Source organism: Thermothelomyces thermophilus, chromosome 1, assembly GCF_000226095.1.
Source record: "Thermothelomyces thermophilus ATCC 42464 chromosome 1, complete sequence".
NCBI lineage: Eukaryota > Fungi > Ascomycota > Sordariomycetes > Sordariales > Chaetomiaceae > Thermothelomyces > Thermothelomyces thermophilus.
In genome coordinates this window covers 502315-569114 of record NC_016472.1, presented here as the reverse complement: position 1 = coordinate 569114, position 66800 = coordinate 502315, and the positions used below count along the sequence as shown (strand labels likewise).

General features: G+C 53.4%; 13 protein-coding genes across 13 annotated transcripts in view; 7 read left to right on the top strand and 6 right to left on the bottom strand.

The window, feature by feature from the left end:
* MYCTH_2141297 (uncharacterized protein) overlaps positions 1-2684 on the bottom strand; it is a gene marked incomplete at its 5' end in the record, with an annotated part of 2775 nt that extends 91 nt beyond the window's left edge. Inside the window, 9 exons of the mRNA XM_003658368.1 lie at positions 1-502; positions 583-896; positions 950-1199; positions 1257-1535; positions 1627-1737; positions 1803-1908; positions 1971-2041; positions 2221-2321; positions 2673-2684. The exon at positions 1-502 is cut by the window's left edge and continues 91 nt beyond it. Of these exons, the coding sequence (XP_003658416.1) occupies positions 154-502; positions 583-896; positions 950-1199; positions 1257-1535; positions 1627-1737; positions 1803-1908; positions 1971-2041; positions 2221-2321; positions 2673-2684 (1593 nt within the window). The 3' untranslated portion in view covers positions 1-153. The remainder of the gene's footprint in view (positions 503-582; positions 897-949; positions 1200-1256; positions 1536-1626; positions 1738-1802; positions 1909-1970; positions 2042-2220; positions 2322-2672) is intronic.
* A 1885-nt stretch (positions 2685-4569) lies between these two features.
* MYCTH_75536 (uncharacterized protein) lies at positions 4570-9913 on the top strand. Its single transcript, XM_003658367.1, has 2 exons — positions 4570-8335; positions 8460-9913. Exons 1-2 carry the CDS (start codon positions 4948-4950, stop codon positions 8534-8536), a joined length of 3465 nt encoding a protein of 1154 aa, XP_003658415.1. The 5' UTR covers positions 4570-4947; the 3' UTR covers positions 8537-9913.
* Positions 9914-11753: 1840 nt separating this feature from the next.
* On the top strand, positions 11754-17284 carry MYCTH_2294148 (uncharacterized protein). The gene is made up of 4 exons (XM_003658366.1): positions 11754-12565; positions 12653-12953; positions 13016-15717; positions 15777-17284. Exons 1-4 carry the CDS (start codon positions 12374-12376, stop codon positions 17094-17096), a joined length of 4515 nt encoding a protein of 1504 aa, XP_003658414.1. The 5' UTR covers positions 11754-12373; the 3' UTR covers positions 17097-17284.
* Positions 17285-18802: 1518 nt separating this feature from the next.
* On the top strand, positions 18803-21585 carry MYCTH_2294147 (uncharacterized protein). The gene has a single exon (XM_003658365.1). It carries the CDS (start codon positions 18951-18953, stop codon positions 21318-21320), a length of 2370 nt encoding a protein of 789 aa, XP_003658413.1. The 5' UTR covers positions 18803-18950; the 3' UTR covers positions 21321-21585.
* Positions 21586-22424: 839 nt separating this feature from the next.
* Positions 22425-23933, top strand: MYCTH_2050335 (uncharacterized protein; the record flags this gene model as incomplete). Its single annotated transcript, XM_003658364.1, has 2 exons — positions 22425-22616; positions 22782-23933. Coding segments are annotated over 2 exons (1344 nt in total), but the record flags the coding sequence as incomplete, so codon positions are not given.
* A 581-nt stretch (positions 23934-24514) lies between these two features.
* On the top strand, positions 24515-27296 carry MYCTH_2294145 (uncharacterized protein). The gene is made up of 4 exons (XM_003658363.1): positions 24515-25141; positions 25243-25354; positions 25423-25859; positions 25912-27296. The coding sequence occupies exons 1-4, from the start codon at positions 24876-24878 to the stop codon at positions 27038-27040; spliced, it is 1944 nt and encodes a 647-aa protein (XP_003658411.1). The 5' UTR covers positions 24515-24875; the 3' UTR covers positions 27041-27296.
* A 1558-nt stretch (positions 27297-28854) lies between these two features.
* Positions 28855-31392, bottom strand: MYCTH_2294143 (uncharacterized protein). The gene is made up of 2 exons (XM_003658362.1): positions 29691-31392; positions 28855-29591 (listed from the first exon to the last, which is right to left on the bottom strand). Exons 1-2 carry the CDS (start codon positions 31240-31242, stop codon positions 29077-29079), a joined length of 2067 nt encoding a protein of 688 aa, XP_003658410.1. The 5' UTR covers positions 31243-31392; the 3' UTR covers positions 28855-29076.
* Positions 31393-34972: 3580 nt separating this feature from the next.
* Positions 34973-36107, bottom strand: MYCTH_2294138 (uncharacterized protein). Its single transcript, XM_003658361.1, has 3 exons — positions 35762-36107; positions 35523-35680; positions 34973-35443 (listed from the first exon to the last, which is right to left on the bottom strand). Exons 1-3 carry the CDS (start codon positions 35949-35951, stop codon positions 35030-35032), a joined length of 762 nt encoding a protein of 253 aa, XP_003658409.1. The 5' UTR covers positions 35952-36107; the 3' UTR covers positions 34973-35029.
* A 359-nt stretch (positions 36108-36466) lies between these two features.
* On the top strand, positions 36467-38178 carry MYCTH_2294137 (uncharacterized protein). Its single transcript, XM_003658360.1, has one exon. The coding sequence runs from the start codon at positions 36550-36552 to the stop codon at positions 37939-37941; it is 1392 nt and encodes a 463-aa protein (XP_003658408.1). The 5' UTR covers positions 36467-36549; the 3' UTR covers positions 37942-38178.
* A 522-nt stretch (positions 38179-38700) lies between these two features.
* Positions 38701-39657, bottom strand: MYCTH_2053555 (uncharacterized protein; the record flags this gene model as incomplete). Its single annotated transcript, XM_003658359.1, has 1 exon — positions 38701-39657. One exon carries the CDS (start codon positions 39655-39657, stop codon positions 38701-38703), a length of 957 nt encoding a protein of 318 aa, XP_003658407.1.
* Positions 39658-42303: 2646 nt separating this feature from the next.
* MYCTH_2136371 (uncharacterized protein) lies at positions 42304-48389 on the top strand (the record flags this gene model as incomplete). The annotated part of the gene is made up of 4 exons (XM_003658358.1): positions 42304-42746; positions 42830-45827; positions 46332-46370; positions 46486-48389. 4 exons carry the CDS (start codon positions 42304-42306, stop codon positions 46519-46521), a joined length of 3516 nt encoding a protein of 1171 aa, XP_003658406.1. The 3' UTR covers positions 46522-48389.
* Positions 48383-49153, bottom strand: MYCTH_2313270 (uncharacterized protein; the record flags this gene model as incomplete). Its single annotated transcript, XM_003658357.1, has 1 exon — positions 48383-49153. A coding segment is annotated over exon 1 (674 nt), but the record flags the coding sequence as incomplete, so codon positions are not given.
* Positions 49154-49743: 590 nt separating this feature from the next.
* Positions 49744-50812, bottom strand: MYCTH_2114100 (uncharacterized protein; the record flags this gene model as incomplete). The annotated part of the gene is made up of 3 exons (XM_003658356.1): positions 49744-50171; positions 50262-50431; positions 50526-50812. 3 exons carry the CDS (start codon positions 50810-50812, stop codon positions 49744-49746), a joined length of 885 nt encoding a protein of 294 aa, XP_003658404.1.
* Positions 50813-66800: the final 15988 nt, after the last annotated feature.

Genomic DNA, 66800 nt, shown 5'->3' with positions numbered 1-66800 from the left:
TGATATTTTCAGCTGGCGAATGCACGGCACCCAATGCCACCACACTCCGCCACCCCAATCGCTAAATGCCAGACCGCGTTTTGGTGATTCACCCACCATTGGCGTGGGAAGGGGTTCGTTGCTTGGGTAACGAGCCAAAAATTCGCACGTACCTTACCCCTGAGCGTCAACAAAATCGTCGTCCGACTCGGTCGAATCAGTCCTCTTGATGCTTCCCGGCAGGTCCTTCTCCATGTCCTTGTGGAAATCGAGCAGAGGGCCGTCCTGGCTGCGGCTCGCCAAGGCTCGCGGCTGTTTTTGTGACGGCCGCTGTGATGTTGACCCGTCGTCGCCAAGATCTATCAGGTCGGCCTCGCCGCTCTGCGGCGCTGTATGCCCTGCCGATGACTCGCCTAATGACGCTCTAGGGGGTATCGCGTTCTTCTGATTGGGTTTCTGCCCCTTCACTATCGGGTAGATGGCCATGATCTGCGCCGCTTGCTCTTCGGTTGTTGATCCGTTTCTGCCATCATGTTAACACGTCGTCGTCGTCATCAACATCATCATCATGCCTTCTCGCGGCCGAGGACCGGGGCGTCTTACATTGTGGCATTAATGATCCACTCGAGATCCTCCTGGCCCTCATCCGGACCGCCGGGGCCGCCCTTTACTGCCCGGAATAACCTAGGGTGCCACTCAACCCCGTCCTGGGCTCGCTTGGCGGCCTCTTCGCGCTGCACCTCTTCGATCTTGGTCTTCTCCTCGGTCGCGAGCTCGTGATTGCGCTCCTTGACTGCCTGCGCCGTCTTGGCCCACAGCCGCCGCGATTCCCGCTCTTCTTGCTCTTCAATGGGGCGGCAGAGGGGAGGGCTGGGCTTCGATTTTAACGCGTTGAAGAACATCTCTTTTTGCCCGGTCTGTCCGTCCGGAGTCAGCTTGCGGCAGCTGTGAGATCAGGAGGCCAACGAACCTTCACATCCTTGAGGAACATTTCCTCGCTCCACAGCCCTGATAGTTCGTAGAGGACTTCGCCGGTGAGATCGTTCTTGATGACGCCGCCAATGGCGTTGTAGGTGCCGCTCACCCAGCCCTTGGTCTTAAATTCGATGTCGGCGGATAGCCCCGTCTCCGGGCACCGCACAAAGCTGTGGTCGCCGAGCTCGTACTTCATCTTGCCGAACAAGATGCCCCTGGCGTACATGTTCGGCTGTGTGAGGATGCTGATCGGGGATGGTCAGTCCTGTTGTCGTCCGGCTGCTCGGAGGGGAAGTGCTCACTATCGCTCGCCCTTGGAGGGATCCGAGCCGCGGTTCAATATCGACAGTATGGCCGTGCCTTCCATCATGCTGGCAGCGGAGTTGCCCAGAAACTTGCTCCTCGGCTTGAGTGTCCCGTCGACCCTAATGTTGTGACCCGGAACCATGTAAAAGTAGCTCGACTTTGGGGGGTGGTGCGACGTTTGCTCAGCAATGTAGTAGGCCCGCTTGTTGTCGGGGAAGTCCCAATAGCAGGTGAAGATTTCGCCCAAAACAGGATTCAGGGGCTTCTTCACTCCTCTGTATGGCACGTGGTTCGTTAGCTGTTTACTCCGAATTGCTGAAGAAGGAGAAGTTGAAGAGGGGGAAAAGGTGGGGGGAGAGGACTCACGGCGGACGAATGTGCCAACCGCTCAGGTAGAACTTGACGACGGCAACGAATCTTTGAACGGGGTCATCGATCTCGGGAATCGGAAGAAGCATTTCGGGGTGGCACATGAAGCTGTCCATGGCCGTTAGAACACATGAATCACCCCTTTTTCCGTGTTAAGGATCGCTTGATCGTACTTGGTAATCCGTTCCAGCATGCTACGCGGTTCCAAGATGAACGTGGGGAGCACCACCCGGCTCAGGTCGGCGCCGGGCCTCAGCTGGGATATAATGTGGGAGAGGACTGCATCGAACGGATCAGCGCCTATGCACCTCCAGATGCACTCGCTGTGTCTGGTGACTGACCGTTTCCCTGCTCGGGCTCGACCACGAGAGTGTCATCTTCCTGGGGATCCGTTCCCTCGCCGGACGATCGGCTGCCTGGATAGAAGACGACTTGTTAGTACGAGGGTCGCCGACTTTAGGTTGGGGTAGCTTCCGGTATCTTGCATCGGGTCTTGTACCGGAGCACGTCAACCGGGCCGCCCTCTACGAGATTCTCTCGTCCTCTGTGCTCAGAATGGGGCTGTGACGGAACAAACTGCACGCGACTCACTGGCATTCGAAATGGTCCGGCGCCGACCGGACACTAGTCCCATCATTTTTCCCCAAGTTCTTCTGGGCGAAAAGCGCCCTTCGGCCGTCGTGGGCGTAAAGCTGTTGAGGGAGAGAAGAAATAAAGTGGGGTCAAATGGGAAGCTACAGAGCTGTAGGGAGGTGGGGAGGAAATATTGTTGGGGACAAGTCAAGATGCTCCTCGATGCGCTACTACCCTCAATGTCGCCAATAAGAAGGACAAAAACCGCCAGTCCGAGTGTCCAGAGCGTTTGCACTGGAAGCAGGGAAGGCTTGTGTCGTCAAGCAGGCAGCACTAACCAAGCTGGAGGAAAGTTGACAACAAAACGGGGATTCGCAGCCCTGGAGCGAAAGTTGGGGCGGGGCAGGCAATGGAGGGGCCGCGGCTTGACAGGGCCGCGATGACGTGGGGCTTAGTCTCAGAGCCCTTACCATCCACGGCATCATCCTCTCTCTACTCCGTACACTACACAGTACCGTCCAAGCTGACCGCCACGGCGGAGACGTTCGATAGTTCTGGACGATACAAACACGTAAAACAACTCCCGCTCTAGGCTTGCATTCCAATAATTCTTAATATCCCTGGTGAACAGCTTCAGCCACTTTCCAAGAGAGATAGATGGCTTCATTTCGGGGACGGAATCTTTTCGAATCTAAATGATCTGTGCTCGCGCTCCCTTTTGGTCACCCCACGTGGTAGAGTTGCCATGGAGCTGTGGTGGGAGGGTGGAGGCCCCACACGAGCTTCCGTCCCGACGGGGTTGCTGAAACAAGCCGCTCCGCCTCCACAACTTTTCACATCCCGCTCAGCCACGAGTCACGAGCCGACTTGGTACACTAAAAGGGTGCACGGCGGCGGGGTTGATGAGTCCAAATTTCGTAGACGAGACTGCCATCGCGTGCTGAGTTTCTAAGAATGAAGAGCCTACGCCGGGAGGAGCGCTGTGTACAGTACATGCATACATACATAGTTACATACATACACAATTACATACATACATACATACCCACCTCTGCGGTCCTGATAATTTTACTGTGTTCGTGCTTCGATTGCGTCCAGGAATACCTACTGTTCCAACATCTCACCGCTCTGTTGTACTGTACACAGGGTGCGTCTTGAGGCTGCCGGTGCGGATGGCGAGAAGGTGTTGTTTGTTTTGTTGTTGGTGGTGTCGTTGTTATTTTTGGTGGTGATTGTGGTCGTGGTCACAAACACCAGTCGGAGAGGCAACAGTCGGCAATGCGGAGCACAATGATGATCTCGCAGCGGCGCGTGATTTGCTTGCAACAGAAATTTAGTGTAGTGTAGATGATCGCTGGGCTAAAGCAGCCGGGCCATGCCTGGTTTGATTAGGATGCGGTGCCTGGCGGTGCCTGGCTCTGTAACGCCCGGGGAAATGGACCCCAGTGGTTTCAGGTATGCTGCCGTTCCCAAATTAGCGGCCCTTCGTCGGGTCGCCCGAGACTTGCTTGATTCCCACGCGAGCAGCAGGATGCCCAGAAAATGCCATCGAATCTTACATGGAGTCGCTACTATGTAACTATGCAGGTATATAGTTACATAGATATGTACATACATACGGAGTACAGTACTTCGTACGCGTACAGGCTCGGCGGCCTGCAATACGAAGTCGCCCTGTAGTTACTGTGTACTATGTAGAGAGTTAGTTACTCGGTCCCTTGCGCGAGGGAGGCTGAACTCTGCAAGCTCACTTGGTGGCGGGCTCCACGACGTCTCACCTGTGGGAAAACCCAATCATCCATTAGGAGCGCGCTACGGCAACCGGGGACCTGCAGGTCAAACAACACAACGGTTCACCGCGGTCCAAAAGCGTCCAGTGGCACTGCTGGACCGACCCCTCGCAACGCTGCAACGTGCATACATCTACGTGTATGTGCGGGACCTGCTCGTGTGCATACTGTATGTACTCAGGCAGTGCACTACGCCGTACGAGCCAGTTGCGCTCCAAGAGGTAGTTATCGCCCTGCTGAAGGTTCCGCCAGATCGGTAGTTACCTTGGCCGTTGCAACAGATTAAAAAAAAAAAATCCAGGGTCAAAGAAAAAAAAAGGGGGGGTTCTACTAAATCCAGGGCCCCCGACGTTCCCATCCTCGGTCGAATCCTGCCCAAAGCTGCTGGCCAAGTCCGACTCAGGTCCCCTGGGCATCCAATGCCGACGCAGGAGACGGCGCTTCGAACCCTGTTTAGGAAGTCGATCCCTCGCTTTGCGACCCCTGCCCCGCCTAACACGACCGCCTGTTCGTTGTCCACAGATCCATTCGCAGCCCTCAGCAAGCAAGGCGAGTGAGTGGGTGGTGTGCAGGTTCGTGCCAGTCCAATCCAACACACTCGCTTCCACTGCGAGTTTCCCGCCGTGCACCCATTTCCATTCCCATCTCTTGCATCTCCCCGAGCAAGCACATTCCATCAACCTCTCGGTTCTCCGACACGGGCCTCTTCCTGTCGCAATCGGGTCACATGCAACACCCGGAGCCCAGCAGCGACGGGCCTAGTTGGCAGCTCTGCAGTCAATTGTCGGGCTGCCGGGCGGACAGCAGCCACGAGCACATGCTTGGTTTCCCTCTTGGTAACCAAAGTACCGTCTCGTCCAGGCCCGACTCCCGCCAGGGCTGAGGCGCCGGGAACACCGAACACCCCCATGAAGACGTGGGCCGCCCGATTCGAATCCCAGACCGACCTACCGAAATGACAGAGAACGAACCCCCCGCCCTCGCTGCACACGACGATGGCCGAGGCACCAGAAGCCGCCGCATCATGGGCAAGCTCTTTGGCCGCGACCGCGACCGCAAGGCAGCCCGCGACGACGGCGACCTGGACGACTTCTTGCACGGATCGACCGACAAGCTGCAGGCTGCCCATCCGGGCCCGCCCGCGCTCACCAAGATTGACACCAGGACCGCCTCCCGATATCCCAACGCCCACGAGGTGGGCACGGTCGCCGCCGAGCCCCAGCGGGCGGAATACCCCGTGCGGCCGCGCGACCCGGCAAAGAGAGCAAAGAAGGACGTCGCCGTGCATTTCACAAACGAAGAACCGGAAGTCATTGGCGATGGCGGTGACGAGTGTGACGTCCCCACCATCGAGGTGTCGAAACGAAAGAAACTGAGACCCAAACCGAGCCCTTCTGCCGCACCATCCCAGCCCGCTAGCTTCGGAGGCAGCCCCCAGAACCCGTTCGCAGACCCGTCGGACCACACAGCCGCGATAGAGGCACAGCTCCGCCGGGGGCTGCGGCGCACCCAGACCGGGCTGCCAGCCGACCCCGACGCCCCAGGCTCGGGACTGTCACCGGGCCCGAATTCGGGCGGCCGGTTTTTGGGTGCTCCCGCCGGCCCTCATGACGAGAGGCGGAAGTCATTCATCGAGATACAGCAAGCCCAGATGCGGGAGGCCGAAGGTCGAGCCTTCGCAAACGCCGTCCGGGCGGCGTCGGGAGACCGGTCCCGACAACAACACCAGCGGATGAATTCCTCGTCCGCCTCGCTCGACCAGGAGCCCGAGTCTCCCGTGACCCCCTCGCCGGACTCGATGCAACCCTCCCAGCTCCAATCACCCGCGACCTTCACCAAACAACCTCCTCCGATTCCAGCCAAGGCACAACGCCCGCAGTTACCTCCGATGCAACCCCCTCCGCCGCCCGAGCCCCGAGACTCCCCGCCCTCGCAGAACGCCTATACTCCGACAAGCCAACACTCGGACTCGCCAGAGCTTGTAAAGAGAGCACAGAAGGTCGAGAACAGCCCCGCAACCCTCTATTCGGCAGCATCGTCAAGTTTCCACCATCCGTTCGCTTCATCGAGACAAGGGACCAAGATCGCGGAGAGGGACTACGCCTCGCCCACGCAGCAGCAGGCGGCGGCGGCGGCGGCGGCGACGAGCCTTCAGGACGTCGTGGCGGCCGCGTCGGAGGACGCTATGAATGCGTTCGTGACACGCACCCGCCATCTGTTCGAGCTGTTCCGCCTGCACGCCGAGAGCGTCCGGCCGCTTGTCTCATCTACTCCCCAGCAGCTCGCGCGGGCTTCCCTATGGTGGTTCCTGACTGGCCGGACGGCGTTGGAGGTCGCCATCCGAGATCGCCCTTCCACCCCGGAATCGCAGATGAAGAACGATATGGCGAAGCAGCAGGCATACGCCGACTTGGCCAAGAGTTACTGGCTCCTGGAGGAGGCGATGCCGGAAGTGGTCCGGAGCGGGCGGAGCCCACCCGACAAGGAGGCCGACAGTGTCCGATCCACGATCGGTTCGAGCCTTCGCAAACTGGCCGGGTCCATGAAGCGGAACGGTTTCCTCCCGCCCGAAGAAGCATTCCTCCCCCAGACGGTCGACAGGACCGTCTGGATCGACTACCCGCCATTGTCGCAGGACATTACCTCTCTGCTTTGCGGTTCCAACTCGGCCCTGGCACAGAGTCACGCCACCTCTGGAATGACTATACTGGAGTCGCTGCCGCTGGCCGATTCGGCGACCACTTTCTGCTTTACCCGCTTCAAGGTAGACGCGTTCCTGATGGAGCAAGGCAGAGAGTCGCGGCGTCTTTACCTCCCGTGCTTCCTGTCCATCACCAGGCCGCAGACACAGCCGGACATTGTCTTCATCCTCGCCAGTCAGAACGGGTCGGTCCAGCTCCGGATATCGGGGAACAAAAACACCGGCCCGGTCTGGGACGAGGTCCGCTGGCATAACGAGAACTGCAACTTCGAAGTGAGGCTGCCCCGAGGCTTCCTACTCCTGGTACAGTGCGCGCAGCAGGCATATTCCACGCTGCGGAGCATGTATGATTTCAGCGCAAAGGTGCACTCCAGCCTCTACCCGAGGCAGGACGAGAGCTGCATCTTCAGGTCCACACTCCGGGCGTTCCAATACATCGACAACGACCCGCAGTCCAGGCAGTTCCCCAAGGAATCGACGCCCAATTGCGAGGTCGCCCTGTTCGAGCGTCTGTTCAGGGAGGGGGCGGCTACCGGTCCTCGAACCTATCACAAGGGCTACCGGATCGCGGTCGTCACCGGGCCGCGGACCAAGACGTTGAGCGGCGTCAACCAGGTGTACTCCCCCCAAACACCGATCCGGTTCGGGTTCCTGCGTAGCGAGACCAACGATCCCGCTCTCTCGCTCAAGTTCGACAACGGCCGGTTCAAGGGGAACATGGTGATGTCCTTTGCCGACGAGGCCGAGAGGTTGCGGATGCACAGCTTACTCATAGGGACCGCTCTGGATCGGGGCGAGAGCGTCTCTGGCGAAGCGGCCCTCCAGGGCGTCTGGTTCTCGGAGAGGTTCGGCGACGCCCGGGACAAGGGCCTGATGGCCCTCTCCACGTTGACGTGGAACAAAGTTAGGGTGATCAACTACGACAACGACGGCGACAACAACCCTTCGTGCGTGCTCGCCGATAGGCTACGCGTCGTCTACGAGTTCCGAGACGGCACGCTCACCGACCGCATCAACGTCGCCCCGGGCGAGCTCAAGATCCGTCTCGATGTGCAGAATCCCAGCTGCCTCATGGTGTTCCGCCAGCCCCAGTCCGATATGACGGTCGCCGTGACCGAGGCCAACTCGTCCCGCAGCCTCTCGGCCGGTCTCGCCATGGCGCTGGAGACTCTCCGGCAGTCCCCCACCATCCGCACCTTCATGTTCCCCAACCTCAACGACCTGCACACGTTCGAGACCGCCATCACCGGCTTCAAGATCCTCTTCGACGGCACCGCCTCGGCCTTCGCCATCTCGCGCCGCCGCATGGTCGTGCCCATCCACAAGAAGTGGGAGGCCGGGGCGACGCGCATCCAGGTGGTGCAGCAGGACGGCGTGTCGCAGCTGCTGGCCTTCTTCGAGGACTTCAGCCACGGCCAGTGCATGGGCTTCCACCTCAAGGGCACCGACGTGTTCGAGGCCTTCAGCCGGAGCGGCAAGGCCGGCCTCAAGATCGACGACGCCAAGTTCCCGCTGCCCAAGACGCTCGCGCCGGACGCGGACGGCGCACAGCAGGCGGCCGATGCCGCGTTCCTGTGCCTCGATCTACCCGAGCTGCCGGGAGAACATGACGACATCTCGATTCTGTTTGATAGTGAAGAGGGTGAGTTTGCCTTAAACCAAATCTTTTCTTGCGTGCAGATGAGGTGTGGGCTTTTGGGGATGTCATGAGGAGAGCATGCTGACTTTTTTTTTTCTTTCTTTTCTTCTCTTTGAACTGCGAACAGAACGCGACAAGCTCATTGCTTGCCTTCCCGCGCCAGTCAATAGGCCGCGGTTGCCAAAGCTCAAGGGGATGTCATGAGTGAGACCTTGAATAAGGGGGGATATTACGCAGCAGGGAACAGAGGCCCACAGTCACTTATATAGTACGCCGTGGGTTATTTGTTTTTCTTTATGTAACCCGCGTCGATAGCACGAGGCACCTACTGGAATGTACCTTGTGTTTTGTCTACCATGATTTGAGCGGGATGTTGTCGGCGAGACGCCGATGGGACGGGAGAAATACCATGTATGGGTTGATAGAATTTACCCTTTGGTAGGAGCCAACGATAACTTTGATAAACCGTGTGTAAATGACTATCTATCTTTGCCGACGGCAGTCGTGTTACAGAAGGATAATCAGGAATTTGGATTCCCCAACTTTGGCATGCTCCCGCACTAACGCCTCAACTCCAATGCAAGAAACCTCCGGTATAGTTCATTTTGGATCCGCTCGATGCCCACATATATAGAGACGTGACCTCTCTCTCTCCCCGGACACACAACAAGACCTCTTCTTCTTGTGCTGCCTGCCGCGGGACCCTTGGCGCGCCAGACCTGCCACTGTTGAAAGCGCGCTCCTAATCTAATACCGTCTCCTGGTCGGTTCCGGGCTCGGCGACCTCGTGGGGCTGCGCGAGCGCGGCTTCATCTTGAGCCACTTCTTGGTGGACAGCTCGAGCTCCCTCTCGAGCTCCGGGCTGGGGTTCTTGCGGTGGATGAAGTTGCAGAAGCCGCCGCGGACGCAGCCCTCGCCGCTGTTGAGGCGGCAGCAGGCCTCGCGGAAGTCGGTGACGGGGCTGAGCTCGCAGTAGATGGGGCGGGCGGCGTACCAGCGCGAGTTGAGGTCGTCGCACGCCCGCTGCGCGCTGTCCTCGTACTTGAAGCGGGCGTAGACGTTGCCGATCAGGTGGTCGTTGTTGTTGTCGCACACGACGAGCTCCTCGAGCTCGCCGTACTTGCACATCTCGCACCATATGTCCTCGTAGAAGGCGTCGAAGTGGTTCTGCAGCTGCGACGCGTTCATCCGGTTCTTGGGGTCGAACGCCGGGTTCTGGTACAGGTTCGGCATCAGGATCGTCTGGCTGTACGACGGCTTGACGTGCTTGCGGCTGCAGCGGTCGCCGTGCCGGCAGGCGCCGATCTTGTAGTAGAATGAGCAGTTGACCTTGTCCTGCTCGGTGCCGAAGATGGAGGCGAGGAAGTTGGCCATGGTCGGCGGTCGGAGCTCCGGTGGGGAGATGGAGATGGAGTGTGTGTCGAAGATAACTCGTCGGCAAAGGAATTTGCTTCGCGTTGGCTGTCGAGAGGAAAGAAAAAAAAGGAAAACTGGAGATTGATTTGGGCAATAAAATGATTGCTTTTGTGGCTTCGCGTGGTCGATCGACCGAGTCGTAACTCCGTCCTGCGTGTGTAGTTGGGTGAATGGTAGTTATCGCAGTCGCGACTCGTCAACGCAGAACAGGCACAAGAGGCTGGTTGATAGAAAATCGCCCTATTTGCCACAGGTGGCTGATGAAGCGGAAAGCAAGTGGAAAGCATTGGCCGAGATGCCAAGCTAAGGCTGAGTAAACTGTGGCTGAAGCTTCCAGAATCAACGTCTCCGTCCCATTCTGGTCCGTGCCTTTCCAGTTTTTTAAGCTCGGCTGTTGCGCATACTGATACTAACCAACGGAAAGTACCGTACATCCTTATCCGTACTCCGTATTCAATGCTTTGGCAGCTCTTCCATTGCCATGGCATATATGAGACTCGTGGCGCCCTCATTTATTCTGTAGAGTGCTCGTAGAAACCAAACTGGATCAAAACGCTCAAGAGTCTGCTCATTCTCACTCTGCTGTGGGCGTACAGTACAGGTCGGCCAGACTGTAGAAATCAGGTCAGTTTTTGGTCGTCTAACTTGTAAGATACGCATTGTCGCTCGTTGCTGCAAGAAAAAGCACCAGCAGTATCACACTACATAAGTGGAGCTTATCACAAAGGACGAGGAATAAAGAATCCGTACTGGGTGGGGTACGAAGTAGTTACTCGGAGACCATAAATCCGTAATAAAACAAGGCTGTCTCCCGAAATGCTCAAGACAGTGAGCATATAGGGAGGAATTGAGATCGGAGGCAGCCTGTATTCCTACCCCTTTTGAAAACGCCCCACGCAACCACGCTTTTTATTGCTGCCGTCGCATTCTCTCATCTCTAACGCCCCAGTGCAACATCACCATCCACGCTTCGGGGTAAGTAGCAATTCGCTTGTGCAGGGGCTGATCCGCAATTCCATCCTGCTCACGTGGAAGATAGATTGCCACTGCCGCTAAGTGTACAGAGGAGAGCAAAAAATATCTGCCACCCTGGCACCGACGATGCCGTATCCGTAGAGGAATTTGTTAATTCAAAGAGCATGTCAATATCTTCAAATCCTGAACCCTCTTTGCGCTCATATATGTATGTATATGCACACATAATCCACAATACTAGAGTAAGTGTACATTATCTGCACGCGCCATGAATCATAAAGACGTTCTATCCTGGCACTTGCGACTCGTATTGACGCAAAATTGGGTTACAATCCGGCTTCTGGAAACCGAGCTGCCGGTGCGACCGGATGGCTGGTGCCGAGATTTACGACCAGGATTACCGCCTGCCTAGTGTACCCCACCCTCATCAACCCAAGATTTGGGGCCTCCCGCGCTCCGACCACCTGAGGGAAGCAAGTCGGAAGCTCACTGAAACGCAACCGAAAACACCTCAGGTCCTCCACTGCTCGTCCACTGCAGTCTACCTACACTACAAATTACACAGGGGAGGGGGGTGGCTTGGACATGGACTGTAGGTAGTTAACACGTACTGTATGCTAGGTAGCGCAAGCCGATAGGCAAGCAAGCATGTGAGCGAGTAAATCTAAAGCTGCAAGTCGTCCGAAGCGGAGAGGGCAAACTGCTATCTCATACCCTTTCCCCTCATGATGTTTCTTACGCGCGCCAAGTTTTATTTTTGCTCCGCCAAGGTTACGCGCAATATTCTGGGTCTTGGTGCGCGGGCAAGACCAGCTGTCCCAGGGTTCGCCGATCAAGTTTCATGGATTCCCATGCCCCCGTTCTGCACCTTTCAGCTGGCGAGTTAATGTCCGCAACTGCAAGGGACTGGGCGATTGGCGTGTCCTAGCCCCTTTGGACTCCAGATGTTGGCAATCGCTTCGAACCAACTACTAAACTAAGTAACCATTGACCAGCACCCCCCACCCCCCCCGGGTTTGGCTTAGCCGACGCGCTGCCGACCCCCTTACCTGGCCAGCGCAGCTGTGGTGCAGCCCGCTCCCCGCTCTGGGGCCTAACTATCTGACGTAGCACCCCGATCGCTGCTGATCTCCATCCCAGCTAGACCTTGCCATCACTGGGGCGCGGCCGTGCCAAGACAGCATTCGTTCATTCACTCATCGAAACACACACGTCTGTTTCCAGCTCTCCCCACGAGGTTACACGACTCATCGCCGCTGCTGAGCTTCTCTTCTCTCTCCACAGTTGTTATCCACATTTTATCTCTTTCACAGGATCCCTGATGGTTTCCTTTCCTCGGTAGCGGCCGCTCAGCAGCCTAAAGCCTCTTCCCTGAGCTCGCTCGCCATTTTCCTCCTCCCTTCCCCCCCTCCCGTCCCGCATCCTAGTGTCCGCATTGTTCGGTACCTCCGTGCCGCTTTCTCCGCCGTAACGGAGTACTGGATCTAATTCCGGCCGAAGAACCGCACCTAGCCCAACCCAATTGCTCCTACTTTGTTGCCGACACACACTCCGTCTCCCCGAGTGCAATCATCTGCCGAGCTTTGCCGTTGAAGCAATTGAGCAGCAGGAGGGATACGGCTGCAGACGCAGCGACAGCCCTTGCCCACCATGGCGACGACCGCGGCCGCCAACGAGCTCAAGCAGCAGGGCGCTATCGAAGCTTCGCGAGACCCCAACAGCAATGTGACCGCCGAGGATGCCGAACGCAGGATTGTTGAGGACAGCATGGGGGCAGGAGTGACAGCCTTCACCTTCGACCCTGATGCTAGCCCAGAAGAGAAGAAAGCCCAGGCAAGAGAGGTACGTGCGAGCCTAACATTCCCAATACCCAACGGTGTGATGGGTTGTTTTATCGTCGCTAGCTCCTTCGGTGCTGACCATGGTTAGGCGATCCCCGAGGGTTTCCACCACAGGCCCAAAGGCGTCGCGATCGTGAGCGATATCGACGGCGGAACCACGGCCGATGTCGACCTGCCATCTCCCTCCAAAGCCGGAGCGGTCGAGGTCGTCAAGGACGAGAGCGGGAAGCTAGTTGCGGATGGCCAGGCCATCGAGGAAGAGTTCGATTGGAGCAAAGCAGGTTGGGCTCCGAGGTTCGGTTGGCCTGACGAGCCCGCCGACGAGGGCGAGGACATGCTGGACCATTCGACCTGGGTCGAGTCGCAATTGTCCGAGAAGTTCTTTGGAGGTAGGGTCCTCCCCGGTGTATCGGCGGTGGCTTGTCTTGGGGCTCACAATCATGCCGTACAGATTGGTACCACAACGCGGCGGTCATTGCCTTTGCATGTCTCTCCTCATGGCTAGTGGCCGTGCTGGGCGGCGGTCTCGCCTGGGTCTTCATCATCATGGCCATCTGCGCGACGTATTACCGCACCTCGATCCGCCGAGTCCGTCGGAACTTTCGGGACGACATAACCCGCGAATTGTCTCTCAAGAAGCTCGAGACAGACAATGAGTCCGTCGAGTGGATCAACTCCTTCTTGGTCAAGTTCTGGCCCATCTACCAGCCCGTTCTCGCCCAAACCGTGATCAACACGGTCGACCAGGTCCTGAGCAACGCCACGCCGGCCTTCCTGGACAGCCTCAAGCTCAAGTCCTTCACCCTGGGCTCGAAGCCGCCACGGATGGAGCACGTCAAGACGTACCCCAAGGCCGAGGACGATGTCGTGATAATGGATTGGATGTTCAGCTTCACCCCCAATGACACGGCTGATATGACGGCGCGCCAAATCAAGAACAAGGTCAATCCCAAGGTCATCCTGGAGATTAGGGTCGGCAAGTCCATGGTCAGCAAAGGCCTGGATGTGATCGTCGAGGATATGGCCTTCACCGGTCTGATGCGCCTCAAGATCAAACTGCAGATTCCCTTCCCTCACGTCGAGAAGATCGAGATGAGCTTCCTAGAACGGCCCACTATCGACTACGTCTGCAAGCCGCTGGGAGGCGAGACGTTTGGTTTCGACATCAACTTTATCCCCGGCCTTGAGAAGTTCATCATGGAGCAGATCCACGGGACCCTCGCCCCGATGATGTACGCGCCAAACGTGTTCCCGATCGAGGTCGCCAAGATGCTGGCCGGCACGCCCGTCGACCAGGCTATCGGTGTGATTGCCATCACGCTGCATGGCGCCCAGGGGCTGAAGAACACCGACAAGTTTGCCGGCACACCCGATCCATATGCTGTGGTTTCCCTCAACAAGAGACAGCCGCTCGCGCAGACCAAAGTGGTCAAGGAGAACGCCAACCCTCGCTGGAACGAGACGCACTACGTCATCATCACCTCGTTCAACGATTCCCTGGACATTGAAGTTTTCGATTACAACGACATCCGCAAGGACAAGAAACTTGGCTCCGCATCTTTCGCGTTGGAAAACGTGGAGGAAGTGTACGATCACGAGAACGAGAGGCTGGAACTCAAGCATGACGGTAAGGCGAGGGGTGTCGTGCTTGCCGACATCCGTTTCTTCCCGGTCTTGGAACCCAGGGAGGGTGAAGACGGAGCCGCGGAACCTGCCCCGGAGTCAAACCAGGGTATCCTGCGCTTTACTGTCGAGCAAGCCAAGGAGCTAGATGGATCGAAGAGCCTGGTCGGCTTGCTCAACCCGTACGCCATGCTTCTCCTGAACGGCAAGGAGGTACACACTACAAAGAAACTCAAGCGGACCAACAACCCGATCTGGGACAACGGGTCCAAGGAGATCCTGATCACGGACAAGAAGAACGCCAAGCTCGGCGTGGCCATCAAGGACGACCGTGACATCGCTGGCGACCAGCTCGTTGGAACGTATCAGATCAAACTCGAGGACATGCTCGAACTCATGGCCAAGGGCCGGGAGTGGTACAACCTCGCCGGAGTCAAAACCGGCCGCGTCAAGATGATGGCCCAATGGAGACCGGTAGCGATTGCGGGTATCGCAACCGGCACTGGCGGTTACAGGACCCCAATCGGCGTCTTGCGGGTTCACTTCAAGTACGCCAGGCAGCTCCGGAACGTGGAGGCCCTCGGCAAGTCCGACCCGTATGCCCGGATTGTCAGTGCGGGCATCGAAAGGGGCAGGACAGTCACATTCAAGAACAACCTCGACCCTGACTGGGACGAGGTGCTCTATATTCCCCTCCAGAGTCCGAAGGGACGTATGCAGCTCGAGGTCATGGACGCCGAGAATGTAGGAAAGGATCGCAGCCTCGGGCTCACCGAGATCGACAAGGCCGACTACGTGATCCAAGGCGAGAACGGCGAGTGGCTCGTGCACGACGAGAAGGTCGAGCATCACGACGGGTTGCGCATGCACGGTAAGGGAACGGCAAAGGGCGTGCTGACGTACACCGTGGCCTTCTACCCGACTCTCAATGTCGCGGACCCGGAGGAGGAAGAAGAGAAGGAGAAAGAAAAGGAAAAAGGGGACGAAAAGCAGCAAGAGCAAGAGAACGGGCAGGAAAAGAAGGAAGCCGGGAGCGACAAGGACAAGTCTTCCCTGAGCAGGCCGTCGCTCGACGCGAGGGCGTCTGTCAGGCAGTCCCTGGACGTGAGGTCCAACGACGGGAAAGAGCTCAGTGCGCCGGCGACGCCAACCAGTCCTACGTCCGTTATCTCCCCTAGGAGGTCGCGCGATGAGAGGGAACCCCCCAAGGTGTACCTCACGCCTGAGGAACTGCTCAGGCACGACTGTGGCGTCGTCATCTTCCGTCTCATGGAGGCGGAACTTCCCAGGAGCCAGTGCCGCATCGAGGTCTACGTCGACGACATGGCCTTCCCCTCCTATGTCTCCTCGACGGCAAAGTCACGGAATAACAAGTTTGACGAGATTGGTGACTGCTTCATCCGCGAGCTGGAGTTCTCGAAATTGACCATCGTGGTCACCGAGAAAGGAGACAAGCACGACGATGCTCACGAGAAGCGCGCGCTAGCTCGTTTGTCTGGCAACACGCTCGACACTCTGAAGCAGTGCCTGGTAAGCAGACAATTGGTTTCAAAATTACTGCTTTTTGTTGCACCGGCTAACCGTCTCAGAACAACCCTACGGTTCTCAAGATGAGGGGTGAAGACGGCGAAATGTACTCGGTGAGAGTCAGCCTCAAGTACGTCCCGGTCAGGATGCAACTCGACCCGAGCGAAAGCATCAACAACATGGGCAACCTCCGAGTCGACGTTCTGGATGCCCAAGATCTCCCGGCTGCCGACTCCAATGGCAAGAGCGACCCCTTCGTCAGGTTCGAACTCAACGGCCAGGAGGTTTTCAAGACCAAGACGCAGAAGAAGACGCTGAACCCAACGTGGGGCGAGGTGTTCAACGTGTCGATTCCTTCCCGGACCGCCGCCAAGTTCCGGGCCACGGTGTGGGACTGGGACTTTGCCGACAAGCCCGACTACCTCGGAGGCGTCGATATCAACTTGGCCCAGCTCGAGTCTTTCCGAGCGCAGGAGTTCAGGTACGTGTTGGATGGCAAATCGGGCGTGCTCCGTGTCCGCATGCTCTTTACTCCCGACTACGTGACCCGCACGAGACAGGGGACATCGACCCTGGCGGGGACATTTTCGGTGCCAACCAGGATCGTGACCGGCGTTGCCGGCGTTCCTATCAAGGGCGGCGTGGCAGTGGCCGGGGCGGTTGGTCATGGCGTGGGCAAGGGAGCCTCGTTCCTCTTCCGCGGGATACGCGGCAAGAAGGACGACGACAGCGGCAGCGAGTCGGACCGGAACTCGGTCGATGTTCCGCGGATCGTCACGAGCGGAGGCGCGGACGAAACAAGCAACGGTGCGGCCGCCGACGGCAGCGTGTCCCCGGGGCGCCACAGCCGCACCAAGAGCGTGGGCGCCTCGTCGATCCACAGCGCCATCGTTCCCGGCGCGGCATCGGGCACGGCCTCGTTCACCATCATCTCGGCCTCGGGCTTCCCGCCGTCGGCCGACGTGTACGTGGTCGTCACCCAGCTGCGGGACGGCAAGTCGAAGCAGGTCGGAAAGACCAAGCACCGCAAGTCGTCGAGCGGCACGGTCAAGTTCGACGAGACGTTCCGCATCCAGTGCACGCCGGACGCGCAGTTCAAGGTCGAGGCCAAGGAGCACCACACGTTTGGCAGCGACGACGCGCTCGGAGAGACTCTGTACTTTGTGGACGACTCCAACACGGGCATGGAGAGGACGCTGGCGGTGGGGAGCGGCACGGTCGTCATCAAGAGCTCGTTTACGCCGTCGGAGGACGGTGGTGGCAGCAGGCTGATCCCGGATAGCCCCAAGTCGACCAAGTCCATCGCCGGCGGGGTTAGGCGGAGCATCTTGAACAAGCGGGAGCTGAGGCTGCCGAGCCGGGATGGAGCGCCTCCTTCTTAGTTGGCAGGCGGCGGTGGTTGGTCGCTGAGCTCGCAGACCTTGCGAGCAGTTGGGGCTGCAGAGAGGAAGGGAAGAAGGAAGGTGGGTTTCGGGTTATGAAAAGCAGCCTGATTTGACGATCTGGTTTCAATACTCTACGGTATCTCTCTGCATTGGATTAGCATTAATACTGCTTTGTTTGGCGGGGGCAATCCTCTTTATTTCTGGTCTCTGCTCCTTGATTTTGGTGAGTCTGCTTCTAGGGGGTTAGTTGGGCAATGGGGTTCTTCAATAAAACATAGGTATACAGCAATACAGCAGATCGGATTGGAACGGAGCGTCTTACAGTCTTTCTCGGTATTGTTGGAGACTAATACGTGCTGTCTTTCGAAGGGCTATGAAACGGTGGCAGATTGCTGGGAGCGACGATCGAGCTCTACGCGGCGAATGCCCATGCCGTAAATCTTGGGCCTCGAAAAGATCATTAGTGGTATTGCAAATTATGGATATCACTAGCCAAGTTTACATAGGTAGATCAACAAAAACCAACAAAAAGGGAAGTGTCCTATACAGATGTAGGAAAAGAGTAAAATATCTGAAGGCGCTCTTCTCAGAAGGTGTCACGGAACGATGGCCCCGTCAACCGCGAGCGTCCCTCTTCAGCGCTGCACCATCGGCTGGATCTCTAGTTGAGACAAGTCTGAACTTGACAATTGACTCCCAACCTCAGCCATCTGCTCCTTATGAGGAACAATGCCCCAAGGGGAGCAGCACCGGGGAACAACGGATTATGGACTGGGGCAGGCGATGGCGACTTCCATCGATTGGGATGCCTCAGCGGAGTTGCGCGTTGCTCCGGCTCTCCAAATGGAACTATGTGCATAATAAGCAATTCAAAAAGAGAGACAACTATGCCGTTTCTGAAATCATCTGTGTTAGATTATTCTTGCCGTGAGTTCGGAGTGTGCCGCTACAACTATGACCCAAACCGGTCAGTGTATGTATGTACGGATGTCGCTACCAAAAGAACTGGCTCACCGCCTTTGTGCACGAACCATACAAGGTCGCTAAAGTTTTAGAAGGTATCTTCACTAACAATCGGCCACAGTGCCTAGGCTTTAGTGGCTATAGTGCTTTGCCCCACTGTACTTTATGTTGCTTTTAGCGGCTTCATTCTGCCGGTCAAATTTGGCGGTGAGCCAGTTCTTTTGGTAGCGACATCCGTACAGCCTGGTTGTCAGCAGGAGATCCCTTCTGAGTAGGGAGTAGGAGGGATCGACAGGCATTGACCAATGGACGGGTGAACCGCCCTTAAGCCCCGCTTTCCGCACTATGTCCCGATTAGTTCCCTAAACAGTAGTTGGTTCCTGCATAGTCATCCCCACCTCCGGAGCCGTTCATCTCAAAAAGAACGGATCCACGGAGAGGAGGCACCCGATCGACGGCAGCGGACGGGCACGCCGATTCGACCCTTGGGAAGTGGGCTTTTTGGCTCCTTTGCGCAACACAACCACCATACGGATCGCGGGATCCCCGCCGTGCCGCAGCAAACTCCTCGATTCGATTGAGCGATCCGGTCCGACTTATCGCACGCTGCTGAACCGAGCCTTGTTGGGCTTTCAATGGCCCCTTGCATCTGCATCTCCCGAGTCCCTCCGAAAACGATATCCCTCCCCGAAGTCGCACATCACTCCCCCCTTTCCCCCATTCGTTCAAGCAAAGAGGAATAACCGACCGCGACTCCGACCGGGTACACAACAACCACGATCGCTTCGCATGATAAGAATAAGGATAATAATATCATAATACTAGTAAAACCAAAGGAAAGGGGGAGGGAAAGGAGAAGGAGAAGAAGAAGAAGAAGAAGAGAAGAAAATGGACCAAGCCGACATCCCCGCGCTCCTCGCGCGCCTCGCGTCCGACGAGGACGCCGCCCGCAAGATGGCCGTGTTCAAGCTGCAGTCGTCCATCAACGATCCGGCCTTTGCCGACGTCTTCATCTCGTCGGGCGGCCTCGCCATCCTGCGCCGCCTCATCATGGTCACCGGCGGCAACACGCTCGCCTACTCGCTCCAGAGCCTCACCCGCCTGCTCGAGGTCGACATGGGCTGGGACATCTTCGAGGGCCCCGGGGCCGGGGAGCTGGTCGAGAGGATCGTGGAGCTGATCGTCAAGAACCCGCTGGTCAACATCCTGAGGGGCGCCATGTCCATCCTGGTCGCCCTGGTCGGCAGGTCGCAGTCTTCTTCTACCTCTTCGGCATCGCCGCCACCACCACCGCCGCCAGCCGGGGCGCCGGGAGGGGAAAACGGAAACGGCGCGGGCCGCCCGCCGCCTCCCCGCGCGCCGCCCCCCGGCACGTTCGGTTTCCGCGCGCTCAAGCCCGCCGTGGCCGTGTACCCGCATTTCTTCGAGCTCGTCATCCAGCAGCTGCAGAGCGCCGACCACGCGCTGTGCGCCAACGCCCTGATGCTCATCAACGCGCTCATCCGCGACGCCGTCTCGGGCGACGGCAGCAGCAACAACGGCACGGGCGAGGAGTGGAGCAAGTTCATCAAGCGCCTGCAGGACCTCGGCCTGATCCGCGCCGTCTACAACCTGCTGCAGAGCTCGGCCCTGCAGGACCTGGCGCTCCCGCTGCTCGAGTTCCAGTCGCTGACCAAGGTCCTGCTGCGGAAGTGGAGGGAGGTGAGGGTCGACCTGGAGCGGCCGGAGCACAGGAGGGCGCTGAAGGGCTTGCACCTCGCGAGCGCCCCCGACAGGCGGCACGTGAACGGCGTCGCCGCCGGCCTCGCCGCCGAGGAAGGGGACGCGTCCAGGAAGGGCAGCAGGAAGCACAACCCGGAGAAGTGGCGGCGGCTGGGCTTCGAGACCGAGTCTCCCGCCGCCGAGTTCGAGACGGCCGGCTTCCTCGGCATGATGGACCTGACCGACTACGTGCGCAAGAACGAGGACGGCTTCCAGAAGCTGCTGCTGGAGCAGTCGACGAGGCCGCTGAGCGAGCGCTGCCCCGTGGCCAAGGCCAGCCTGGCCGTCACCATGATCCTCTACGACCATTTCGAGGTGGACAAGTCCGACAACGAGGACATCAGGGTCTACCTGACCCTGGGCGACGCGAAGTCCCACGACAAGCTGTTCCGCCCCCTGCTGCTGCAGTGGTCGCGCCTGCACACCGCCGGTCTGCACGCCTTCTTCCGGCTGTGGAAGTCCACCGGGGCGCGGCGGGACGATTTCGACAAGGTGGCCGAGCTGGTGCGCGTCCTCGTCGAGCAGGTGGTGGGCCAGGCGAGCAGGACAAAGGACGTGCTCGAGGTGGAGGACGAGCTGCACGAGTACGACGCCGGGCGGCTCCGGGAGATCCAGATGGAACTGCTGGAGCTGTCCTTCGACGACCAGTGGGGGCCGCACCTCGTCCAGGTGCGCGAGGAGCTCAAGCACGAGGCCCTGCAGTTCGTCAAGGAGCAGCGCATCAGGTGCCTGCTGCAGGGCAGCTGGTTCACCAAGCCCATGCCGCACGTGCGCCAGGAGAGCCAGACCAAGCGGCCGCTCTACCAGCCGTGGCGCTTCGCCAAGCTCTCCCACAACCGCCGCTACCTCCACTACGCCGACTTCCCCGAGAAGCTGCCCTACGACCCGGGGCTCGACGCCCTCACCGAGAAGATCGACCTCGGCACCATCAGCTCCGTCGTCTCCAACGTGTCGGCGAACCCGGAGGCCGACTGCGCCGGCTCCGCGGCGGCTACCGAGGCAGACGGCGACAACCAAAGCCACAACTCCAGCACGACCACCTTCCGCCACCACCACGCCGCCGCCAGACCGACCACCAAGATCACCATCTACTCCTTCGTCGAGGACATCATGGCCCCGCCGTCCAGCAACACGCCGCACTCGCTCGACAACAACACGACAGCGACGAGCACCCCCGCCCCGAACCGCAACAGCAACAGCAACAGCACCGGCACCGGCACCGGCGAACCCAGAGAGCAGCCCGTCCTGACGCTGTACCCGCCCAACCACAGCCTGGCGTCCGAGTGGCTGGACGGCCTGCTCATGCTGCTGAACCAGGCGCCCATCACGGCCGAGACCAACAAGCTGGTGACGCTCATCAGCGAGTACGGGCTCAAGATCCGGCTGCTCAACGTCCGGCTGGAGCACATGTACGCCGGCCCTCCTCCGCAGGGCAGCGGCGTGGGCGTGGTCCCGAGCCGGGAAGGGCTGGACGAGGATTACTATTACGACATCTGAAAAGAAGCTCCTTCCTCCTTCTTTTCTTTTCTCCTTTCCATTTCCCTTTTTTTGTGTCCTTTGCTTTTGGCATGGGAGGAGGTTTGGTCCGCCGACGCATTTGTCTTTTTTTTTTTTTTTTCTGCCGAAGCGCGAATGAGTCCGGGTTCCTCTTTGTTCTTTTCTTACCTTTCACCAGTCTAGCGATGCATTCCTCTCTTTTTGTTTCTTGTTAAGCGTTCCCTCGGTCTCGGATACCCCATGTCCATCCTCACTATACTATATATAGTCTCTCTTATACCCTTTTCTGAGTTTTATATTATAGATTCATCTTTTTCTATGTATGTACGGTGCAATTCTTTCCTTTCCGCTTGTTGGATGTAGCATAGGGCCCTTTCTGCTGGTTTCCTTTATGAAATCAAGAAACCGTTGTCTGGTCCGTCCTGCTTTGGGTTCTCTGATTGACAGTGTCGGGTCTGCCGTTGCCGCTGTCTGCATGAACTTTCGTGGCGGCAGGATATCTCGATGAAGTGTTGCACTGATCCATCCTTTCACGAATACATATTAATGGACTTGCGACATAGTACTGTATTCACAGCTGTCGCCCAATTCACTCCCAGCTCAATCAACAATGGTCTTGGCAGCAAAGAGCGTTCCCATGCCGGCGTTTCGTCGGGCGCTCATGGTCGTGACCGTTTTCATCCTATCTCGGTCGCCGGGGCCAGCCACTCATTCCGGCGCTGCCCCTCCGCCCGACGACCGTGCACGTGTTTTGGAGTCGCGCACCCATCGTCACCGCCTTCATCACCGACTCTGCGTTGTTTCTCGTCGCCACTTTTCTACCCCCCACCCCCGAATGAGGCCAGGGGTGTTTATTGGCCCCTGAACTGATATACGTGTATAATATAATACAAACAGACCTGCGCCAGCTGGCTGGCTCGAGCCCATGTCAGTAGCCACTGATTCCTCGAAATCAACTCGAGCCCAGAGAGGCCACCAAAGCTCCGCGGTAGGCAGATTCGAGGGCGGCACCTGGTATTGTAAGTTCGGATCCTCTGCCCGCGTCATAGACTGCATCCCGGTCCTCGCTCAATCTGACAAGTCGAATTTCGTTCTCTACGCACAGGCGCCTGCGAACCCGCGTTGAATGCGTCGTTTCTGCAGGTGAAGAAGGAGGGCGCCAACAAGGGGCGCTGGTTCTACACCTGCCAGAAACCGCGGGAAGAGCAATGCAGGTTCTTCCTGTGGGAGGACGCGGCGAGGGCCCGGGAGAAGAGCGCGCGCAATGAGCCGTCTGTCTTCAATCGCCCCCGCACCGTCCAGCAGCACGGCGCTAGAGTCGCAAGCGGCGCCTCTAGCAGCAACGGCCCGATGAACGGTAATCATGGCAACGAGCAGCCCGCTGGAGGCCCCGAGACTCCCCGTCGACAGGATGCTGCGAACGCTCTGTTCGGCAGCAAAGCGACGGGCAAGAGCAGCGAGCGGCGTCCGGCGAGTAGTGGTGGGACGCCGCAGTGGGACATTGCGTCGACCGTGACGAGCAGCGGGCCGCTGTACTCGCCCGCGAGCAGCATTCCGTTCACGCCCGGGCCGAGGCAGCGCATCTTCCGCGGCGTCCCGCGTGCTGGGGCCGCGTCCTGGAGCTCGGACGAGGACGAGGACGAGGACGGTGACGACAGCGGCGCGGACGACGACCGACGCGCGGGCACGACGACGCCGACGCCCAAGAGGAAACGATCTGATGTCGACGACGCGGCCGCCCCGGATGCTCCTTCGCCCAGCAGAAACGCGGCGACAGACTTGTCCGACCTCGACGCAGAGATGGCCGACGAGCTGGTCGAGGTAACGAACCAGGCCGAGCGCCTGCACCGACCTCGGCTGGCCCAGCCGCCCCATCACCGATCCCAGATCAGCGGCCCGCACACCACCCCAAGCCGCGCCGGCCTCGGTCGCGGAGACCTGTCGACGCCCGAGTCCGGGAATAGCTTCGCCTCGGTCACGTCCGGCGGCCCAGATGCCAAGCGCCTCAGGACGGCCCGGGGCGTGCCCGTCACCCCGACGCCGGCGCGCACGCGGAACGCCCTTGCAGGAGCAGCGGCACAACGACAATCGACTCTTTCTTCCCCCGCCACCGCCACCACCACTACCACCACTGCTACTACCCCCACTGCTACTACCCCCACTGCCGCGCTCTCACCACCGGGCAACAGCCACGAGGGCGACGCCGAGATCACGACGACGGTGCTCTCCCTCCTGCGGGCGGAGCCCGTGTCGGCGGCGGCGCGGCGGGCGGTGCGCGAGGAGCTGAACCGGCACGCGCGACGGGCGCGCGGCGTCGAGCAGGCGCGCGACTCGCTCCGGCAGACGCTGCGGGCGCGGGAGACCGCCCTGGCGGAGCTGCGGGCGCGCGTGGCCCAGCTCGAGAACGAGCGGCGGATGCGCAGGGAGGTGCTGCGGAGCGACCTGCTCGCCCTGTCGCAGGAGGACCTACTACTCTCGTCGTCGCTGGAGGGCGAGGGCGAGGGTGATGGTGAGGGTGAGGGTGAGGGTCAGGGTCAGGGGTCAGGGCTCGTGAGGGTGAGAGCGAGAGCGCTAACAAGCGGCAGGAGTGGGGGGGTGACGAGTGATTTGTGACTGACGGGTCGGTCAACGCTAAAATGCAAGTAACGGCTACAGAGAAGGGGATAAGGCATTCTGTAAGTATAACGTTTGTTGTTGTTTTTGTCGTTGTTGGGAGCATGTTGGGTTGCTGCATCCATCTCAGCCTCTGTAGATACCACCATTTTCTTTTCCTTTTTTCCAGTTCTTGTTCCAGGTTGAAGTCGGATGCGGGGCGTTTGTGGGATTGCCAATGCCCTGTTGAATGAGTCTGGAGAATTGATGCAAATCTCAAGTGGATTCCACACATGTATCCCTGACGTGCTTATTTTCCTCATGAGCTCAACTCGAATCGATCCTTGAATTGGAGAAACTCTAGAGCGGAATATTAGAACGAAAGGGCACCGCGTGCTTCCTCCTCTGCTTCAATTGCTAACAACACTGACATGCCATAACCATTCTTTCTATCGTGGATAGGTGGATGGCGGAGATGGTTCAGGAAAATAGAGGAAATCGCGGTCAATTCACGACTCTTGGCGGTTTAAACTGCGTGCTTGTTTCCCCGGTCGCTCTGTTGACTAGTTTCCTGATCAGGCAGCCTCTCGCAGCCGTGATTGGTCGAAGCTGACGCGGCCGCGAAGGTCGCGCCAACGGTGGATCCGGCTCTTGCAGATGATTGCGGGCTCGGGCTCTGCTGCACCCTCCCACCCGCTCTTGCTCCGCGCGTCTTGCAATAAATCCCAGTTCGACCGCGACCTTCCCCCTCAACACGTCCGGAGTCCTGTCAATTCTACCCGCCACAGCTCCTTCTCTTACTCTCTGAGCGAGCATGTGGATTTGCCAAAGCTAGTAGCTCATTCTCTCTTTCCTCCCTCCCTTCCCCCGTCCTTCCTCCCTTCCCTCCTCTTTCCCTCTTTTCCGACAACCGAAGCTGCGGGCGCTCGACGCGTGTTGAATCCACCTTTTGGCCTGCCCGACATGGCGTCCGAAAGCTCGCCCCAATCTTCGTCCCAGGCCTCCCCCCAGGCCTCCCCCCAGGCCTCTTCCCTGGCCTCTTCCCAGTCCTCTTCCCAGGCCTCGCCTCCCCCCGCCGCGTCGCCCGCTGGCTCGCTGCAGAGCAGCGCCACAACACCGGGTGCCTCTCAGCAGTCACTGCAGACCAATTCGGACTCGGTGTCGCCATCCGCGACGAGGGAGGACCGCCCGAAGAGCCAGCACCCTAAAGGCAAGAGGAACAGGACCTCGTATGTGCGCCCCATCTTTCCCTCCACTCCTCTCCGCTTCCCTGCCCCCCCGCCACCGCGTGTCCTTAGGAGCGTTGCATGCTGACGTACTTTGGATGCAGGCCGGCGGACAAGGCCGTTCTCATGCAAGCCTACAAGCAAAATCCACAGCCGAGCCAGGACGAGATTGCCGAGATCACATCACGCGTTTCAATGAGCAAGCAGGCCGTGAGGGTAAGGTCCAGGATGGCGCGTCTCGATGCGGCGTTGGCTGGGCACACCAATACTGACGACCCCGCCAGATATGGTTTCAGAACAGGCGCCAAAATGACCGCCGCAAGGCGCGTCCCTTGTCGCCCCAGCTCATAGAAACCATCACCCAGGGCCGCATCTCTGTCTCACGCTTCGCCGCCGACCCCGCGGGGAACAACCCCTGCAACCCCGAGAGCTTCCCTGCCGACTCGAAGGGCCTGTCGCCGCCGGAGCTCCGCGCGGGTTCCTCTGGCCTTCCGGACTCTACTGGTTGCCGCTCCGATGTTGGCCCTGGAGGTGCATCACAAGCGCGGCCGGAGGGGGGATCTTTCACTTCTCAGGGCAGAGAACTTGTGACAAGCGCCGACCCTGCTCCTCCCGTTCCCTCTTGGTCCACCTCGGGCACGCCTGGCTATTTGGCCAACCGGCGGAACGCCGCCAGTGCTCCTTCCTTCGCATCGAACCCTAGCCATCATGAGCCCCTCAAGTATGTAGCCGTCCGGTCCCTTCCTAAGTGCTACCGCTCACCCGTGTCGCAGATCCCAGCCGCTGCCATCCCCGAGCTCGCAACCGAACCCTTCGTGTACGGGTCCCGATGCCTCCGCGTGGAAGCCGAGCTCCCAGCCGTCGCAAATCCGCCTGTCCATGTCCATAACAGGCCAGGCTGAGATCGTCGAGGCAGTAGACTCTCCACCTCGCCCGATCCCCCCACCAACGCCCGTAGAACCCGTCCCGTGGCCAGACCTTTCAAAGTCATCAGTCCCCCGTCGCTCTTCCCTTTCGGCCTACAGCAGCCGGAGGGTACCCCGTCTCCTGCGTGGCAGGTCGAGCGACGTCCACGTCTGGGAAGACTGTGCCAGCGCAACCAGCCAGGAGGACCCTCTGATCGCGCAGGCCAAGCACGAGAGCAGCGGTTCCGCGACGGCAGAGATCAGCTTGCTCAGGTCACTGAGCTCGGTCAGTGCCAACTCTTTTGACCAGAGCATCGGCAGCAGGGCGAAGCGCCGCAGCCATCTTCTGGCCCATACCGCAGAGAGCCGTCATGCCGTCCTCAAACGGCCGAGGCTTGAAAGGGCATGGAGCAGCCAGGCGCGGATCGAGACAACCTCGGCCCTCAGCCAGCGACACAACATCCAGAGAGTCCCCAGTTACACCACCAGCAAGCCCAAGCCCATGAGCGGGCTCGACCACCTGTCGCTGCTGGCGTCCGAATCCGACAAGGAGAACTTGAGTCCCGACGAGGACGGCAACCCTCGCCCCTTCCGCCGCACTCTTTCCTCTGTCACCAACCCGAGCGGCAGGCGGCGACTCCCCTCGGGCCCGCCGTCGGATAAGAACGGCGAAAAGAACCCGCGCCGGACCCTATTGGACCCGCAGCAGCATCGTCCGAGTGCCTCCCTTTCGCGTAGCGCCACCTCGCCCGTATCGTCGTCCTCCTGGGCCGCCTACTCCAAGCAGTTCCAGACAGGTGGCAGCAGGCAGCGGCGCTCCCCAGTCAAGCCTGATGTTCCATTGATTTACGAGGACGACAATGACGACCGCGACGAGGGCGGTGACGCAGATGAAGTTCAGCGCTTCATGGCTGCTGCCGCTGCCGAGATCAGTCCCAGCAAAAAGAAGGAAGTGGACGCCGCGGCGAATTTAATTGCCCTCAAATTCGCGCGCTGAGCGGTGGGGTTCCGCAGATTTACCAACAATGTTTGACGTCGCAGCCTGACCAGATCTCGGTCAGAGAATAATATCAAGTTAAAAAGTTTGATGCTGATTGATTGAGGACTGCGTATTTGCTTCGCTATCCCGCAAGCTCACGCAATTTTTCTAAAAGGATGGCAGTTGGGAGGTATGGTGGTTTGTTTACAGTACCGGCGCGGTTTCCGTTTGTGTTGCGTTGCATTGGCGTTTTAAAAGATGGACGCCAAACCCATGGTTGCCCAAAAGGCCCGGGATACACTTTAGTCGGCCCATTTTTTTTTTTTGGGTGAATTTTGTGGGATATCTTGGCTCAGTTACTCAGCTGGTGGGAGGCGAGGGCGTTGGTTGGCCATGAGCTCTTTCCTTCTCGCTTTATGCCGTCGTTGTCCGCTGGGAGTCTACTGGACATGCTGTATGTATACGTTGTATGCAGAATGAGAGGGTTCCGCTGGTTTTGCCGGGATTGTTAGGGATATAGTACCCTTTCTTACCCCTTAGGGGCAGGGAGCTCATCCTCTAGGATTACAGGGGCCACTGTTCCTGGACGTTTAGGTGCATACGAGTCTTTGCCGACAGCTTTAACGTTGGTTTGATTGACGAACGGGATGGGCTGGGTTACAGATGATGAGCGTTGCCAGTGTTGTGGATGGTGTTTGGGGCCTCGCTTGGTCGGCAATGGATCCATTGCACCCTAGGAAGAGCGGTTGGCACGACGGGTCGTCTGGGAAGTGCTTCTTCCCTTCCCGGTTGAAGTACAACCACAGGCCCCCTGCTCTCGCCTAACAGTTTTAACAACATGAACACAACATGACAAACTCAATCAATGTTGCCGCACATTCAGGGCTCTCTTCTCTCGCTCTTTGGTCCCTCGGGGAAGATCCGGAAGCCATGCCACGGATTGGTATCTGTTAGCCGGGCGCGCGGTAATGCCGATGCCGATGCCGGCCGGAGAACCAACGGCCCGGTGTCTGTCCGGCTTTTCTGTGACGCCCGGTTATGCCCCGGAGGTCGAAAATCAGAGAATAAAAGTAAAATAAGATTAAAATAAAGGAGCATCGAGGCCGGCTGTCCGGCCTTGTGCAGGTGACAGCCGTCGTCCCCCTCTGACGGATACGAAGCACGCTAGTGAATTACAGCCAGATCCTGCTTTGGAAATCGCGTGATCATGGCACGACAAAGTTCTTTCAACCCCTCGGCTCCTCGGCTCCTCGACAGCCAGAGAATCAGGGGAGACGACAGGACGTGGCGCCTGCTGTCCTGCACACACAAGAGAGAAGAGGGCAGGGCTATTATTGACGGCTGAGGAATGTGACGGCCAGACCCGGGCACGCAGAAGCAACCAATAATGGCAGGCATGTGAGATGTCGTCTGGTTCGATTCGACAACCAACGGGCTCTAGGATTGCGGGGTTGCTGCGTTCCAGTCTTGTAAGAGGTCGGAATCCCCCTTTGCTGATGACATCCCCCGAGAGCTAATGGATCCCAGAATCGTACGTTCATTGCCGAATCGTAGGCAAATAAAACTCTGAGTTCCCCCCTCTTCTCTTTAAACAAATATATATAAACCATCCATCTTCTCCCGTTTCTTCATCATCCCGGATCGATCCCGATTTGTATGTCGAAGTCATCGAAAGATAAACACACACCCAAAACGCCCTCCCCGATATAAAGAAACGATCGCGCAAATTGACATCCCGCGTACCAAGCACAGCGGCACGGAAACCAGCAAAGCGAAAAACCTATGCCATGCTTCTTCAAACCCATCATGCCCCGTTGAGACACACGCAACACGCACATACACCGCGCTATGAAGATTCTTTCGCTATGGTCTCGAATCCCGCCCAACCAGCTTGTCCTCGAACCCGATATGATCCTATAATAGGGAATAAGGGGGTCACCCCCTTCTATGGCAACGGAAGCCAACAATATCATCAGGACAGGAGAGGTGAGGAGAAGAAGAGATGAAAAAGGGGGGGAGAGAAATAATAAATAAAGCGGGTCACAAGAAAAAAGCTACAAGCCCAGCATGCTCATCTGCCTCCTCAGAGGACTAGCAGCGGTACTGTTCTCCTCGCTCGCGTAGCAGGCCGAGTCGGTGTCAATGTCCCACCCCTCGTCGTCCTCGCTGCCGTCGGCCGACTCGCCGTTGTTTCCGTCGGCCTTGCCCCCCTTGTTGCCGCCGCCGAGGTCGAAGCCCTTCTGCGTGGCGGCACGCACGTTCCAGCGCAGCGTCCTCGACACGCTATCGAACCACTCGGTGGGCGTGCGGAGGACGGTGGGGAAAGGGTACTGCGAGGCAGTGATGGTGACGTGGTCGCCCTGCTTGAGCTCGATGCGGCCCTTGCCGTCAAAGGCGCAGTAAGCGGTCGCGCGGCTGTTGCGCGGGACCGACACGCGCAGGCACATGGTGTCCGACAGGACCATGGGCCGGAACGAGAGCGTGTGCGGGCAGATTGGGGTTAGCAGGATGGCGGGGATGTCGGGGTGGACGAGAGAGCCGCCCGCGGAGAGGGAGTAGGCCGTGGATCCTGTGCGTGGGCATGTTAGAGAGAGAGAGAGAGAGAGAGAGAGAGAGATGAGGAAAGAAAAGGAGGGGGGAGGAGAGAAAGTGGGTAAAACGCGCTTACCGGTCGGCGTCGAGAAGATGCAGCCGTCCGCCTGAACCACAGTCAACAGCTCGTCGTCGCCGTACAGCTCCAGGTTGGAGACGTAGGGGGACGGCCCGCGGTCGATGACGAGCTCGTTCAAGACCTCGAACTGCTCGCCCTCCTCCACCTCCTGGCCCTTGCCGTCGCGGTAGACGGTACATGTGAAGCGCATCCGGAAATTCACGCGGATGCCTTCGTCGCCCATGACGCGGTTTAGGTGGTCCTTGTACTGCTCAAACTCGAACTTGGTCAGGAAGCCGAGGCTCCCCAGGCTGAAGGACAAGACCGGGGGCACGATGCGCTGGAAGAGCCAGGAGGTGTAGAGGACGGTGCCGTCGCCGCCGAGGGTCAGGACCAGGTCGAAGGTTTCGGGCTGGCTCCAGCACAGGTCGGGGGTCCAGTACTTGAGCATCTCCTTGAAGCGGGGGTCCAGGTCGGTGATGCCCCGGGCGTCGAAGCGCTTCGAGTGGCGGAGCTTGGCGTCCACGTACACGTTGACGCCAACGTCGGAGCCGTACCGGGGGGTCAGCAAGAGGAACATGGCGAGCTCGCGGGTGAGGAGGACGAGCTGGTTGTCGCGGGCCTTGGTCACGATCATGACGTTCTTGAAGGCGCGCTTGAAGGGCCGGCGCTGGAGCTGTTTCGACACCTCGCGCACGCTCCGCGCCGTCTGGACCAGACGCGAGTGCGACATAGACTCGTCGTCCTTGATCTCCTCGAGCACCTTGTCCAGGTTGACGGCGTCATCGAAGCCGTTGTGGTAGAAGCAGGGCGACTGCAGCGCCGGGAAGGCGGCGGTCGGGGTGACGGCGGAGATGGAGCGGGCATTTTGGGCCTTGGCGAGACCGTTGAGGGCGTCGCAAAGCTGCTGCGAGGAGGCGGACTCGGGCCGGTCGTCGGCGCCGTTGGAGGCGCTGTGCGCGGACAGCATGCCGGTCAGCGAGAGGGCCTGGGGCTTGTTGTTGCGTGCGACCGAGGCCAGTGCTTTCAAGATGGTCTGTCGCGGGACAGACTCGGTCGAGGGCACGTTCTTGCGGTGTCCCCGGGCGGGGGCAGGACAGGCGGTGGCAGCAGATCCGGGGCGGCTGCTGTACGGCGAGTATTGCTGTTGCTGCTGTTGCTGCTTCTGCTGCTGCTGCTGAGAGAAATCGGAATCAGGCGGAACCAGTGCGCCTGTTATAGGCAGAGTGGATTGCGGCGCGGCGACGAAACCGTCATCTCGATTCTCTGTTGTTGTCGTTGTGATGGTTGCTGGAGGTGCTGCTGGTGGGGCTGCTGCTGCGTCTGCAGCACTCGACGAGGTCGCAGTCACAGTTGCGTCGTCGTCGAGGTCTGCAGGCGATGACGAGGAGCTCGGATCCCCGTTGTCCGGAGGCGCCAGAGTCAGGGGGAGGAATCCATTCGGAGCCAGCGAGGTCTCGGAAATCGCGGACGAGGGTTTATTAACTCCATCCAGGGCATAACGCTCCTGGCGCAGGGGATGCGGGATGTCAGCGGGGATCCCTGGGACTGGGTGAATTGAACCGGACATGGTCGGACTGGGGGGGAGGGTTGGTGGGGGTTTGCTATTTTCAGCCCCGCCCGCTCAGTGCAAGTTTGGCTGCTGCTGTCTTGGCTCGGGGCGAAAATATGTGTCCGGAGCACGGCCTAGTTGTAGTGTAGTGCAACGCAACAAGCAGGCACCTCGCTACGGATACTGCGTCGGTGATGCGCACGTTTCCCCCGCCCCTGGCCGTCACGTCAGGGTCAACACTGCAGTAGCGTCCTGCAAATAGTCGCAGTAGGACTCGCCTCGCCGGTGCGCGTGGGCGCTCGCTCGTTCCCGTCGGGGATTATTTCCTTTCTCTAAGGAGGGAACAGGGCCGAATTGGACGGCTGTGGCGCTCAGGCTGGTTACAGAGACCCGAGTGCGGCAAGATGAGAGCGGTGTGACTTTTCCCCGTGTAACCCTCGAGTTCCTGCAAGAGAGTCGGGGGAAAAGAGGAAATGCACGAAGCGACCCGACACGCTGTTCTGCCGACGTCACCGAATGGCAAAGTCGGAGCCGGAATTCGGGTCGATTGGCTAAAGATCAGACCCTGCCGCACTGCCCGAGAAAGTTGAGATCCAGCCAGGGGACGTAGTTGGATGTGCACAGAATTGACTGTCTCCGAGAGCGGTGTGTTAGTGGCGTTGCCCCCGTGCGTAATCATGGCTTGTTTTGGACTTGGAACGCCGAAGCGAACAATGCCAGTGGGTGCGTGCGGCACTGTGCCACTGCCTGGCCCGGCCAGACAGGGCCTGAGCAGCAAGGCACAACCCCGTGTGGTGTGCTTTGAGTGGGTACTTCGATCCCGTACTTGCAGCAAGGGAAGGGACGTCTGCGCGAAGGTAGGTATTGAAGGCTATGCAGAGGGGGGGGAAGAACAGGAAAAAAAATATATATATTAAAAAGCCGCAGAGCTCGCTCACCTCCAAGGGTACCAAAGTCCGCAAGGTTCGACCGGCGAATTGCTTTTACGCTGCTGTATTTGCGGTGCACGCTGCCCCGACAGAACCTGAACCAAGAATGTCTCGGGGACTTGACACCGAGCTGCAGATGGGGACGGGAATGGCTTTTGTTGTGGGGGACAATCGGTGGGGGGCTGAGGGCAGTAGGGTCAACAGGACACACAGGCCGGCTGTCAGTGGTCCGACCGTCTGGTTGCTGAGGTTGTGCGGGTGGTGTTGGCCGTTTTGGTGCACCGATTGGCGATGCTGCGCTGCACGTTGGTTTTGTGACTCGATTGCAGTCTGCAGTCTGTCCTTTCACGTGGTTGAACCGCCAAAAGCGTGATCAGGCGTATCGTGACCAGTGGTGATGGTGCTCGAAAAAATGCTGAGATCAAGAATTGAGGGGATGCCGGATCCAGAAATTGCCGAGAACTTGTGACCGCTTGCGGCACGCAGAGCGAGCGTGATAGTGCGTGATAGCGCGTGCTAATGCCAAGTTTGGATTTCGTGTCTTCGGAAAAAGGTCCCGAGGGAGTGTCGAAGAATTAGACCGTTTGTGGCTAAGGTATAAAGAATAGCGAATAGTAAACAAAATAAAAAGTAATAAGCCAAGAGATGTGCAGTCAAAGGGGGGGGCAGAGGAGACGAAGATTAGAAGAACTGCCAGAGCTCTAAACCAGGCAGGCTCTCAGAGCCGGAAGAAAAGAAGCGAAGAAAAGAGGAGGGAAGATGTCAAGGAACGGCAATCTGGGTCATCAAGACGCGACTGAAGAGAGAAGGCGTACACTAGCAGCATGCGCATCTGGATAGTTTAATATCTCGATACACGACGACCATGTTCCCATGTCCTTCCCCCTCGTGTGAAGAAGGCAGGGGATGAGTAGCGTAACTAGGGGTAAACACAACGACGAGGGAGGTACACTACTGTACACTAAGTACCTTGTACATACATACGCTCAAACTGCAGTACTATGTACTGTACAGTACTGTAACACCCACCCCTCTTACACGCCGAGAAGCTGGTTTCCGCGTGCCGAGTTCAGCATCACGCTGTGTCATCGGCAAACTCCTGGTCTGCCTCCAACTTCGTCCCCATGCAGCTCCGGCACATTGAGCCGGCTTTAGTGTAGGAGTGTCTCTGTAAGGAGTACGAGACGTATGTATGTACATACACATACAGAGAGTAACTAGTGTAGATACATGCAACTCCATACATCACGTTCCGGAAAAGCGGCATTCTCTACGTCTTGCACTTGGGATGACAAGCTTCCCCCGAGGCATCGATACCACTCGACGGTTTCTTTCTCATGACAGCCCCATTCTAACTCCCTGGTTTCGCATCATTTTCTCCACGTAATAGGGTGTCAATAACAGGCATCGTTATTTCGTTCTCCCCTCGCTGGGGGCCCAGCAACAAGGGATGTGTCTGGGCGTTCGGGTCTGCGAGTCTCAGCATTGCCTCCTGGCTCCTGGATGCCAGGGTCTGGAGGCGAGCAGTCTAGTGTTGAGCTCTCCCCCAGTGGGATCGACCAGCGGAGCAACCCCCTGACAGCCTCAAGCGGGGACCCGCACATCTGCCGCTCGAGCCAGCTGCAGCTGCGGCTAAGGGATCGGTTCCGCAACCCCAGCGCTCATAACTACGGATTACAGGGAGCCGCATTAAAGGACCCAGTTTTCGACGACAACCCCAAGTTACGGAGGAGCTCCAAAACGTTTGGGGATTTGCTAGGCAGATTGGAGGTCTTCTGTACATACATACATACATAGTAAAAGGCCGCGTATGTACGGACGTACATACGGAGTACAGTAACATACATACTTACAGGGAGCTCATAGTAGCACTGTCAGCCCCACAGAGATGATACGCTCTGCCCAACACCATTGGCGTGAATCAAGCAGGGACGACGCCAAGCAGCCGGCTTCTCGAGTCCAGCGTATCAATAACTCTGCAATAAGGTTCACAAGATGCTCAAGCCCTCAGAGGTCGGGGTCTTAAGAGAGCCGCCGGGGATGTTTCGAAAGGTCGGCGTCAAAAAACAGAGATCCACAACTGCATGTATGTACTACACATGCAAGGCTTTACCTGGGCCCCCCACATTCCGGAGTGAGGAACAATTGAACCCTCAGCAAGCGCCCGGGGAGTCTCGAACCCGCGGTCACGACCTGTACAGAGCAACATGACCGATAAACCCTGAGGAGGCAGCATCGTAACTCCTGGGAAGCGGTGAGGAGGATACTGTGAACGGAGCCCCGGTTAGTGTAGGTAGCGTAGGTAGCGTAGCCGCGAAGGATGAAACAGGGCCTCGGCCCGCAAAATAAGACCAGCCCGCACGCGACCCTGCAAGCGGGCCCACCAAATGTTTGAGATGGTAACAGGTTTTTTTGGTGCTTCCTGACAACACAAGACATCCATCCTAACAAGTCCCGCGAAGCGGCATTCATTTTGTTTTGTCGTGATAGCTGCCAAGCTGCCCGTTGGCCTGGGCACCGTTGCCGATGGCCGGTATCTCGTCGCGTTGTCGCGCATCATTTCAGGCTTGCTCCTGTGAACATCCGGACATTCGTATCCTACACTCTGCTCCTCCATCTGTGTTTCCCTGCTCCTGCTTTCCTGCCTCCCCCTTCACACACAATGCGGGGGACGCCACGTCTTGGGGCGTTTTAGAACTCATCATTGCGAGGCGAGCGATGTCCGTATTTCGAGCCGTACACGCCTCGGGGTTCCCTCCATGAGCCCGCCCCTTTCAGCGACTTTTAACCCATCGAGCTTTACCTCAGAGCTCGCCTCGGCGCTGCACCCTCCCCGGTTCAAGCTGGATCGAGGATCGCGACAGGAGTCCGCCCTCTCACTTCCAATGAAGGTCCGCAGCCACCTTTGACTCCATAGCTGACCGGAGAAACTGGCGCATATCCGGTCCGCTGGTCTGCTCGTCGTCTAGTACCATGGCCATCCCTTCCTTGGCTGGCGCGGAGCGGCAGCAGATCGCCCTTGCAATCTCGTAGACTTGGTCCCATTCGCTGACTGTAAAGTCGCCTTCGCTCTCTGCCAGTAAAAGGCCGTCATGGGACGTGAAACCCAGTACATGAACTGACTCTGCTGTTTCGACTTCCCTCGGCGAAGGGTCTACTATCGTCCTCTTGCCGCCGTCTTGACGCACAATGGCAACGGCCGTTGCCGTTGCCGTCGCCCTCATCGGCACCCCGGCCGAGAGGAGCGCCAGGATAGCCGCCTGGACCAACGCCGGCATAATGGCAAAGTTCTGACGCAGGCGGTCAGTAGTCGAAGCCCCTTTCCTTTCTTTTTTTCCCCGCTAAGTGCCGTTTCGGATCACGACTCACCAGGCTCGCCTGAACAAGCTTCGTGTTCACATGGTCGTTCTCTGGAGAGTCTTCGATCTGGAGAACGATCTGGATGAGAGAGCGGGGGAAGTTCTTGACGAGGATGAGCTGAGTGAGAGAGGACTGCAAGAGGGATTCGAGGTGCCGCTCCCGGGTTCCTAAAGGGAAGCGCAAGAGTCAGTCTGGGTTGAGAAGTCCCTTCCCACGTGCCGACGGGGAAATCGAGAGGAGTCTCCCACCTCCGACGCCCGCTGCTGGCCGTACGACGACGTCAACGTGTGCCTCGTATGCGTGCTCATCCCTCCTCTGCGCTTCGATGGGGCCATTGACCGACGCCGTGACGGTGTACCCGGCGTGGGAATATTTTGCAGAACCGTCCGAACGCGGAAGAACTCCGAGTGCAGCTTCTGGTGCCGTTGTTGCTGTCATCTTGACCTTTTTTCTCTGCTTTTTACGACTTGATTTGTGACTGGATGTCGAATTGTAATTATGTAGTTCACTCGCGCTGGCTTCTCACCTAATTTTCGACTTGGGGACGCAACGAGATTGCCCAATCGAGTTTTGCGGCAGGCTTCTGGGCTGACCTGCAAACGATCAGCCCCGCAGTTCAGCGAGCTCCAGGCAAGCAAGGCAGCGACCTGCAGGGTCCACGGTTGCTGCGTCAGCGGGCCTAGGCACCACTGCACACATGCCCGACTTTGAAGCGAGTTCCATGGCGTTAGAATATTCCATTTCACAGCGTCTCGTCGAAAGAAATATTCGGTAGTCGTCACAAAGTCCTGCCGACGCCTATTCCGAAATCGGGTGGCGAAGTTGAAATGGATTTCGAACGCAGCAATGTAAGTTATTATCTTACGTAGTAACTAGCACTCAGCACCGATACAGTACCTACCTTACATATCCAGGTAGGTACCTCTTACGGCTCAAACCCACTTCTTTCAAATAACTCGCTCGTGAACTCATCACCCCATCGGAAGTCGTACCAAGATTCTCTCTCCATCACCGAAAACAAACAAGGAACCTCGACATGATGACATCGACATCCCCACCTACGGTCCCCGAAAAAAAGGACCAGAATCCCGACTCGGGCGCTGCCCCGCGCCCGGGGCCAAGCGGGGCTATTCCCAACCTGAGGGACCGCATCCCGAAACTGGAACCGCGGCGGAGGAAGGCCGAGCCGGCGAACCCCATGCCCGTCCCGGAGACGCCGCCGGCACCGCCACGGCCGGATCCGGCAACCCTCAACTTCACCGTCCCCACCAGGAGGATCCTCTCGCAGAGCGACCACCAGCTCTTCCTCTCGTCGCCGACCTACACCCTCATCCTCTCCTTCATCTTCGGCCTGTCCGACTCGGTCGTCGACAGGCCCATCTCCTCCGTCAAGGACGCCGACCTCTCCCCGACCGTGCGGGCCATCCTCGCCATCCTGGACGAGGTCGAGGCCCTCTGCGCGGACTCGCCGCCCGAGGACCAAGGCGGCTCCCGCTTCGGCAACAAGGCCTTCCGCGTCTTCCTCGACAAGGTCAAGAAGCGCGCGCCGGCCTGGCACACCACCCTCCTGCGCGTCCCCCACCCGGCCGCCGTGCCGGAGTTGTCGGCCTACCTCTGCCACTCGTTCGGCAACCGCGCCCGCATCGACTACGGCTCCGGCCACGAGCTCAACTTCTTCATGTGGCTGCTCTGCCTGCACCAGCTCTCCCTGCTCTCCCCGGCGCCCGACTTCCCCGCGCTCGTCCTGCGCGTCTTCGCCCGCTACCTGACCGTCATGCGCCGCGTCCAGGGCGCCTACTACCTCGAGCCGGCCGGCTCGCACGGCGTGTGGGGCCTGGACGACTACCAGTTCCTGCCCTTCCTCTTCGGCGCCAGCCAGCTGCTGCACCACCCCTTCCTCACCCCGCGCGCCGTCCACCACGAGCTGACCCTCGAGGAGTTCGGCCCGGAGTACCTCTACCTCGGCCAGGTCGCCTTCGTCAACAGCACGAAGACGGTCAAGGGCCTGCGCTGGCACAGCCCCATGCTCGACGACATCAGCGGCGCCAAGAACTGGGCCAAGATCGAGGCCGGCATGCGCCGCATGTTTGTGACCGAGGTGCTCGGCAAGCTGCCCGTGATGCAGCACTTCCTCTTTGGCAGCCTGATCCCCGCCGCCGAGGGCATGAGCGAGCCGCCGCCGCCGCCGCCGCGGCGGTCCTCAAAGGAGGGCGGGGCGGGCGAAGAAGGGGCGGAGGAGGAGGACGGCGACGAGGAGGAAGGTGGCGAGGTGGAGGTGTTTGATGACCAGAACGGGGTGAGACATGTGCACCAGCCGAGCGGCTGGGGGGACTGCTGCGGGATCAGAGTGCCGAGCAGCATCGCCGCGGCCGCAGAGATGAAGAAGAAGGGGGCCGGGGAACAGCTAAGGAGGATACCGTTCGACTAGAGGAATGGTGGCGGCTGAGCAAGTTGTTGTTGTTCAGGACCTGGTACCAGCCGAGACCCCATCTCTTAGCTTGCTGTGGCTGACGGGGAATAAGAGTTTAATAGGAGATCCGAGAGTGTGCAATGCATACAATGACAGACCAATAACATGTCTTTTATTACAAGTGAAAGTAGCAATCATGTGCAGATCACGGCTAGGTGTAGCACGGTATCGTTGTTGCTAGAGCTTTCGTTTGCAATGGGCTAGACTTATTCACATATTCCGATAGAAGCTGTCACTATCAAGCCGTCAAATCTTGGTTGAGATAACCACAGTTTGAGTAGAGTACAACAATGCTTCCTGCTGGTGCTCAACTTAAAAGGACCTGAGATGTCCACGATAGAGCAGGCGTTGAATTCCGCTCAGACCCGAGCTCCAAGTGTAAATAAATGCAGTCCCGTTGTTGTGGGGATGCCGCCACTTTGCCCTGCTGAATGCCGATGAAGAAGGGTATCAAAACAGCTGATTCTCCACTAAACGCCGCCAATGCTGAGTCCCCCTTTGCCATAGTGCTGAATGAAGAGCAAGAAAAAAAAGAAGAAAAGGAAAATGAAACAGAACCCGCGTGCCAAGACGCCTCCTTAAGCTGGTACAGCCATCCAGCACATCCCATTCTCTCCTAGGTCAGCCTCCCCGTGCAGGGCCACAGGCCGCCGAGTGACGCACGCGTCAGTCGGCCGACTATACGTATACCCGCTGTGGTACGAAGGCTAAGGGCCCTCAGTCCTCCCAGATCGTCTCTAGATCCAGATCCTGTCTCCTCTCGGCGCCGCACACACTCCATCGCTTCCGCTTGTCGCGCGAACTGAAACCGCTCAGTGTTCGGCCGCGAATCGGCACATCCAAACTGCTCCTCCCTTTGGTGTCTCCGGCGTCGGCAGCGTCAGCGGCAGCCTTTAGCTGGGCAATTCGCTCAGCTTCCAGTGCAGCCTCCTCGGCATCCGGCGAGTCCGGTATAGTCTCAAGACTGGAGATGCTGGGGCTCCTGGATCTGGCAGAAGTAGGGGTCGAGGGCACAGAAGAGGACGGGTAAGTGCCTGAGTATCCGTAGTTGCCGCCGGATAGAGAGTCGTACGGTCGGTGCGAGGGCGAGGTTGCAAGGGACGAGGGCGTGGTTGGGGCATGGGAAACCTGGCAGAGAGGGGACGACGGTCTGCGGAGCTTCGGCACCGATGCGAGAGGGGTGATCCCCATGGCTAGGTTGGGCGAGCTGCTCCCCTCTGGCGTCTTCCGCTCATGGTCGAAAATGGAGATGCGGGTTGGCGAGGAAGGGAATGTTTCGTCGACCGGCTTCCGCGGAAGGCGAATCCGGCTGGGGGTGCCCGAGGGGCTCTGCGGGCGGATATGGGGCGAGTATAAAAGGTGGCCCGTGGCATTCGTGCTCGGCATCGACTGGGTGCGAGCCATGGGAGGCGCCAGGCTCGCTGCCGACCGTGATCTGACGTGGCTGCTAGACAACGGCGAGGATGCCCGGGGTCGGTAGGGAAGCGCGGGTGGCATCCACGACGGCGAGATGGGAGGAGGTGAGGGCGGGTCTGTCGACCGGCGGACGGTAGGAGGTTTCCGGAGAATGTCGGGCTCGTGAGCGCCGAGAGCTGTAGTCGGCGAAAGTCGCAAGCTCGGAAGGGGTGATGATCGAAACTCCTCCATCCTCTCCGTTTCGGGGACCGGCTCCATATTGACCGAGGTATAGGCTGCACTCGGGAAACCGGATCTGTCACGGGTAACAAGGGTGCATATGGAGTTGGAAGTTCGGTTCAGTTCGAAATGAAGCGGCGACGGTCGGATAGACGTCTGCTAGGTGACAGACCGGAAGCGCAGGATGGACAATGGCAACAAAGACAGTCCGTTTGCAGACGGGCGTTGTTCTTGTCCGGTTTATTGTCAAGATCGCGTTGGGCGTGGCTGGAAAGCCCACGTGTCGAGATCGTAGGAATTCCAACCGATCGCTTATTGAGTTGGCGCCGAGGGCATGACCGGCGGATAAAAATATGTGAAGCGCAAGTCTCGCGGAAAAGTAACTCTAGGCAGGACGTAGAAGACGGTCGGTCAGTCGAAGTCGGGGCGTTACAGCGCAGGCAGGCGCTCCTTGCCGAGTGACGAGCGAGATGGAGTGCACACCAACGGTTGGCTGCAGGCTAGGCTCGGTCCCATGCAGCCAAGGGAAAGGGGGGGTTGAGGCGGGGGCTTTATCCGGCAACAGGCGCCTAACCGCTAGTGGAGGAATCCGCAGTAACGGGACAAGTTTGTGGGGGCGGGAGCACTGATTGGCAATGCTAATCATGCGCCGTCGTGCTTGCCTGCGTAAGTGTTCAGTGGAATCACTGGGCAATCTTAGATCGCTTGGGGTTTCACTCTCCCTCCCCGTTCTGGCAGTTGACTCAAATTCAACTCCAAACCGTTGAACGACTCAGTCAATAGGAAGAGTGAAGCAGCTTTTGACGAACAAAAGGTCAGACAGATATATGAAATCTGTTCTGTGATCGGAGTTGGGTGACAGACCGAAACACCGGCCACGGAAGGCATGCCGCTCCCTCTAACTATATGCCTTCTCGTCAATAGTCGAGATCCTCGGATCACGATCGTCCGCATCTTGAGCATTAGTGTAAAAGAGCGCTCCTTCGCCACCCCACACCATCGCTCCGACGATCCAAAATGGCTCCAGAGCTTGGAGCGATGATCTCAGGGACCACAAAGCCTTTCCATGCGTGGGCTTTGCTTCATGGTAGAGTCAAGCTCTCCTCAATGCCGACAGCAGTAAGTCGTCCTATCTGTTTGCGGCGTGGCAGCGGTACGGCCCTGTTTCACCCCAGGAAGCTTGGTCCGCGCGCAAGCGCTAATATCTCGGTTTGGGCCAACCCGTTCGATCTGCCCGTTCAGATTCCACCGGCTTCCATGAGAATGCACCATTGTGAACGACTCAGGGCACCGTTTCATAACAATTGCAGCATTGGGCCAATTTCACTAGGTGAGATGACAGAATGTTCAGGAGGATGCTTGCTGGCACCCCTCTTCCGAGTAGCCTCGAGCAATTCCAGTATGAGGCTCATCATACTTAAGCGCCTTAAGAAGAAGCCGTTTGTGATTTCACTTTCCCGAGCCACCAGCGCGCGACAACCTGGATTTCGACAAGACATGTCATAGGGCCGACACGGATCCCGCATGGTTAGGCTAAGGAGCCCAGGATGACCTCTCTAATGTTTGCCCTGTCGTATGAGGGTATCTACTATAAGGGTATCTATTCTTCTAGATGATTCGAATTTCTGAGTCAGTTAAGTGACAATTCTATAGAGTGATTTGGATGGATAGTCACCTACGGATTTTACTACACCACCATACGTAGTGCACGGTAGGACGGAGTACTACTAAGTAATCCGTAGACTCGTTAGTTTGGTAGGCGGGGTTAAGGGACTGACCCCGGTTCTCCGCATCTTTTGGGGGCCCGGTGTGCCGGATCTAATGAACCAGCCTCGCTCTCGCCCCGCCATCAAGAAACCCGGCCCACATGACAGTTTTGGCAGCGGACTTTGGACTCGACAATTTGGGCGAAACACCGAGCATGGTCGCCACCATAACAGTCGTTGTGGCAAGCGTCCGGTGAAGCAAGCGGCTTGATGCCTCAACTCGCATTGAATTCCGCCAAAACCTACAGCAGGTTGACCTCTGTTAGTGTCTCGTGCTATCGTAGATTGCCTATACCTCGCATATCCCAACTTGGCACATCTGGGGGCGAATTGTACGATGATAGGTCGGGTGTTAAATGGAAAGGTAAAAGCAGGTCCTGATTCGATTCGTTTGGAGCGGGCCCAAAAGAGCCGCCTATACGTGATTTGATCTTGTACCTTATGTATTTACAGGTATTCGTTAAGGCAAGTAAGCCGTGTCTTTACGGTGCCGCTGGCGGACCAACTCATGCCGCGAGGCGCTGGGAACAGTGCCTGCCAAGAAACAATATACTGTATTACTCGTCGTTACTCATACGGCGTGCTGGGTTGCGATTTCTGTATGTATTTGCCATCAGCCTCGAAACAATTTTGCTTGAGCGATTTGCCTTCCGTCTCCTAGTCTTTCTGGTCTTTTTGAACCCTCTTCCGTTTTCTGTGTCGGAGCTGGCCTGTTTTACATAGAGGTTCTGTTTCTTTTTTCTTTTTCTTTTTTTTCTGTGTTTTCAGATTCGATTTCTGAAGTCGCTGTATTTCAAAAAGCGCACGACAAACGACCTTCTGCCGAGACTCATTCATCCTTTAATTGGTTGGGCCTTTAAGCTGTTCTATTTCTCATTCTATGACCGAGTTGGGCATTCTGACACCAATCACAACAACTATGACCGAGGTGCCACCAACGGCCACCTCGCAGAGAGGCTCTCATCGAGGAAGAGGGTGGCGCGGAAGTCGGTTCAGAAGAGGCCGTCAGCATGGACCAAGGCGATCAGATCCTCCGGCCGAGGGAAGTCAGCCTGTACAGCCAGCACAGCCAGCACAGCCAGAGCCGGCCGTGAGTTCTCGTGAGCCAGTCGCTACCGCCAGTCAGGCTGTAGATGTGGCTCCACGCTTAGATCCCCAGCCAGGGAGGGGAAGCGGTGGAAGGGGGAGGCGCGGCGGAGGGAGACGTGGGACCGGTCAACGTTCGATCGTGGTATCGCATCGGGGCGGGCGAGGGCCACACCCCGTGCCAGGCTCCGGGGGCAGCGGTCCGTCTGGGCCTGGGCTTAGCGCCGCTGCTCCCGAGTTTGTTCCTGGTCAACCCGTTTCTATTTCTTCCTTGGGGTGAGTTTCTCCACGCCTTCCCGGCGGGATTATACTCATGTACGTCATAGTTCCGATCAACCGCAATCAGCTGTACGACGGAGGCCCGAAACTGCGTCGCAGGTTTTGCCCAAGTCCACAGCAGAGGACCTGCCAACACGGATTCACGAAGACATTGACCACCGTCAGTACGAGTGTGTCATATGCACAAACGAAGTGCTGCGAAACTCCAAGGTGTGGTCCTGCTCAGTCTGCTGGACTGTGACCCACCTCCACTGTGTGAAGAAATGGCACACGAACCAAATGAAGGAGCGGCGAGAAAACCCGGGCCCAAATCAGCCAGAGGGCTGGCGGTGTCCAGGTTGCAACTCGACGTTACACGAGGAGCCTGGGCCCTATCGTTGTTGGTGCGGCAAGGACGTCGACCCAAAACCCATTGCTGGTCTTCCTCCCCACACATGCGGACAGACATGTTCGAAGCCTCGGGCCACATGTCCGCACCAATGCTCCTTGATGTGTCACGCAGGGCCTTGCCCGCCTTGCACACTTATGGGCCCGACTCAGACTTGCTTCTGCGGCAAGAATACGTTCACCAAGCGGTGCAGCGAGACGGACTACGCAAAGGGTTGGAGCTGCGGGGAACCCTGCGGCGATCTGCTTCCGTGCGGAGAGCACTACTGCACACAGACGTGCCATGCCGGGCTGTGTGGTTCCTGTGAGGTACCTGTGTGGGCTACCTGCTATTGCGGAAAGGAATCGCGAGAGATATCCTGCAGCCAGCGCAACGATATCCTGGAATCTTTCAACTATGGTCAAGTCACACCACGGTCAACACCTAGCGGCGAAGAGCATACCTCAGACGCTTGGTTCGAAGGATCGTTCCAATGTGACAATGTCTGTGGCAGGCCATTCGACTGCGGACACCATACCTGCCAGAAGCCCTGTCACGTTCAAGATGAAGGCGCCGCTCATTGCCCTTTGTCTCCTGATGTGGTCACCCACTGCCCATGCGGCAAGACCTCGCTCGACTCGATGCCCTTGGAACCAAGGAAATCATGTCAGGACCCTGTCCCACACTGCAAGAAGCCATGCAATAAGGTTCTGGCCTGCGGCCATCTATGCCCGGACGAATGCCATATTGGCCCCTGCGCGCCCTGTACTCAGTACGCCGACATCTCGTGCCGATGCGGAAGGACAACGGTCCGGTCTGTTTGCCACCAAGGCAACGTCTCCCATCCCTTGTGTTTCCGCATCTGTAGAGCCCAGCTCAACTGTGGGCGACACGAGTGTGGAGAGCACTGTTGCCCTGGCGAGAAGGCGGCGGCTGAGCGGCGGAAACAAAAGAGGAGTGTCAACGAGAATTACGAACCTGAGCATATCTGCTTGCAGGTGTGTGGCCGCCGGCTCAAGTGCGGGAAGCACACGTGCCAGCAGCTCTGCCACAAAGGGCCCTGCATGTCGTGTCCGGAGGCCATCTTCGATGAGATCAGCTGTGCCTGCGGACGAACTGTGCTTCAGCCGCCCCAACCATGCGGGACACGGCCCCCCGAGTGTCGATTCCTCTGCACAAGACCACGCCCGTGTGGTCATCCGTCGGTCGAGCACCAATGCCATCCTGACGACGCATCTTGTCCAAGATGTCCCTTCTTGATGGAGAAACCCTGCATCTGTGGCAAGAAGGTGCTGAAGAATCAGCCCTGCTGGTTCGAGGAAGGAAGGTGTGGCCTTCCATGCGGAAAAAAGCTCAAGTGCGGGATTCATGAATGCGGAAAATCCTGTCACAAGCCCGGTGAATGCGAGGACGCTGGAATCTCCGGGTCACATTGCTCTCAGCCGTGTGGTAAGGTCCGGAAATCGTGTGAGCATACATGCGCCGACCAGTGCCACGCGCCGTATCCCTGCATGGAGGACAAGCCGTGTCAATCCAAAACGTTCATTACCTGCCCTTGTCAGCACCGGAAGCAGGAGGTTCGATGCCAGGCTACGCTACTTAACCCGTTCCCCACGAAAGAGTCTACTCTCAAATGCGACGACGAATGCCTGCGGCTTCAACGCAACCGCAAGTTAGCCGAAGCCTTGAATATAGATCCCGCAACGCATACCGACGACCATATTCCCTATTCTGACACCACTCTCCGACGGTTTCGGGAGAACGTCAGTTGGGCACAGGAGCAAGAACGTCAGCTCCGCCTTTTTGCTGCCGACCCAGAGGAGAAGCGAATCAGATTCAAACCTATGCCGTCCCACCAGCGCGCGTTCATACATGCTCTTGCCGAAGATTTTGGCCTAGAAACAGAGAGTCAAGATCCGGAACCACATCGGCATGTGTGTGTCTTTAAGACCCCGCGGTTTGTTTCCGCCCCGCAGAAAACGCTGGCGCAATGCATCCGAATAGCCAACACAGCGGCGAAGCTCGGCACCGGCACATCCACTGTGAAATCCGCACAGGCTACACCCGCTCAGAAACCGCAGCCACCCTCCTTCAACGCGCTGCTGCTCAAAGACCCCCGGTTTGGCCTAACCATTGACGAGCTAGAAGCCGCTCTTTCGCCCGAGTTAGCGGCCGCCTCCCGCTTTGGCCCAGCCCTAAGCTTCACGACAAGTTTCCTTCCCTCGACGGACGAGATTGTCATCAAGGCTACGCCTAACCTGACGGCGGCAGCTGTTGCCACCTCGCTTGCTTCGACCCCGCAAGCCGTTGAAGCTGTCCTGAACAAGCTCAAATCCGAAGCCGCAAAGAAGGTCGTATCGCAGCAGAGGCTTGTAGGCACGGTGGCATTGTGCCACGTCGATGCGTCGGGGGCCATTACCCGCAGGGAAAAAGACACAGGTGCTGCTAACAGTGGGGGTTGGAGCGCGGTTGCCAGTCGTGGTTCATGGCGGAAAATAGCGAGCAAGGCGCCCGCGGAGGCTACAGCTGCTGAGCAGCGGGCCCCGAGCGCATTCGTGGCGTTGAGGAGGCTGGAAGCGAGGAAAAAGAAGGAAGCTACCGCGCCTGTGGAAGAGGACTGGCTGGCTGCGGTTGAGAAGGAGAAAGAGGAGCAGGGAGGAGAAGCTGGGAGCAGCAACGGATCTGAGATCGTCGATACCGCTGGCGATGGGGTCTCAATCGGCAACATGGATGGTATTGTCGAAACGGGAGAGGAGAGGGAGGGAGGGGACGGACTCGAGGTAGAGGAGAACAAGATGGAGGATACCAAGATAGAGGACACCAAGGCAGAGACGGACGCTACCAAGACGGAGCACATCAAGGAAGAGGAAGCAGTTCTAGGATCCTGAGCCTGTGGTTTAAAGGATCCAAGCTATTTTGATGGTTAATAATATGACAACATATCAGTCAACATGAAGCTGCTAGCTCCACCTTGGTTTAGATAGAGCTGGTTACGTACCTTTTTTTTTTTTTTTATCTCGGTTGCTTGATCCAACACTCTTCCAGGCTAACTCTGGGAGAAGTAAGAGCCTCTTTTCTCTTAAACGGACACTTCCCCTCTTCTTATGTGTTTTATCTTTCTACATTTTGCTGTTCTGAGCCGGACCACATTATACGAGAGTGATCTAATGATGGCTTACCACTGATGAGGTTTGGGCATGTTTGTGTTTACAGAGACTTGGCGTGAAGAAGAACTGACTCAAGACGTGGCACACGTGTGCCTAGCCCCAGTCTCATTAGACGGCGGCTGAAAACAGTGCCTCGATATGGGTTTGTACTTTGTATTCCTTCTGGTATCGGAGCCATCTTGGTTTTATGACGAGCCGTGAGACAGACCAGAGGCGCCTCGTTCCAGACGGTGAGTAGATTCTAAATTGCAATTAACTCAAGAAAGAGTTCATAGTTTTGCCAAGCATATTGAGAGTAGCAGCAGCAACACTCTACGCGCATTATCAAATGTCTGTCCACCGCCAGGCAAAGTCCGTCTACCGGGTTGTCGTCCCATCTCTGCAGTAGCCTTCCCTTCCCTGCTCCGGTTCCAGCGTCGTGAGTGTCATTAGCGTCATAACCGTCATAAAAAAAAGCAAGTGATTAGTGAGATTAGTGAGAAGGAGAAGAAGAAGGAGGAGCGGGGCCGGCCGCGGCCGTGGCACCCTGTTCCTCGGCGTCCCCGCCGCCCTTCTGCCCCTTGGGCTCGGTCAGCCCGTCGCCGAGGTTGAGCTCCTGCATGACCTCGACGGCGAGCTCGTTCTCCCCGCGCATCCTGTCTTCTTCTTCGCGTCGCCGTCGTTCCTCTTCTCGGTCGCCATCTGCCGCCGCCACCGCCACATCTTCCGCCTTCGTATCTTCCTTCGTATCTTCCGCCTTCGTATCTTCCTTCGTATCTTCCGCCTTCGTATCTTCCTTCGTATCTTCCGCCTTCGTATCTTCCTTCGTATCTTCCGCCTTCGTATCTTCCGCCTCTTCTTTCTCCCTCGCAGGTTGCTCCACGCCCCGTTCGGCGGCCTTGGCCGGCGCGGGCACAACCAGCCCGTCCTCCCCGGCCGCCTTCTCCCCGTCGTGCACGTGCAGGTGCCCGTGTGCGAGCATGTGGCCGTGCTTCTTGACCCGCTCGATGGCGCCGCCGGCCTTTTTGCGCGCCTTGACATACATCTCGAGGCCGACGAGCACGGCGTAGCTCTTGCTGACCCTCACGTGGCTCATATCGACGCCGGCCTCCTTGAGGGACTTGACGAAGGCGCGGAAGTTGCTCGCGGGCGGCCGGTAATGGCCCGACAGCGGGGAGAGGCTGGTCAGGCGGCCGTCCTTGATGCGGATCAGGCCGGCGGCGGAGATGCGGCTGCCCTGGAGAAAGGACGAGTGCTGGAAGGCGCCGCTGTTCTTGATGCCGACGTAAAGGCGGAATGAGGTGTCGGCGACAAAGATCCAGGTGTTTTTGCGGACGGTCTTGCGGAGGAGCTTGTTGAAGATGGTGGCGCCAGAGAGGTGATGAGAGATCTTTTTCTTGGGGGAAAGGGAGGTTGTGGAGCAGGCGTAACGATTTGCGTTCGCCGAGGCAATGGAGGAGTCGGCGGAGGAGGAAGAGGAGGAGGAGGAGGAGGATGTTGATGCTGACAATGAGGAGGAGGCGGTGGAGGGCCGGGAGGATAGGGAGGAGTTGGTGGTCGTGGCGCCGAGAAAGGCGGTTTGGTTTTCCGAGGGAGGCTTGTAGGGAGGGGTAGGGTCGTCGCAGGGCACGATGCCGTGGATCGAGTCCTTCCACTTCTCGGTTGTATCGATGCGCGCGCCGTTCTTGGCCCAGCAAAGGCGGCCTTCGTCGTCGACCTTGACGAGGTAGTACTGGCGCTCTTCGCGCGAGAGGTAGCGGACCTGTTCGCGTTCGAGGACCTCGCGCGGGCAGGCTTCGATGTCGAGGTCCTTTCCCTCGCCGTAGTCGAGCCAATAGAAGAAATTCTCGTTGGTGTCGGCGCGCTTCCATACTTCGTGGTACACACGCAGGTTGGCGCCGTAGCGATGCTTGAGGTCGACCATCTCGAGGAAGTATTGCAAGCCCATCATCCTGGCTTCCTGCTTGCGGCGAGCTTTGGCCTCCTTCTTTCGCTTGCGTTCCGCCTTCTTGAGCTCCTCGGATTTCTTGTGGCGGCCGGCACCGGAGTCGGACGAGGACGAGGAAGAGGAGGAGGAGGAGGAGGAGCTGCTGGTCGAAGATGAATCGTCATCCAAGTCGCCCCCGGCATGCCGGGCAATGGCGGAGACCTTCTTCCAGTTCTGGCGGGCGGTGGATGACCGCCTTCCGGCCGCTGGCCGCTCGGGGCCCTCGGAGCCGTCGCCGACGAGGTCGGACCTTGCATGGGGTGTGGTCAATTCTCTCCATTGGGCCTCGCGTACGGCATGGACCCAACGAGTGGAGGCGTTGATGCATAGTCCCTTAACCTCGCGGCGGGCGCGATAGCCACGGTATGTCCGCTGGATGACGGTTGCGGCGTGGGTGCGAAGACCGTCGTCGCTGAGGCTGGGGCGACAGCCAAAGTTGAAACCGAAGCGGTTGGCGAGGGGGATACGGTGGGACTGTTCAGGCTGCGGTTCGGCCGGAATGGCCGGTGCCAGGACGGCATCGATGCTCTGGTGCTGCTTGTGGCGGTGGGCGCGCTTGTGCTCGGCCTCGCGCTCGGCCTGCTTCTCGGCGATGCGGGAAATCTGCTCTTTGCTGGGCACGGTCAGCGAGTCCAGGTATTCCTGATGGCTCCGCGACGAGCGTGTCGAGCTGATGGACCCTTGCGACCCCCGGCGCTCGGCGTCTGGCCCTGCCGGTCTCTGGCCCGGAGGGTCCTGCGACGATGGCGGGACCAGTGACGCCGTGCCCGGGTGCTCGACGTCGGTGGCGGGGTTACTCGTGTCCATTTCGAGTCCGGATCCTCTGGAACGGGAGCGGGAGCCCTTCTTTCTTGTTTGCGAAGCCGCAGACCGGAGTTAAGGAAGGAAGGCGCTTGGAGTCATGGGGTCGACAATGCACTTGAACAGTTGAGGGATTTGGGAATTTAATTGATAGGTACCTAGGTAGCTAAGTACTGAAAGGCCGAGACCCGAGCCGGCCTTGACCCCCAAGCTTCTCAGCTGATGTCAGTACATACAAGCACGGAGTATTCCCGTGCACTGCCCTCTTTGCATGCGCACGCACTGGATCCTAACTGGGAAGGTGGGGCTGATGCGAGAACGCAGAATGGGTGCGTTGGGATGCCAAGCCCCTGCCAAACGGTCGCTGAGAAGTCGCCAACTGAAACATCGGCCGGGTGAATTGGGGGGGGCAGTAGATTGCAAATCATTCATTGGTTCATTACAGGAGGAGGAAATGGAAAAAGGTGACGTCTATTGTTCTTTGCATCTGAGAGCGAGGATATAAACCGGGAAACCGGCGCCGGTTAGCGAGACCGAGGTGGTTACGCTGGGAAGGTGCCAAGTCCGGAGGAGGAAAGCTTGGCCTTCGCTTGGCTCTTGGCTGCTTGGCTATGAGGTAGGGGCTAACGATATGGGATGCCACACCCGCCTCAGGCACAGCGAAGCCCGAAACAACCAGCATAGCCTCATGTCTCAGTGCATAACCGACCTGGAAATGTCCTCCCACTCCTCGACCAGCTTCAGTGTGTCATTGCACTTGGCTCGCACCGCCTCAATGGTGTCGGACCCGAGGACGACCCTCACTTGCACCTCTCTTCCCTTGGCAACGCCTTCCTTGGTCAAGACGTCGACGATGACGTGCGCGCATTTTACAACATCGCCGGGCTGCTTTCCGTTGTAGGCGTCCATGGCGCCGCGCATCTTCTCCGCCTCGGTTTCGTGATATACATCCATCCGGCGCGCCGTCTTGATCCGGTGGTCCCCGCCGTCGGCCGCCCCGTTCTTCAAGAACCCTGTGCGCGTGTATCCCGGCTCAAAGCAGTAGACGTCCACCCCAAACGGTCGCAGCTCCTCCGCAAGGCCCTCGGTCAGCCCACTCACGGCAAACTTGGTGCTGCAGTCTGTAACACGATGGCGCGACGCCCGGTTAGCATAGAAGCCATGGGAGTGCCTTTATCCAGCCCATTACCGGTCCGGAACCGAGAACTTACAATGGGCTACCGCCGCCCCCAACCACCAGCTTCCTAGAGAGCCAAAAGTCGCCAGCGCCGCCGTCTGCCCCGGCGTCCCGGCCGACTCGCGCAGGTACGGCGCCGCAGCCCGGGCGATGTTGCATGTCTCGAGCACGTTGGTGTTGAAGAGGTCGAACACTTCCTTGGCGCTTTGGACATACCATACCATCATCAGCCTCCGCCCTCCCCGAGGGTAAAAGAAAGGAAGAAGGACAAAGACGAGGAAACGGGGAAAGGGCGTACCTGGCCTCCTCAACAGCTCCTTCCAGGAGGTACCCCGCGCAGTTGACAACGTGCGTGATGCGCCCGTGGACGGCGTGCGCTTTGGCAAAGATGTCCGCCAGCGTCGCGTCGTCGCTCGTCACGTCCAGGTCGAACACGGTCGCCCCCGCCGACCGCAGAGCGCTCAACCTGGCGGCGTTGCGCGCCGTGGCGATGACGTGGTGCCCACGCGAGAGAGCCTCGTGCGCGATGGCCTCGCCGAAGCCCGAGGAGGCGCCCGTGATGAGGAAGACTGGCCTCAGAGACATGGTCTTGGTCCTTTGCGTTTACGAGTCGTCCGAACTTGCCGAGAGCAGTGTATGAAGGGTCTTGAGTAGCGTCGCGAGACTTGGCTCGGTTGTGCAGACACAATTGTTTCGCTCCCGGTTCGGGAACCTGCCTCGCTTCTTATACTCTGTCCCGACATGCGGAACCGAGTTGGCCGCCGCATCTTGACTCCCAAGATCTGGCCGAGGGCTGGTTGGTGTAAGTCACCGAGTCACGCTGAGTCCGTTTCCGTTCGCCTTTAAGACAGGCCAATCTCGAGATGCGGCTTGCAGGTTTCGGACATTGTCACGATTCGGTCTCGGTAGATGACTTGGAATATTGAGATTGTGTAGAGAGCCCCAATAATCCACTCCTCCAAACCCCGATGGTGGTCCCTCAATGACGGATATCTACGCGCCAAGCCAGCGGCGAAGCCGTCTCGTCGGCGTTAACAGCTGGTTTACCCCGATAAAACTTGGCCCTCGGGCAACTCTCAACCCTCGCTTGACAACCTCCTGCCTACACATGTATATTGTCCCAGAAGCTTTCCCACCCAGCTTGTGGGTCCCTGTGTATTTATTTACCTCGTATAATACTTATATGACCTGGCGTAGCTTTGAACATCGGGAGTGTTCAGTCACAGAGATCTAGTGATTGAACTTCAATATCTGTTTCCCTTTCCATCCTTTCTTCTTTTGTTGTTTTTTGTCCCTTACTCTTTCCTTCTCTCTTTTCCACCCCTGATGGCGTACTCGATGACCTAGGGTGTTGACTGCCTGCTCAGGAGCTTGTGGTGCCCAAATCTGAAATTGAGCCATTCAAGAACGACAGCTTGTCCCCGTTGCCTATCTTGGCCCCTCCGGGAAGAAAAGCATCGCAGACATCGTGGAAATTGAGCAACAAGTGCAGCTGATGAGGTTTCCAGAATGCAGTACCTGCAGAATCTACTTCATACCATAACCCCTTCCCCCTGCTCCCTCCCTCCCCCCTTCCGCTCCCCTCGCTCCCACCCGCGGCCGGTTCTTGGTCTTGAAATCTTGCAATGAAGTCGCAATCATCCTATTGGCCGCCCGATACAGTGAGCCATCGCCTTCCTTCTCCAGAGCAAGTATTGCACCTCAAACTTGGGGGACTTGGCTCTTTGACAGGCAAGAAAAAGAGCGATCAATAGACTCGCGGACTCTTGGACTTCCAGATAGCAGATGTATCAACTACTGCCTAGAATCGGCGGAATTAATGACCCGCGCAATTTATCTCCGCATGAATGATCAGAAGAAAAGTTCACAAAGGGAGAAAAAGGGAAGAACGAAAATGAGGATGAAATAGCTATAACATAGTTTAATGCGAAACCTTGAATTTTCACCGGCAGAGAGCAGTTGGGCCTGTCGAACCGTCAAACGTGTTGGCCACCTGCAAACCAGGAAGTCGAGTGTCGTGGCAGAAATTTGATCGGAGAATGACCTTCGTTCCTTCCAGGTCACGGTCTACTCTACTCGACTCAATGGGGACCAGGCACAAGAGCAGATTGGGAAGGTGAAAACTAAGGTACTCAAGTACAGAGCATAGTTAGTCGATGCCGAACGCAGTGATGAGCTTCCGGGAGCGTTGAAAGCAGTGTTTGTAGTGGGTGGCTATACGAAGGAAAGAGTGCCTTGTTGAAACTATCTACAAAGGAGACAAAACGACTGATATTTATAGACAAAGGAGCTGGCCAATACGTTAAACAGCCTTATATAGCTGTGGCAAACACGTGGCTAGTACGTTTAGAAGCTCTACAGCTTCCGACACACCCCCTAGTTGAACGTGGTAGTCGTTTAACTACGCTTTGTGGTGATACTGCTCTTGGTGTTATATCCTTTGTTGCTCTTACCTTGATAGCTCCTTTAGGGGCCTGCCTTCTATATTCGGAAGTCTAAAAGAGTCGAGTATAGTAGAGCGATTCCTTTAAAGCTATAGATTAAATATAGCTATTATAACTATAGTAGTGATAGTATTACTAGTTTTAATTATAGTAATAATAAGATAACGCTTTCTATGCTTGAATTAATAGATAACTTGTTAGATATGCCTATTATAAATACTATAACTGCTAATAGGTCGACTCTTACTCTTATAATACCTTAAAAGTGTAAGTATGTTAAAGCTTCTAAACTATAAGTGTTCTTATTATCCCTATTCGATTGATTTTATACTAGTTTTGTAGTTTTCTAGCGCTTTACTAGTTATATTAAGATCGTTTAAGCTGATTAAATATAGCGATATCGTAGTTAGTAAGCTTTATAAGGTACCCTATAGAATATATATATAGTTAGCTCTAGTAGGACATTCTTTTAGTAAATATTATAATTATTCTAACGCTAGCTCTTGTTACTACTATTATATGTAACAAACCTAACTCAGACTTCTTCTGAAAGGGTTCAGACAGAGGTAAATTAAGCGGGACAAGCGTACAGGTCGTCTAAGGGATTCGGTGAAGCCAAAGGGTTTACAACAACACTAGAGTTATCTCCCACAATAGTCAGTAATGCTTGGTATAAGTACCGGTGATTGTAGGTTAGGTTGCTATTACTAGTGAACTCCTAGAGTTTACTATAACGAGTGACTATTTATATATATATATACTTCTACTAATCGCTTATAGTCCCTTTCTATCCTGTCCTTAGATTGCCTTTGGTAGCTAGCTATCCTCTGCTATCTTTCCCTTTTTGGCAATCGTTCGCCCGTAGTAGCCTACGCTCCCTAGCGATCCTATGTTAGCCTCGCTTCGTGCCCTTCTTGATTGGTAGTTCATTTAGCCTTCTGTGCCCTACCGGGTTATAGTATATAGTTAGCTCGTGATACGATGCCCTCTCTTTAGAGCTTTTGACTTGAAAGCTTCTTATAACTTATTTTAAATACTACTAATACCCCCTTTTTCTAGTAGGTAATGTCCTTCTTCTGCTAACTTCCTTTTGTTATAGCTAATTATATTCCTAGGAATTGTTGTAATCTTAAGCGTAAACGATATACTATTGTGATTAAGATTAAGCAAGAGGGTTATAAGGTTACTATACCTTGTAAGCATTGTTAGAATACGAAGCTATAAAAGCGTTATATAATAATAGAGGGTTTAAACAAGTGTTAAAACTATATTTGCATAGGTAAGAAGTATAGTAGTCTAAATGTTACAGATGCCTATAGGTTCCTTATTGTTTTTTTTTTTATAGTCTTAGGTTACTAACTATCTTAGTCCTTTCGAATTTGTCAGAGCAGGAGAAGGTTTTAAGAGAGATTACTAAGACTAAGGCGCTATTTGCTTAGACACTAAGCCGTTTAAGTCAATTACGTCGTTTATAGCAATCCCTACGCGATCGTAGTACCGAAGTTTTTCATCGTGGCGTAGCTCGTCTAGAGGAGGAGGAAGAACTAGATACTCCTCTGCCGATGTCGGAGATATGAACCCTTATAGGTTAGGCTTAGGCGTTAGGTACTTTTGATATATTTAATTAGGAGTTGATTAGGTTAGATCCTGGTCCTAATTCTGGCAGGTTCCCCTCTTTTTCTATTAGGGAATAGGCTTTAGAGCCAGTTCTTATAGCTAGTTAGGATTCCGTCGATAGAACTACTCTAGTTTCTTAGGGCAATTTAGGTTCTTAATAGGTTCCCCTAAGTTATCTTCTAATCCGAAACTAAGCTATTTAACTAGATACTATAGTTCTCTATTAATAATATATAAATCTAGAATTTCTTTAACGTCCTATTCTTTTTCTTTGTCTTTTACTTTGATGTATATAGCAACCTTAACGTTCTTTAGTGCTAGTTCGAGAAGTAAAATATAAAAAACATCTATCTATAGTTATATAGATAATAGTAACGATAGTTAGTAGTTAGATATCGAAATTCGTTCCTTGATAACGAAAGGTCTAACCTTCTTAAAGTCTAGCTTTATACTTGGTTATTTGGTTTGTAAGTTTTGTATAATTAGGTAGACTTTGTCTCCCCTCTCTAGGCAAGGTCCCTTAAGCCTATATTTGTTATAGTAGTTCTTTATTCTGGTTCTAATGAACTTAAGTTCGTTTTTAAGCTTCTCGTATAGTATATATATTTGTTCCGCTTTAACTACTACTCTCGGCACTATAACCTCTAATCCTTACCTAAGGTCTGCTTTATATCTATAGTTTGCGAAGAATAGTATGACTTTAGTTATTTCTATTAGCATTATATTATAAGCGAGTTATACTATTGGCAATAGTATGACCTAGTTGTCCTACTAGTAGTCGACGTAAGAACGAAGGTACTACTCGATAACTTGGTTTAGTCGCTCTATTTGTCTGTCGGTTTGTAGGTAATATGCTATTAACAGCTTGCTATTAATGCCTAATTATTATATTAACGCTTGCTAGAACTTCGATACGAACTTAGTATCTCTATCGGTGATCTATTCTTGTAGCTAAGCGTATACTAATACGACTTGCCGATAGATCACGTCTACTAGCTATTTAGCTATCTAGGACTCCTTGTAGGGAAAGAAGTATACCTATTTAGTTAGGCAATCTACTATAGTAAGAATACTATTATAGATTACCCCTATAGCTATGTCCTTAGATTCTAGCAATTTCGTGACAAAGTCTATTGTAACTAAACTCTATAGTTTATCAGCTGTTAGCAGTAGCTAAAGTAGCCTATATGGTTTGTATCGTGCTGTTTTGCTTCGATTACAGATATTATAGCTCTATATAACTTCCTTAACTTATATCGTTAGCTATAGAAAGTTATAATGCTTCTTGACTTGTGTAACAGTCTTCGTAACTCCTTTATATCCTCCGAGTTTCGATTTATAGAGTTCTCAAATCATTTATAGCTATTGATTCCTATTATAGATATATACTTTGCCTCGGTACTAGAGTTTCCCATCTTTTTCTTCCACTCCATCAGGTACCACCGGTCTAGGTGCTACTTGATATTATATCTTGTTAATCCTTTCTTCTTGAAAGATTATATAACATTCTAGGAATAAGTCGAGTAGGTTATCTTCTATAGGTGTTTACGTTTTATAATATAGCGTTCTATCTATTCGTTCTTTGAATAACGGTGGCGTTATTTCTATTCGTCCTTCTATATAATCTGTTTATCGGCTTAAGGCGTCTGCTTATACGTTCTCTTTACCCTTCTTATAGTAGATCTTAAAATTAAATTCTATAAGGAATTCTACCTATTATATTTATTATCTATTAAGCTCCTTTGTCGTTATAAAGTACCGTAAATTCTTATAATCTATATATACTTATACTAGTTTAATTATACTACTAAGGTATAGTTGCTATTCCTTAAAAGCTTTAACAATTATAAGTAGTTCCTTGTTATAGATTAGATAATTAAGATATAGTCTATCAAGCTTCTTTAAAAAGAAGGCTATGGGATGTAGCTTCCCTTATTTATCTTATTATCCTAACTATCCTCTAATGGCATAGTCTAAAGCGTCTATTTCTACCTTAAATGGCTTCTTAGGGTCTGGTAATACTAGTACTAGATCTTTAGTAGTGGCGTCACAGATCTATATAAATGCTTGCTCGTGCTATTCTTCCTATTAGAATTTAGCATTCTTCTTGGTAAATTTGTATAAAGGTTGTACGATCGCTCTAAAGTTCCTAATGAACATCTGGTAGAAGTTCGTAAACCTGATGAAACTTCGTACTTCTATAACTAACGTTAGTTATAGCTAATCCTTGATAGCTTTAACCTTTAAGGGTTCTATCCGGATTTGTCCTAGGGATATTTTATATCCTAGAAACACTATCTTCCTAATATAGAATTTGCTCTTTTCCTTGTTAACTAATAGCTTATATATATATAATATATTTAGTACCATTCTTATATACTTCCGGTGTTTGTCTATTGTCTTAGAGAAGATAAGTATGTCGTCGAGATAATATACCGTAAATTTGTTAAGAAAGGGTCGGATAGCTTGATTAATTAGGGCTTAGAACGTTACTAGCGTGTTCGTAAGTCCAAATGGCATGACAAGGTACTTGTAGTGGCCATAGGGTGTCCTAAAGGCCGTTTTCTACTTGTCGCCTTCTTTAATCTATATATAGTTATAGGCCGATGGCAAGTTAAGACGCGTAAAATATTAGGCTCTTGTTAACTAATCTTAGAGCTGTGAGATTAGTAATAATAGGTATCGGTTTTTTATAGTCTGTTCGTTAAGTTACTAATAGTTAATATATAACCGTAGCTTTCTATCTTTCTTAGGCATAAATAGAATTAGGTAGCCTACTAGCGATGTTGATAGGTAGATATATTCTCTTTAAAGGTTTTCCTCCAAGTATCGCTTAAGTTCTTTATTCTATATCTAGCTCATATAGTAAATCTTAAAGAACTTTAGTCATGCTCCTTCCTTAAGCTTAATCTTATAATCCTATAGGCCGTATTCTAGTAATCCTTCTAGATACTTTGGTTCGAATATTAGGTGTCCTTCGTATTCCCTTGGTACTTCCCTAGTCTTGTCTCATCTCTCGGCTTTCTAATAATATACAAACTTGGTTCCGTCTATAGCAATACTAGCGATTTCTCCTATCTTAACCTACTACTCTAGTTATAGTACTCTATATTTATTAACGGAGAGAACAGCTATCGGAGGTTTAGCTTGTTCCTCCTATCGTAATGTCGGTGTCGTTATACCGCTTCTTCTAGAGTCTATAATAGTCTGCCTACCACTGTCCGTCTCTTATAGTAGATCTATAGGATATACCTTCCCTTAAGCATCGTCTGCTTATAATCCTTATACGCTTCCTATCTTACTAGTTAAATACGATTCTAATTAGGGTCATAGGTAGCTACTATTCTTCTAGCTAATGTCTAGGTTGTAATCTTTATACTATGGTAATCCTAATATTATATCTTTATCGTTGCCTATATCTACGATGCTAAATACGACTACTATAGTTTTCCCTGTCATAGTGATATCGATCGGTTTAGTCTCCCTATATACCTATTACGTTAGAAATGGCCCTTTGACTATGCTATGCTTCCACTTCATTCTCTAGGGTATCTATAGCTAATTTACAAACGTCGGCAAAATTAGGTTTATCTCTACTCTACTATCTACTAATATAAGCATTTCGTGCTATCCCTATTATACTATTATCTATAGTTACTTATCTTACTACCGTCGTCTAAAGATTATAGCGATTTCCTATGTTTCTGCCGGGAGGTCTCGATATAGTAGTTTCTTACGCTAGTTCCTCCTATACTATGCTACTACTCGCTACTATACAGGCGTTAATAGTTTTCAGACCCCTCGAAGGGCCCTGACCTGTTTCCTAGGTCAGTGCTAACCTCTTCGGTTGTTCGGCTAATAGCGGCTTCGTCAATCGTGCTCATTTCTATAAGCCATCGAGTACTTATAACTTCTTACTATTAGGTCCGTTCTGCTTTTCGTCGTACGTACTATAGCTTTATCTAAAGCTCCTAGATCCGTGATTTCTTTTCATCCGCGTAGTAGAGGTAGTCGTTACTTCGGCACGAGTCCTATATATCTCGTCCTATTCTGTAGTACCTAGGCTAGGCTTGTTTTGGTATTACTATAATGCCTTCTAGATCGCAGGCTTCGATTTTCCAGAGCAATTCGGCTACTCTATTTCCCATATTATAGACCTATTCTATAGGGTAGAGGCTTCTGTCCTTATTCCCTTGTCAGGTCGGCTAGTAATTATTTTCGAATTTGTCGCGAAAGTAGTATTAGCATTTGTATGATATATACTAGAGCTAGGGTACTTATATATATGCCTCGTATCGCAGGTATAGTCGTATAGCATTGCCTAGAAGATATTAGAATTCTTTTCTAAATCCTTCCCACTATATATATACTATAGGTACTCTAATGCTAAGGTAAGAGTGTTTCTTCTAGTAGTTTTCCTACGTACATTTATTTTTTCTGCAGTTTACATGTATAAACTAGTACTTAGGGTTCTGTATATCGTGGCTAAGTTGCTAATCGTCAAAATGCTTAGCGTAGCTATTAGGCCTATCGTATATTACAGGCTGTTCCCCTTTAATAGTTTCTACGATACATTAGGATTCCCTTATCTTGTCCCTTATCTTATTACTCTACTAGGCAAGTCGAATTAAGCGTCTATCCCGTTTGCGTAGTTCTATATTAAGCTAGAAAACTTCATTATAATACTATTCGGTTTGTTCCCAGAGGAATAGAACATTAAGTCTAGGTCTTTCGATTCCTTAGGTATCGGTCGTCTATAATCTATCCTACCTCTATATAACCGTAAAACCCTACTACCTTAGGGCTAGGAGAATCGAAATTAGTAGTATATACTCTCCTACCGTGTCCTATTTGACAAGACCTGTCTCCGGGTCTACCATGACCAGTTCGGAGTACGGTGCTTATTTGTCTTTACCGTTGCCATCGTGTCCGAGACTATCTATGTTACTATCCCTATTTTCATAGCTTATAGCTATTACTTCGATAACGTCCTTAGTAGTTTCGTTAATAGCTGTAATTTCCTTTCTAGGGACTAGTTTCTAGTCTTTCTTCGGGCTTTAACATTCTTATTTATAGTATTCTTTCTTTCTGTAGTTATAGTAGGTAACGTTAGACTTGTCTTTAGCCGTCTTTTTCTTGTCTGACTTCTGTGTTATATCTATATCTATAGCTCTAGGATACGTCCTATACGATATGCTAATATATACTCGTTTTTTCTTATTGTTAGCCTTGACTATAGTTCTATTTATCTGACCTTGTTTCTGCTACTCTTGTATATAGAGTTGATTGTTAATTCTAATAGCCTATATAATATATTTATTTAGAGTCTTAGGCTAGTTATACTTATATAGTTTATCTTTAACCTTTTCCTTTAAGCTATTATAGAATAGTTATATTAATGCCTTATCGTTAAGCTAAGACTTAAGTATATCCTATCTAAACTATATAGTATAAGAGGCTACTAACTTAGTCTATTAGAGATTAGTAAGTCTTTCTTATATATGAATCTTCTTGTCTTTATTACCAAAAACCTTCTAAAGCTCTTCTTCAAAATGGTCGTAGGATTAAAAGACTGCCTATATAAACGTGTCTCGGTCGTCTTCGTCTTCCTTAGTAAGATAGTCATTCTATATAGGCTCAAACCATCTAAGTACCTTGCCCTCTAGTCTCGTAGCTATGTAGAGGACTTTGGCTTTATTATCTAGAAACTTGTTATCGTTAAGCTAGAAGTAGGATTAGAGGTTTGTCAGGAATCCTACAAGATCCTCCTTAGTTCCTCTATATTTGCTAGGTAGTTCGATCTTGATACGGCTCGCTTTAGCGCCTTCGAGTGCCTTGATTTTGGCGTAGGCCTCGTTAACTAGCTTCTACAAGTGCTTTTCGCCGTTCTCGAGTTCCTTGATTCGAGCTTAAGCAACCTTATCTCTCTAGTCCAACTCCTAGATCTACTGCTAAAGTTGACCGAGCTAGGTAAGTAGCTATTTGGCCGTAACGTTAGTAGCTATGTCGATATCGAGGTCAAAATCACCTCTATTCTAAGCTATAATAGAATAAAGGAAGTAATAGCAACGTATAACGAACCTAACTTAGACTTCTTCTAAAAGGGTTTAGATAGAGGTAAATTAAGTAGGACAAGCGTATAGGTCATCTAAGGGATTTGGTAAAGCCAAAGGGTTTATAATAATACTAGAGTTATCTCTTATAATGGTTAGTAATACTTGGTATAAGTACCGGTAATTATAGGTTAGGTTGCTATTACTAGTGAACTCCTAGAGTCTACTATAACGAGTGACTATTTATATGTATATATACTTCTGCCGATCGCTTATAGTCCCTTTCTATCCTGTCCTTAGATCGCCTTTAGTAGCTAGCTATCCTCTGCTATCTTTCCCTTTTTGGCAATCGTTTACCTGTAGTAGCCTGCGCTCCTTAGCGATCCTATGTCAGCCTCGCTTCGTGCCCTTCTTGATTGGTGGTTCATTTAGCCTTTTGTGCCCTACCGGGTTACGGTATATAGTTAGCTTGTGACATTATACCTATAGTTTCTATAAGTATAAAGAGATATATGCTAATTGCCTATATATCTAATAGCTTCTATAATGTTTATACTAACTATAATGGTAGTCCTACTTCTTATATTAGGTTAGTAAAGGATTTAATAAAGGCTCTACTAGATGGAGCTAAGGCTTTTATAAGTCCCTAGATCCTAAACCTCTACCCTTAACATATAGGCAAATCGCTAATAGTTATATATAGGATCTTAAGAAGTTATATATAGTTCTTCGGAGTGACCTAAAACACGCTAGTATAGATAATATAAAGGAGTACAAGCTTAATAAGGCTAAACTCGTATATTTTACGAAGATCGCCTACTCTATATATAATATCTTCTACTAGTTAGGCAAGATCAAGGAGGCTTGTAATACTCGTGTTAGTACGTCCGATAATATATTAAGCGTTATATTGTTACCTAGCTAGAATAAAGGTAAGGGTAAGGCTATTAATCCTAGTAATGGCTAATAATAGTAAATAAGGAGTATTAGGCGGTATTTTGTTTAGCGAATTTGACTTATTTTCTATCCCCTAGTTATATAAGCCTATAATTAATATCTTAAAGATTAAGGAGAGCCCTCTAGCGCTTAAAGGCGTGTTAGCTAAGTCGCTTAGTAAGCCTATCTACTAGTATCTAACTAGTTAATAGATATATAACTTTAAATGTTCCTTTTGCCGCTTCCTAGTATAACTATATATTATAGATATTTATATACCATAAGTAAGTACTAATACGTTCGTTCTTAGCTATTACTAGTTAAATAGTTTGCTAATTATCATAATAGATGTTCTAGGGTTTCCTAAGCTTAAGATCGATATCTATAAATAGCCTTTTAAGTGCTATAGCCTCTCTTGTTATAAGGGAGAGCGTTAGAAGTTCTGCTTTAGTGCTTAACGTTATAATAGTATCCTAATACGACGCCTTCTATATAATAAGACCTCCGAATAGGAAGAAGATATATCCTTATAATAAATACTATATATCTAGATCATTTATATATAAAGCGTCCCTAGTGATTATAAGCGTCAGACTTTCTAACGCTTGCTTGCCTTTATACTAGATTAATAGGTAAGAGCTTCTAAATAGATATCTTACTACTTGCTACGCCTCTAATAAGTGGTCTAGTCTTAGGTTAGTTAGGTATTAAGGGAGTACTAAATAGGTATATATAATATCTAGATATAGTATAACTATATAGTATAGGATTAATCTAACAAGCTCCTAATACTCTTTAATCTATATACCAATAACGCTCCCTTCGAACTTTTTAAGTTCTTTATAGCTTAAGGGAGTTAGCTTATATATATTAGGTATATCTAGCCTATATCTTCTTACTACCTTTCTAATATATTAGTCATAGACTAACTATATCTTATATATAGGTCGATCTTAAATCACTCTAATACTAAGGAACTAACCGATATTACTCTATTTATAGATGTCGTATTAAACTATAATTTCTTCCATTTGTAACGAACCTAACTTAGACTTCTTCTGAAAGGGTCCAGACGGAGGTAGGTAAAGCGGGACAAGCGTACAGGTCGTCTAAGGGATTCAATGAAGCCAAAGGGTTCACAACAACGCTTAGAGTTATCTCTCACAGTAATTAGCAATACTTAGTATAAGTACTATAATTGTAATTATTACCACTGGTAAACTCCTAGAGTCTACCATAACAAGTGACTATCTACATATATATATAATCCTAGGATTACTAGCGGTCGTAATGATCCTCTGTACTAGCTTACCTAGCTTACGTCGTAAGCTAGTGATCCTCTGCTAGGATCATTTCTTGCCAAGTGTGATCCTGTCCTGATTGGTCCATTATTCCTTGGCTTAATTAGCCCGTTTGTATCGGTGGCCTAGGCGGTAGCTATATATATATTTCCGTGACACGATGCCCTCCCTCTGAGGCTTTCGACCCGAAAGCCCTCTTTAGGTCATTTCAAATAGCACTAACATCCTTTTCTATATATACCTCGTAATTTTTCCCTTTTCCTATACTGCTAGTAACTGACAAGATGGCAGATCGTGTTTCTAAGCGCCGATCCTTGAAATCCTAATAGCACGCCGCACTTGCTTCTTTTATTGATTCTTCTAGCGTAGATGTTATGCCGTATTTGTAGTGTTTTAAGCGGAACTTGGCTTGTCGTATAGCGTCAGGCTCTTCTTGCTGTAGCAAGTATATATATCGGGGTCGTTCTTACGATAGTTCCGATATAGCGTCTGCTTGTTTATAGCCTAGTTATTATCTTAATATTTGTAGCTAATCTTTTATGGTAATGAAGATTATATTTAAATAAAAACGCGTAGAATAAGAGGAGGCCGATGCTAAAGAGGCCCTTTTCGTTCTTTAAACTTAACTTTAGACGGCTATTAGTCGATTGGCTTGTCTTCGTCGCTAGAAACGTTTCTTGAAGGAGCAGGGTTCTAAGCTATTTCGTCGAGGTATATAGTCTCTAGAAGAAATAGAGGCAGAAGAATAGAGGGTGCGGGATTCCAAAGCACGCGTTATTAGTAATATACGGTCCTAGGGTGCTAACGTCCCATTTAACTAGTCTTCTTTAGGCCTAGATTTGTCGGAGGCTGACTTGGCCGTTTTGTCCAAGCTAGTGCCTGCGGTCGATCCGGGTTCTGCCAGTAGAACTGTTCCAGTTTCTTAAGGTAGTTTAAGTTCTTAACTAGTTCCTATAAGTTATCTTCTAGTCTAAAATTAAGCTATTTAACTAGGTACTATAGTTCTCTATTAATAATATATAAATCTAGAATTTCTTCGACATCCTATTTTTCTTCCTTGTCTTCTACTTTGATATACGTAGTAACCTTGGCGTTTTTCGGTACTAGTTTAAGAAGTGAAATATAAAAAACATCTATCTATAGTCATATAGATAATAGTAATAATAGTCGGTAGTTAGATATCGAAATTTATTCTTTAATAACGAAGGGTCTAACCTTCTTAAAGTCTAGCTTTATACTTAGTCATTTAGTTCGTAAATTTCGTATAATTAGGTAGACTTTGTCTCCCTTCTCTAGGCAAGGTCCCTTAAGCCTATATTTGTCGTAGTAGTTCTTCATTCTGGTTTTGACAAACTCGAGTTCCTTTTTAAGCTTCTCATATAATGTGTACATCTGTTCTACTTTGACTGCTACTCTTGGCACTATGACCTCTAGTCCTTGCCTAAGGTCTGCTTTATATCTATAGTTTGCGAAGAACGGTGTAACTTTAGTCGTTTCCGTTGGCGTCGTATTGTAGGCAAGTTATACTATTGGCAATAGCATGACCTAGTCGTTTTGCTAGTAGTTAACGTAAGAGCAGAGGTACTGCTTAATAACTTGGTTTAGTCGCTCTATTTGTCCGTCAGTCTGTAGGTAATATGCCGTTAACAGCTTACTATTAACGCCTAATCGTTATATTAACGCTTGCTAGAACTTCGACGCGAACTTTATATCTCTATCGGTGATCTATTCTTGCGGCTAAGTATATACTGATATAACTTACCAATAGATTACATCTGCTAACTGTTCCGCTGTCTAGGACTCTTTGTAGGGAAAGAAGTATACCTACTTAGTTAGGCAGTCTACTATAGTAAGAATACTATCATAGGTCACTCCTATAGCTATATCCTTAGACTCTAGTAGCTTCGTAATAAAGTCTATTATAATTAAACTCTATAGTTTGTTAGCTGTTAGCAGTGGCTAAAGTAGCCTATATAGCTTATATTACGCCGTTTTGTTCTAATTACAGATGTCGCAACTTTATATAACTTCCTTAACTCGTGCCATTAACTGTAGAAAGTCGTAGTGTTTCTTGACTTATATAATAGTCTTCGTGACTCCTTTATATCCCCCGAGTTTCGACTTGTAGAGTTCTCAAATCATCTATAGCTATTGATCTTTGTCGTAGATATACGCTTTGCCTCGGTACTAGAGTTTCCCATCTCTTTCTTCTACTCCATTAGGTACTAATAGTCCGGGTACTACTTAATACTATACCTTGTTAATCCTTTCTTCTTAAAAGATTATATAGCATTCTAGGAACAAGTCAAGTAGATTATCTTCTACAGGTGTCTACGTTTTATGATGTAGCGTTCTATCTGTTCGTTCCTTAAATAACGAAAGTGTTATTCCCGTTCGTCCTTCCGTGTGATCCGTTTGTCGACTTAAGATGTCTGCTCGTACGTTCTCTTTGCCTTTCTTATAGCGGATCTCAAAGTTAAATTCTACAAGGAATTCTGCCTATTGTATTTGTTATCTATTAAGCTCCTTTGTTATCGTAAAGTATCGCAAATTCTTATAATCTATATATACTTATACTAGTTTAATCGTACTACTAAGGTATAGTTACTATTCCTTGAAAGCTTTAATAATCGCAAGTAGTTCCTTGTTATAAATCGGATAATTAAGACGTAGTCTATCAAGCTTCTTTAAAAAGAAAGCTATAGGATATAGCTTTCCTTGTCTGTCTCGTTGTCCTAATTATCCTCTAATAGCGTAGTCTAAAGCGTCCGTTTCTACCTCAAATAGCTTCTTAGGGTCTGGTAGTACTAGTACTAGGTCTTTAGTAATAGCGTTACAGATCTATATAAATGCTTACTCGTATTGCTCTTCCCATTGGAATTTAGCATTCTTCTTAGTAAGTTCGTATAAAGGTCGTACGATCGCTTTAAAGTTCCTAATAAACATCCGGTAGAAGTTTACAAATCCGATAAAGCTTTGTACTTCCGTAACTAACGTCAGTTAGGGCCAATTCTTAATAGCTTTAACCTTTAAAGGTTCTATCTAGATTTGTCCTAGAGATATTTTGTATCCTAGAAACACTATTTCCCTAACGTGGAATTTACTCTTTTCCTTATTAACTAATAGTTTATATATATATAGTATGTCTAATACTACTTTTATATACTTCTAGTGTTTGTCTATCGTCTTAGAGAAGATAAGTATATTGTCAAGATAATATACCGTAAATTTGTTAAGAAAGGGTCAGATAACTTGATCAATCAGGGCTTAGAACGTTGCTAGCGTATTTATAAGTCCGAATAGCATGACAAGGTACTTATAGTAGCTATAGGGTGTCCTAAAGGCTGTTTTCTACTCGTCGCCTTCTTTGATCTATATATAGTTATAGGCTAATAGCAAGTCAAGTGTGACGAACCCAACTCAGACTGCTTCTGAAAGGGTCCAGACGGAGGTGGGTGAAGCGGGACAAGCAGGCAGGTCGTCTGAGGGATTCGGTGAAGCCAAAGGGTTCACAACAACACTTAGAGTTGTCTCTCACAGTAATCAGCAATGCTTGGTATGAGTACTGTGATTGTGATTGTTACCACTGGTGAACTCCCAGAGTTCGCCAGAACGAGTGACTATATACAATTTCCTTGTCCTTTCCCCCTTGAGTCTTGATCGTGCGATCGCTGCTGCGATCCTGCGATCGTTACCCAAGTGCTCGTCTTGATCGAAGTGCGATCACTGCGATCACTTCCTGATTGGTCCTTAGGTCTTGTGGTTCCTGATTGGTTCTGTGCGCCTTGCCGGGTCGCCTTATGCAGCCAAATCGTGACACGATGCCCCTCCTTCAGGTCTTTCGTCCTCGAAAGACTCCGGTCCGTTTCAAATAGCGCCATCATCCCCTGTCTGTACGTAATTGCGTTTCCCAGTTTCTTCCTTCCTTTGCCTTCCCACGATGTTGTCGAGATGGCTGATCGTGTGAGAAAGAAGTCGAAATCTAAACCTGCTGCGTCGACTCTTCGTGCCAACCATCTCCTGGCCGCGATTCTCTCCTCGGATAATCTTTTAACGATGCGTCCTTGTACGCCGTGCGAGTCCAAAGGCCTTAGTTCGTGCGAGGTTTCGAAAAGCGATTCTTCTCGATGCGCAGAGTGCGTTCGCAACAAGCGTTCGAATTGTGACGTTCTTGGCGTTTCTCCTGCTCAGCTTCGGTCTATTGCGGCTCAGCATCAAAAAC

Excerpts from the sequence above, each read along its gene's own strand:
- MYCTH_75536 (XM_003658367.1), top strand. The coding sequence starts at position 4,948 with ATGACAGAGAACGAACCCCCCGCCCTCGCTGCACACGACGATGGCCGA. Across the intron at positions 8,336-8,459 it reads TCTGTTTGATAGTGAAGAGG|AACGCGACAAGCTCATTGCT; the intron begins GTGAGTTTGCCT and ends AACTGCGAACAG.
- MYCTH_2294148 (XM_003658366.1), top strand. The coding sequence starts at position 12,374 with ATGGCGACGACCGCGGCCGCCAACGAGCTCAAGCAGCAGGGCGCTATC. Across the intron at positions 12,566-12,652 it reads AGAAAGCCCAGGCAAGAGAG|GCGATCCCCGAGGGTTTCCA; the intron begins GTACGTGCGAGC and ends GACCATGGTTAG. Across the intron at positions 12,954-13,015 it reads GTCCGAGAAGTTCTTTGGAG|ATTGGTACCACAACGCGGCG; the intron begins GTAGGGTCCTCC and ends CATGCCGTACAG.
- MYCTH_2294147 (XM_003658365.1), top strand. The coding sequence starts at position 18,951 with ATGGACCAAGCCGACATCCCCGCGCTCCTCGCGCGCCTCGCGTCCGAC.
- MYCTH_2294145 (XM_003658363.1), top strand. The coding sequence starts at position 24,876 with ATGGCGTCCGAAAGCTCGCCCCAATCTTCGTCCCAGGCCTCCCCCCAG. Across the intron at positions 25,142-25,242 it reads GGCAAGAGGAACAGGACCTC|GCCGGCGGACAAGGCCGTTC; the intron begins GTATGTGCGCCC and ends CTTTGGATGCAG. Across the intron at positions 25,860-25,911 it reads AGCCATCATGAGCCCCTCAA|ATCCCAGCCGCTGCCATCCC; the intron begins GTATGTAGCCGT and ends CCCGTGTCGCAG.
- MYCTH_2294143 (XM_003658362.1), bottom strand. The coding sequence starts at position 31,242 with ATGTCCGGTTCAATTCACCCAGTCCCAGGGATCCCCGCTGACATCCCG. Across the intron at positions 29,592-29,690 it reads CATCTTCTCGACGCCGACCG|GATCCACGGCCTACTCCCTC; the intron begins GTAAGCGCGTTT and ends GCCCACGCACAG.
- MYCTH_2294138 (XM_003658361.1), bottom strand. The coding sequence starts at position 35,951 with ATGACAGCAACAACGGCACCAGAAGCTGCACTCGGAGTTCTTCCGCGT. Across the intron at positions 35,681-35,761 it reads GCCAGCAGCGGGCGTCGGAG|GAACCCGGGAGCGGCACCTC; the intron begins GTGGGAGACTCC and ends GCTTCCCTTTAG. Across the intron at positions 35,444-35,522 it reads AGCTTGTTCAGGCGAGCCTG|AACTTTGCCATTATGCCGGC; the intron begins GTGAGTCGTGAT and ends CGCCTGCGTCAG.
- MYCTH_2294137 (XM_003658360.1), top strand. The coding sequence starts at position 36,550 with ATGATGACATCGACATCCCCACCTACGGTCCCCGAAAAAAAGGACCAG.